This window comes from Pan paniscus, chromosome 20 (assembly GCF_029289425.2).
Source record: "Pan paniscus chromosome 20, NHGRI_mPanPan1-v2.0_pri, whole genome shotgun sequence".
Taxonomy (NCBI): Eukaryota; Metazoa; Chordata; class Mammalia; order Primates; family Hominidae; genus Pan; species Pan paniscus.
This window is the reverse complement of record NC_073269.2, coordinates 70,328,762-70,400,850: the sequence shown is the minus strand read 5'-3', so window position 1 is coordinate 70,400,850 and position 72,089 is coordinate 70,328,762.

Genomic DNA, 72,089 nt, shown 5'->3' with positions numbered 1-72,089 from the left:
AATAAACATGCAAATATGTACACCGGTATCTCCAATAACATGGAACTATCTACAACGCCATCTGTATAAACATGGAAATATCTACACCACTATCTGTATGAACATGGAAATATCTTCACTGCTTCTGTATAAAGATGGAAATATATACACCAGGAGCTGTATATACATGCAAATATCTACACCGCTATCTGTATGAACATGGATATACCAAAACCGCTATCTGTATAAACATGGAAATATCTACACCGCTATATGTATTAACATGGAATTATCTACAATGCTATCTGTGTAAACATGGAAATATCTACACAGCTATCTGTGTAAAGTTGGAAATAACTACACCGCTATCTGTGTAAAGATGGAAACACCTACACCGCAATCTTTGCAAAGATGGAAATATCTACACCGCTATCTCTGTAAACATGGAAATATCTACACCACCATCACTATAAACATTGAAATATCTACCCTGCCATGTGTATACACATGGAAATATCTACACATCCATCTGTATAAACATGGAAATATCTCCACCGCTATCTCTATAAACATGGAAATATCTACACCTCCATCTGCATAAACATGGAAATATCTACACTGCCATGTATACACATGGAAATAACTACACTGCCATCTGTATAAACATGGAAATATCTACACCGCTACTTCTATGAACATGGAAATAACAACAAAGTAATATGTATAAACATGGAAATATCTACATCGCTCCCTGTATAAACATGGAAATATCACCACTGCTCCCTGTTTATATATGGAAATATCTACACCGCTATCTGTATAAAAATGGAAATATCTACTCAGTCATCTGTATATACATGGAAATATCTACACCACCATCTCTATAAACATGGAAATATCTACACTGCCGTCTGTATACACATGGAAATGTCTACAGAGCCATCAGTATAAACATGGAAACATCTGCACCGCTATCTCTATACACATGGAAATACCTACACTGCAATCTCTATAAACATGGAAATATCTACACCACAAACTCTATAAACATGGAAATATCTACACCGCCATCTCTATAAACATGAAAATATCTACACCGCCATCTCCATAAACATGGAACTATCTACACCACCATCTGTGTAAACATGGAAGTATCTACACTGCCGTCTGTATAAAGATGGAAATAACTGCACCCCGAGCTGTATAAACATGGAAATATCTACACTGTTATCTGTATAAACAGGGAAATACCAACACCACTATCTGTATTAACGTGGAAATATCAACACCACGATCTGTTTAAACATGGAAATATCTACAAGTCTCTCTGTATAAACATGGAAATAAATACACCGCTGTCTGTATAAACATGTAAATATCTATACCGCCCTCTGAATAAACATGGAAATATCTACACTGCTATCTCTGTAAATATGGAAATATATACACCGCTATCTATATAAACATGGAAATATCTATGCCGCCATCTGTATAAACATGGAAATATCTACACAGCTATCTGCATAAACATGGAAATAACTACACTGCTGTCTCTATACAGATGGAAATAGTTACACAGCTATCTCTATAAACATGGAAATATCTACACCGCCATCTCTATTAACCTAGAAATATCTACACTGCCATATTTATAAACATGGAAATATATACACCGCCATCTCCATAAACATGGAACTATCTACACCACCATCTGTGTAAAATGGAAATATCTAAACCGCTATCTGTATAAACATGGACATATCTACACTGCTATCTGTATAAAGATGGAAATATCTACACCGCGAGCAGTATAAACATGGAAATATCTACACCACTATTTGTATAAACATGGAAATACCAACACTGCTATCTGTATCAACATGGAAATATCTATACCGCTATCTGTATAAACCTGGAAATATCTACACCACTGTCTCTATAAACATGGAAATACCTGCACTGCCATCTCTATAAACATGGAATTATCTACACCAATATCTCTATAAACAAAGAAACACCTACACCGCCATCTCTATAAACATGGAAATATCCACACCACTATCTCAACCAACATATAAATATCTACACCGCCATTTTTATAAACATGGAAATATCTACACCGCCATCTGTATAAACATGGAAATAACTCTGCCGCCGTCTGTATAAACATAGAAATATCTACACTGCCATCTGTGGAAAGATGGAAATGTCTACACCGCGATCTGTATAAACTTTGAAATATCTACAACGCTATAGGTATAAACATGGAAATATCTACACCGCAATCTGTATAAACATGGAAACATATACACAGCTATCTGTGTAAACATGGAAATATGTACACCGCTATCTGTGTAAAGATGGAAATATGTACACCGCAATCTGTGCAAATATGGAATTATCTACACCACCATCTCTGTCAACATGGAGATATCTACAGCGCTATCTGTATAAACATGGAAATCTCTACACCATTATCTGTATAAACATAGAAATATCTACACCACTGTCAGTATAAACATGGAAATATCTACACCACCATCTGTATAAACATGGAAATAACTACACCGCCTTCTGAATAAACATGGAAATATCTTCATGGCTATCTGTATAAATATGAAAATATCTACATTGCTATCTCCATAAACATGGAAATATCTAAACCACGATCTTTATAAACATGGAAATATCTCCACCGCTATCTGTATAAACATGGAAACATCTTCACCGCTATCTGTATAAACATGGAAATATCTACAAAGCTAACTCTGTAAATATGGAAATACCTAAACCGCCTTCTGTAAAAACATGGAAATATCAACACAGTCATCTGTATAAACATGGAAATATCTACAGCGCAATCTGTGAAAAGATGGAAATACCTACGCCGCCATCAGTATAAACATGGTAATATCTCCACCGCTATCTGTATAAACATGGAATTATCTCCACTGCTATCTGTATAAACATGGAAATATCTACACCATGATCTGTATAAACATGGAAATATCTCCACCGCTTTCTGTATAAACATGGAAACATCTACACCGCTATCTGTATAAACATGGAAATATCTACACCGCTATCTGTATAAACATGCAAATATCTACAACGCTATCTGTGTAAACATGGAAATATCTACACCACGATCTGTATAAACATGGAAATATCTCCACCGCTTTCTGTATAAACATGGAAACATCTACACCGCTATCTGTATAAACATGGAAATATCTACACCGCTATCTGTATAAACATGCAAATATCTACAACGCTATCTGTGTAAACATGGAAATATATACTCCGCTATCTGTGTAAACATGGAAATATCTACACAGCTATCTGTATAAACATGGAAACATATACACCACGATCTGTATAAAATTGGAAATATCTACACCGCCATCTGTAGAGACATGAAAATATCTGCACCGCCCTCTGTATAAACATAGAAATATCTACACTGCCATCTGTATAAACATGGAAATACCTACACAGTTTTCTGTATAAACATGGAAACATCTACACCACTATCTATGTACACATGGAAATATCTACACCGCAATCTGTGTAAACATGGAAATTTCTACACCGCTATCTTTGAAAAGATGGAAATATCTACACCGCAATCTGTGCAAAGATGGAAATATCAAAACCGCTATCTGTGTAAACATGGTAATATCTACACCACTGTCTGTATAAACATGGAAATATCCACACCGCTATCTTTATATACATGGAAATATCTACGCCGCCATCTGTAAAAACATGGAAATATCTACACCGCAATCTGTATAAACATGGAAATATCTACACAATCATCTGTATAAACATGGTGACATCTATACCGCTATCACTATAATCATGGAAATATCTACAACGCTATCTGTGTAAACATGGAAATGTCTACACAGCTATCTGTGTAAACAGGGAAATATCTACACCGCTATTTTTGTAAAGACGGAAATATGTGCAGCGCAATCTGTGCAAACATGGAAATATTTACACCGCTATCTCTATAAACATGGAAATATCTGCACCGGTAGCTGTATAAACATGGAAATATCTACACCACTATCTCTATAAAGATGGAATTATCTATACCACCATCGGTATAAACATGGAAATATCTACACAGTCGTCTGTACATACATGGAAATATCTACACCGTCATCTCTATAAACATGGAAATATCTACACTGCCATATGTATACACGTGGAAATATCTACAAGCCATCAGTATAAACTTGGAAATATCTGCACCGCTATCTGAATACACATGGAAATACCTACACCGCTATCTCTATAAACATGGAAAGATCTACACTGCTATCTGTAAACATGGAAATATCTACGCCGCTATCTGCATAAACATGGAAATACCTACACTGACATGTGTATAAACATGGAAATACCTGCACCGCGAGCTGCATAAACATGGAAATGTCTACACCGCAATGTGTATAAACATGGAAATATCAACACCACTATTTGTATAAGTATGGAAATATGTACACCGCTATCTGAATAAACATGGAAATATCTACACCACTATCTTTATAAACATGGAAATACCTACACCACCATCTGTATAAACATGGAATTATATACACCGCTATCTCTATAAACATAGAAATACCTACACCGCCCTCTCTATAAACATGGAAATATCTACACCGCCATCTGCATAAACATGGAAATATCTACACCGCGATCTGTATAAACATGGAAACATCTACACCGCTATCTGTATAAACATGGAAATATCTTCACCGCTGTCTGTATAAACATGGAAATATCTACAAAACTATCTGTGTAAACATGGAAATATCTACACAGCTATCTGTGTAAACATGGAAATATCTACACCGCTGACTGTAAAAACATGGAAATATCCACACCGCTATCGGTATATACATGGAAATATCTACACCGTCATCTGTAAAAACATGGAAATATCTACACCGCAGTCTGTATAAACATGGAAATACCTACTCAGTCATCTGTATAAACATGGTAACATCTACACAGCTATCTGTATAGTCAAGGAAATATCTACACCGCTAGCAGTATAAACATGGAAATATCTACAACGCTATCTGTGTAAACATGGAAATGTCTACACAGCTATCTGTGTAAACATGGAAATATCTACACCGCTATTTGTGTAAAGACAGAAATATCTGCACCGCAATCTGTGCAAAGATGGAAATATTTACACCGCTATCTCTATAAACATGTAAATATCTACACCACTATCTGTATAAACGTGGAAATATCTACACCACTATCAGTATAAACAGAAATATCTACACCACCATCTGTATAAACATGGAAATATCTACAACACCATCTGAATAAACATGGAAATATCTACACCGCTATCTGTATAAATATAGAAATATCTACACTGCTATCTCCATAAACATGGAAATATCTACACCACGATCTGTATAAACATGGAAATATCTCCACCGCTATCTGTATAAACATGGAAACATCTACATCGCAATCTCTATAAACATGGAAACATCTACACGGCAATCTGTATAAACATGGAAATATCTACACCGCCACCTCTATAAACATGAAAATGTCTACACAGCCATCTCCATAAACATGGAACAATCTACACTGCCATATGTGGAAACATGGAAATTTCTACATCGCTTTCTGTATAAACATGGAAATACCAACACCACTATCTGTATAAACATGGAAATATGTAGAGCTCTATCTCTATAAACATGGAAATATCTACACCACTATCTCTATAAACATGGAAATACCTACACCGCCATCTCTATAAACATGGAATTATCTACAACGCTATCTCTACAAACCTTGTAATATCTACACGGCCATCTCTATGATCATTTAAATCTCTACACCGCCATCAGCATAAACATGGAAATAACTTCACCGCGTTCTGTATGAACATGGAATTATCAACACTGCCATCTCTATAAACATTGAAATATCTACACTGCCATCTGTAGAAAGATGGAAATATCTACACCGACATCTGCATAAACATGGAAATATCTACACCTCTATCTGTATAAACATGGAAATATCTACACAGCGATCTGTATAAATATGGAAATATCTACACCGCTATCTCTATGAACATGGAAATGTATACACCGCTATCTTTGTAAACATTTAAATATCTAAACCGCCATCTGTATAAACATGGATATAACTACACAGTCATCTGTATAAACTTGGAAATATCTACACGACTATATGTCTAAACATGGAAACATTTACACTGCCATTTGTATAAACATGGAAACATCTACAAAGCCATCTCTATAAACATGGAAATATCTACACCGCTATCAGTATAAACATGGTTATATCTACACCGTCATCTGTATAAACATGGAAATATCTACACCGTCATCTGAATAAACATGGAAATCTCTACACCGCTATCTGTATAAATATGGAATTATCTACACCTCTATCTCTATAAACATGGAAATATATACACCGCTATCGGTATAAACATAGAAAGAACTCCACTGGTATCTGTATAAACATGGAAACATCTAAGCCATTATCTGTATAAACATGGAAACATCTACACCGCAATCTTTGCAAAGATGGAAATATCTACAACGCTATCTCTATAAACATGGAATTATATGCACCGCTCTCTGTATAAACATGGAAATATCTACACCGCTATCTGTATAATCATGGAAATATCTACAAGGCTATCTCTATAAATATGGAAATATCTACACCGCCATCTGTATAAAGATGGAAATATCTACACCGAGAGCTGTATAAACATGGAAATATCTACACCGCTATCTGTACAAACATGGAAATGGCAACATCACTATCGGTATAAAAATGGAAATATCTACACCGCTATCTGTATAAACATGGAAATATCTACACCACTATCTCTATAAACATGGAAATACCTACACCGCCATCTCTATAAACATGGAATTATCTACACCGATATCTCTATAAACTTAGAAATATGTACACTGCCATCTCTATAAACATGAAAGTATCTACACCGCCATCAGCATAAACATGGAAATAACTACACCGCCGTCTGTATAAATATGGAATTATCTACACCGCCATCTCTATAAACATAGAAATATCTACACTGCCATCTCTAGAAAGATGGAAATATCTTCACCGAGATCTGCATAAACATGGAAATATTTATATCTCTACCTGTATAAACATGGAAATATCTACACCGCTATCTGCATAAACATGGAAATACCTACACTGCCATCTGTATAAACATGGAAATACCTGCACTGCCAGCAGAATATACATGGAAATGTCTACACCGCTATGTGTATAAACATGGAAATATCAACACCACTATCTGTATAAGCATGAAAATATCTTCACCGCTATCTGAATAAACTTGGAAATATCTACACCACTATCTTTATGAACATGGAAATACCTACACCACCATCTCTATAAACATGGAATTATCTACACCGCTATCTCTATAAACATAGAAATATCTACACCGCCATCTCTATAAACATGGAAATATCTACACCGCAGTCTGCATAAACATGGAAATATCTACACCGCGATCTGTATAAACATGGAAATATCTAAACCTCTACCTATATAAACATGCAAATATCTACACCACTATCTCTATAAACATGGAAATATCTGCACCGCAATCTGTATAACTTTGGAAATATCTACACCGCCATCTGTATAAAGAGGGAAATATCTCCATTGCCATCTGTATAAACATGGAAAGATCTCCACCGCCATCTGTAGAAAGATGGAAATATCTACAACGCTATCTGTATAAACATGGAAATATCTACAACACTATCTGTGTAAACATGGAAATATCTACACAGCTATCTGTGTAAACATGGAAATATGTACACCGCTATCTGTGTAAAGATGGAAATATCTACACCGCAATCTGTGCAAATATGGAATTATCTACACCACCATCTCTGTAAACATGGAGATATCTATAGCGCTATCTGTATAAACATGGAATTATCTACACCACCATCTGTATAAACATGGAAATAACTACACCGCCTTCTGAATAAACATGGAAATATCTACACCGCTATCTCTATAAATATGGAAATATCTACACGGCTATCTCCATAAACAAGGAAATATCTACACCACGATCTGTATAAACATGGAAATATCTCCACCGCTATCTGTATAAACATGGAAACATCTACACCGCTATCTGTATAAACATGGAAATATCTACACCGCTCTCTGTATAAACATGGAAAAATCTACAACACTATCTCTGTAAACATGGAAATATCTACACAGCTGTCTGTGTATACACGGAAATATCTACACCGCTATCTGTAAAAACATGGAAACATATACACCACGATCTGTATAAAAATGGAAACATCTACATCGCCATCTGTATAAACATGAAAATATCTGCACCGCCCTCTGTATAAACTTAGAAGAATCTACAGTGCCATCTGTATAAACATGGAAATACCTACACAGTTATCTGTATAAACATGGAAACATCTACACCACTATCTGTGTAAACATGGAAATATCTACACCGCAATGTTTGTAAACATGTAAATATCTACACCGCTATCTTTGTAAAGATGGAAATATCTACACCGCAATCTGTGTAAACATGGTAATATCTACACTACTGTCTGTATAATCATGGAAATATCCACAACGCTATCTGTATATACATGGAAAAATCTACGCCGCCAAGTGTAAAAACATGGAAATATCTACACCGCAATCTGTATAAACATGGAAATACCTACACAATCATCTGTATAAACATGGTGACATCTACACAGCTGTCTGTATAGTCATGGAAATATCTACACCGCTAACAGTATAAACATGGAAATATCTAAAATGCTATCTGTGTAAACATGGAAATGTCTACACAGCTATCTGTGAAAACATGGAAATATCTACACCGCTATTTTTGAAAAGATGGAAATATCTGCACTGCAATCTGTGGAAACATGGAAATATTTACACCGCTATCTCTGTAAACATGGAAATATCTTAACCGGTATCTGTATAAACATGGAAATATCTACACCGCTATCTGTATAAACATGGAAATAACTACACCGCTACCTGTATAAACATGGAAATATATACACCGCTATCTGTATAAATATGGAAATATATACACTGCTATCTCTATAAACATGGAAATGTCTACACCGCTCTCTGTATAAACATAGAAATATCTACATGGCTATCTCTAGAAACATGGAAATATCTACACCACCATCTGTATAAACATGGAAATACCTCCACTGCCATCTGTAAAAACATGGAAATAACTACAACACTATCTGTATAAACATGGAAATATCTACACTGACATCTGTATAAACATGCAAATATCTACACAGCAATATCTACAAACATGGAAATATCTACACCACCATCTGTAAAAACATGGAAATATCTTCACAGTCATCTGCAGAAACATGGAAATATCTACACCTCCATCTGTATACACATGGAAATATCTACACTGCCATCTGTATAAACATGGAATTATCTACACCGCTATCTCTATAAACATGGAAATACCTATACCGCTATCGGTATAAACATGGAAATATCTACACCGCTATCTGAATAAACATGGAAATATATACACCACGATTTGTATAAACTTGGAAATATCCACACCGCCATCTGTATAAACATGGTAATATCTCCACAGCTATCTGTAGAAACATGGAAATATCTCCACCGCTATCTGCATACTCATGGAAATATGTACACCGCTATCTGTATAAACATGGAAATATCTTTCCCACTATCAGTATAAACATGGAAATATCTACACCGCTATCTTTATAAACCTGGAAATATCTGCATCACTATCTGTATAAACATGGAAATGTCTACACCGCTGTCTCTATAAACATGGAAATATCAACACCGCTGTTTTGATAAACATGGAAATATCTGCAACACTATCTGTGTAAACATGGAAATATCTACAACGCTATCTGTGTAAACATGGAAATATCTACTCCGCTATCTGTATAAAGATGGAAATATCTACACCACTATCTGTATAAACGTGGAAATATCTACACCGCTATCTGTATAAACGTGGAAATATCTACACCGCTATCTGTATAAACGTGGAAATATCTACACCGCTATCTGTATAAATTTGGAAATATCTACGCTGTCTGTATAAACGTGGAAATATCTACACCACTATCTGTATAAACCTGAGAATATCTACACTGCTATCTGTATAAACTTGGAAATATCTTCAACGCTATCTGTGTAAACATGGAAATATCTACACAGCTATCTGTGTAAACTTGGAAATCTCTACACCGCTATCTGTGTAAAGATGGAAATAGCTACACCGCAATCTGCTCAAAGATGGAAATATCTACACTGCCATCTCTGTAAACATGGAAATATCTACACCGCTATCTGTATAAACATGGAAATATCTACACCGCTATCTGTATAAACATGGAAATACACCGTTATCTGTATAAACATGGAAATATCTACAAAGCTGTCCCAATAAACATGGAAATAACAACACCGCTATCCGTATAAACATGGAAATATTTTAACCGCCATCTGTATAAACATGGAAATAACTACACAGTCTTCTGTATGAACATGGAAATATCTGCACCACTATCTGTATAAACATGAAATATCTACACTGCCATCTGTATATAGATGGAAATATCTACAATGCGAGCTGTATAAACATGGAAATATCTACACCGCTATGTGTATAAACATGGAAATAACAACACCGCTATCTGTATAAACTTGCAAATATCTACACCGCTATCTGTATAAACATGGAAATATCTACACCACTATCTCTATAAACATGGAAATACCTACACCGCCATCTCTATAAACATGGCAATATCCAAACCACTATCCGTATAAACATGGAAATATCTACACCGCTATCTCTATAAATATGGAAATATCTGCACCGCTATCTCTATAAACATGGAAATATCTACAACACTATCTGTGTAAACATGGAAATATCTACACAGCTATCTGTGTACACTTGCAAATATCTACACTGCTAGCTGTGTAAAGATGGAAATAGCAACACCGCAATCTGTGCAAAAATGGAAATATCTACACCACTATCTCTGTAAACATTTAAATATCTTCACTGCTATCTGTATAAACATGGAATTATCTACACCGCTATCTGTATAAACATGGAAATATCTACACCGGGATCTTTATAAACATGGAAATATCTACACCGCTATCTCTGTAAATATGGAAATATATACACCGCTATCTCCATAAACATGGAAATATCTACACCGCTATCTGTATAATCATGGACATTCCTCACCGTTATCTCTATAAACATGGAAATATCTACACCACCATCTGTATAAAGATTCAAATATCTACACAGTCTTGTGTATAAACATGGAGATATCTACACAACCATCTCTATAAACATGGAAATATCTACACTGCCATGTGTATACACATGGAAATAACTGCACTGCCATCTGTATAAACATGGAAATATCTACACCGCTATCTCTATAAATATGGAAATACCTACACCGCTATCTCTATAAACATGGAAATATCTACTTGGCAATCTCTATAAACATGGAAATATCTACACCGCCATCTCTATAAACATGAAAATATTTACACCGCCATCTCCATAAATATGGAACTATCTACACCGCCATCTGTATAAACACGGAAATATCTACACCGCTATCTGTATATACATGGAATTATCTACACTGCCATCTGTATAAAGATGGAAATATCTATACCGCGAGCTGCATAAAGATAGAAATATCTACACCGCTATCTGTATAAACATGGAAATACCAACACCGCTATCTGTATAAACATGGAAATACCTACACCACTATCTGTATAAACATGGAAATATCTACAACACGATCTCTGTAAACATGGAAATACCTACACCGCCATCTCTGTAGACATGAAAATATCTACACCGCTATCTGCATAAACATGGAAATGTCTACACCGCTATCTGTATAAACATGGAAATATCTATACAGCTATCTGTATAAATATGGAAATATCTACACCACTATCTGTATGAACATGGAAATGTCTACACCGCTATCTGTTTAAACATGGAAATATCTACACCTCTATCTCTATAAACGTGAAAATATCTACACCGACATCTGTATAAACATAGAAATACCGACACCGTCATCTGTATAAACATGGAAATATCTACACCACCATCTGTATAAACTTGGAAATATCTATACTGCCATCTGTATAAACATGGAAATACCTAAACCGCTATCTGTATAAATATGGAAACATCTACAAAGCTATCCCTATAAACATGGAAATATCAACAACGCTATCCACATAAACTTGGAAATATCTACACCGCTATCTGTTTCAACATGGAAATACCTACACCACTGTCTCTATAAACATGGAAATACATACACCGCCATCTCTATAAACATGGAAACATCTATACCACCATGTCTATAAACTTGGAAATATCTACACCGCCATCTGCATAACCATGGAAATATCTACTCCGCCGTCTGCATAAACATGGAAAAATCTACACCACCATCTGTATAAACATGGAAATATCTGCAACGCTATCTGTGTAAACATGGAAATATCTGCAACGCTATATGTGTAAACATGGAAATATCTGCAACGCTATCTGTGTAAACATGGAAATATCTGCAACGCTATATGTGTAAACATGGAAATATCTACATTGCTATCTGTATAAACATGGAAATATCTACACAGTTATCTCTATAAACATGGAAATATCTACACCGCTATCTCTATAAACATGGAAATATCTACAACGCTATCTGTATAAACATGGAAATCTCTACACCGCTATCTCTATAAAGATGGAAATATCTACACCGCCATCTGTATAAACATGCAAATATCTACACAGTCATCTGTATAAACATGGAAATATCTACACCACCATCTCTATAAAGATGGAAATATCACGACTGCCATCTCAATATACATGGAAATATCTACACAGCCATCTGTATAAACATGGAAATATCTACACCGCTATCTCTATAAACATGGAAATATCTAAACCGCTATCTGTATAAACATGGAAATATCTACACCGCTATATGTATAAACATGGAAATATCTCCACCGCTATCTCTATAAATATGGAAATATCTACACCACTATCTGTATAAACATGGAAATATCTACACCGCTATCTGTATAAACATGGAAATACCTACACCGCTATCTGTATAAACATGGAAATATCTTCAACGCTATCTGTGTAAACATGGAAATGTCCACAACGCCATCTGTGTAAACATGGAAATATCTACACAGCTATCTTTGTAAACTCGGAAATATCAACACCACTATCTGTGTAAAGATGGAAATACCTGCACCGCAATCTGTGCAAAGATGGAAATATCTACACCGCTATCTCTGTAAACACGGAAATATCAACACCACCATCTGCATAAACATGGAAATATCTACACTGCCATCTGTATAAACATGGAAATATCTACACAGCCATCTGTATAAACATGGAAATATCCACACCGCTATCTGTATTAGCATGGAAATACCTACACCGCTATCTGTATAAACATGAAAATATCAACAACGCTATCCGTATAAACATGGAAATATCTACACCGCTATCCGTATAAACATGGAAATATCTACACCGCTATCACTGTAAACATGGAAATTCCTACACCTCTATCACTATAAACATGGAAATATCTACACCGCTATATGTATAAACATGGAAATGTCTACACCGCTATCTCAATAAACATGGAAATATCTACACCGCCATCTGTGTAAACATGGAAATATCTACACCGCTACCTGTATAAAAATGGAAATATCTACACCGCTATCTTTAAAAACGTGGAAATATCTACACCGCTATCTGTATCAACATGGAAATATCTACACCGCCATCTCTATAAACCTGGAAATATCTACACCGCCATCTTTAAAAACATGGATATATCTACACACTCATCTGTATAAACATGGAAATATCTACACCACCATCTGTATAAACATGGAAATATCTACACTGCCAGGAACTCAAGAGCAGCCTGGGCAATACAGCAACGCCTCATCTCTACAAAAAAATTAGAAATATTAGCTGGCCATGGTCGTGTGCACCTGTAGTCCCAGCTTCTTGGGAGGCTGCGGTGGGAGGATCTACGGAGCCCAGGATTTTAAGGCTGCAGTGAGCTTGGATAACGACTGCACTCCAACCTGGATGACAGAACAAGAACCTGTTTCAAAAAAGTAAAAGGAAAAAAAAAAACCTAAAAACTAAAAACTGGATGTAGTTTGCTAGTAACTAAACAGCAAATTAATAGTAACATGCTTACATATCAACGATGTCTTTCTTCTTTGATCATAAACCTGCTCACTAAGAAGCTGCTGAAGTCCATGGTAGTGACAGGTACATGTCTGCATCCTTGTCCTGACCTGCATCTTCTTTGATTGTCCCCATCTGTGTCTCCGACTGGCACTGCCGAACCATCTTGCTACCTGATCAATGTTGTACTGAACCGGACTGCTAACTGATCAATGTTGTCGAGCTCACTGCACAAAGCTGTTCTTACAAGGTAGATTTCTGCCTGGAATAGCCATACTTACACTGTTTATATTCCTTACTCCTGACCCATCCAACGCAGCACAAGTTCTATTTATTGCCATAGAAACATAGGTCATTTGGAAACACCTGCTTCATTTCTATGGAATGTTCCAACATTTCTGACATTTTGGACTCTGTTCTAGCCTCTTGTTAAATATATCCAGAAAAGAGACAAAGCTTTATGGGGGGGCTATATGCACACATATGCTATAGAATAAGCTATCTAAATGCTTAAAAATACTTTCCATCTGTCACCGCACCTTAATAGGTACACAGAAATTAAGTATGTGTATATCTGTCTGTATAGATACGTATAAATATATATCCCCAAAACAAAAACTCATTCTCTTACTTATACATAGGTAGAATATAGGTGAATATACATATACATTTATAAGTAGAACAAAAAAACCCTCAGCCTCTTTAGGGCCATGTGTTTTCTCTGAGTAATTGTCACAATTAATTAAAATACATGTGTATGCCTTTTTAGATAAATTTCATCAGACCAGTTTCTGTCTGGTTGGAAAATAATAACTGCCTATTTGCTAAGTGCCCCTGCCCCCATACTATGTTCCAGTGAACTAAAGACCTCTGGCAATCATAGATTTACAACTCAGCAAGATTAAACAATTTATTGTTATTTATGACATCCAAGCTGTATCTTCTGTATTATATTCCACATTAGCATCTATCACCTTACATTTGGGAGATCCTGTCCAAAAAATGATTATGCCTCCTAACCAAACATTCAGCAGGGCTGCAGGAACAGGCCCCCTGAACAAACATCCTGCCAAAGTACTTTAAAGCACCGTGAGCTGCCACAGCTGTGCATTTTCAGATGACTCAGCAGATTAGCGTGGAGTCTCTTAGCCTCTGCTTGGTCTGTTCCTTTCAGTGATCTCTCACATGGCCCAGTCCATTCGGTTTGAAAATCCTCATGAAATGAGCAGATTATGATCTGGCTTCAGTAGAGGGCCATGGGGTGGGCATGGAGGGGAGAGGGTTTGCTCTTAACACAGCCTGAGCCTCAGAAAGGTTTCAGATGGAAAAGCATGGCACTGACTCAGCTCATGCTTAACAGGAAATAATGCACAGACCACACCAAAAAAGCCCTTTATGTTGTGTGAAAGTCTATGCCGGAGCAGCTGCTGCCACCTCATGTACTGTGATACAGTGTGCATGTGTGTGTTTGTGTGTGCATGAGTGTGAGTATGCACACAAATGTGTGCTGGGAGGGGTAGGAGATCACACCTTCCGCAGTCGCCACCTCAGCCTTAGCTAGCAGCGTGGAGAATTGCCAAAAGTCAACAGGAAGCTGCACCAAAACAACTGTGATCACCACATCAGCAGGCGCTTTCTGGTTAGTAAAGCTACTGGGACTGAAAAACACACACGATCTCGTCCTTCTTTTATTTTAATCAGAGCAAAATATTTTTATAATAATTGTGTTATATGAATAAATAATTCATAACGCTGTAACCCATTATCACATTCAATCCTCCCAACAACCCTAGAAGATATGTAGACAAGTATTATTACTTTCCCTATTTTTATAAATGAGGAAATAAACCCCAGGAGGCTAGGCGACTTCCCCACGGTCATAGAAGTTGCAAACAGTAGTATCATGATTCAAATCCCAAGCTTCTCCTTTTGTCTTTATCATTTTAATTTTGAAGGTAATGCATATGCATGTATGATCTTTTAAATCCAGAGATGTACATGGAATAGATAGGAAAAGGGACTCTCCTTCCCCATTATACACCCCCTCCACCCAAGCTATATACACTGTTGACTAGAGTATGTCCTTTCAATCCTATTTTCTATGCCTACATTATATACAGAAAAGCAGGATTACGTTACACACAATATTCCAGTCATTGCTGTTTTTCACCAACAAGCTATCATTCACATCTTTTTCATACTACATATAAATTTATATCCTTTATTTTAGTGGTGTATATTGTGCAGTTGTGTCATAAATTATGTACCTGTTCTCTGTTGAACATATAGATTTTTTCTGAGTTTTTCCTTAGCAAAATGCTGCAGTGAGTATCCTTGTACACAGATGTTTGTACATTTGTTCTAGAAAAATCTACAGTAAAGATTCTTAGATTAAGAGATTCCCAGGTTATTAGAAAACTACTCTATTAATTTAGATATATACTTCCAAATTGCCTGACCAAAAAGTTATGTCAATTTAACTTCTATGAACAGTATACAAACATGACAATTTTCCATCACCTACACCAACTCTGGGTAATTTCATCTTTTTTACAAGTTGATGGATTGTTTTAATTTATATTTCTCTGGTTATTAATAAGGTTGGCCACCTGTTCATGTGTTATTATTGATGATATTTGTATTGAATTGTTTGAATTTTCTTGATTTCAAAAAACGTTTTACATGTCATAGATATTAAATATTTGTTGTAAAACTCTCCTTCCAGTATTGTGTATGTGTTTGGTCAAGTAGAATAAACTCTCGTCCTCTGATTTCAGATTCCTTTCTCTTTCCATTAGAAATCCCTAAATGTAAAACTACATATTGATAGCTAAAAACCAGGATGTTTACTAGAGAAAAAGAATACAAAGGCAATAATTAAATATTATATTTATACAAAATACCTACTAGTACAAACTTAAAAAGAGAAAGTAAAAGTCAAATGCTTCTACGACTTCAGACTAAGAAAAAGAACTTTTGAGGTTGAATGTTCCTGAAATTTTTCTTTTCATACAACTACGGACATGACTTCAAAAGTTGATGTGACTAAAAAATGTAAGATATGAAAGATATTTGAAGACTCAGAGAAGGTGGATTTTCATTTTAACAAGTCACATATATATTCTAGATATCCTCTTATTCGTAACTAAGAGAGTCAAATCAGATGAAAGAATCTAAAAATTTCCCTTTGACTGTGTTAAGTAGAAGTAGTAGAGGCATATTGGCCAAATCTTGAGTGTTTGCAAATTGACTCTTAAGGCTATAGGCTGGCACAGGTCATTGAAGCCCTAGCTTTTTATCTTTAATTTTAAAATCCCCAAACAATTTATACTAATTTTTCTTGTCCATTATTTCCAAATAATCTTGTTTAAAGGTTATTACAGTGCTTGCTCATGTTACTGTTGTCTAACAGAAGGGTATCCGGGGCCTTAAAACTGAGAGGGTTAGGATTAATGATTCCAATACCTATGCTTGGACATCTCCAAAAGTGGGTTCCAACTTCTTGTCCTCAAGTCTGTATAGAAACTAGCAAACTTCCAGAGTTCACAAAAGGCTCAAAGAGAACAGATGTTTTATAGAAAATTCTTAGAGCAAGTTTCACGCATAATGTTGCTGATGCGTGTCTGCCTTTTCAATAAACATCACTATGCTTTATCACAAGATTTAATAAAGCAGCTTAGTTAAAAATGCCATCTGGGTCTCTGGACACATTAAACAAAGCTTAAAATAACCACCCCAGCAACTGGGAGGACCCAGCTGTTCTCATAATCTGTCCCACTCCTTTTACTTCCCCATAAAAAGAGTGAATGAAGACCACAGACTAAAAGCATCCAGAAGGAACTGACACAAACAGGGAGATCGATGGAGCCAAGGGCTCCTGTAAGTTTGCTATTGCTCACATAATAGATTTGCTAATTCCACAACCTGCGGATGGTGATTAAGAACGGGAAGCAGAAGGAGGGAAGAGAGAATCATAGAAGGGCTCATTCAAGTTTTCTAATGTATCACAAACCTGTCCTCCCTAATGTCTGGATCATAGCAGCCCATTCCATTCACCTATTCTCTAGTGAACTCCAATAGAAAATACAAAGCCATCACCACCCAGTTCTTTCTCCCTTCTAGAGATGAGATATTAGCCACCCAATCCCAGATTCTCAGATCCATTCCAGGAAAGAAGCCCTAGGTATTGAAGCACAGCTTTCCCTCCTTCCCTTCTTTCTTCCACCCCAAGATTTGTTCCCCAGATAGTTCTAGTAAATGCAAAACCAAGTATATTCTCATTCTTTAGAGCAACCAGCTTTTCATGGCCAACTGGAATCAAACACAACCTGCACAAACATCTATCTGGAGGACACTCCCAAGGCTCCTACTCAGCCAGCCTTCTGCATACCACTGCATTTCAGCTTCCTAGTTCACAAGACACTGAGACATTCTTGAATTCTGCAAGGTGCACTGTGTGTTAATATCTTGGCTGCTCATCATGTGGCCAATAAAGGGCATGACTAGTCAACAAATAAATTTTCTCTTGGCTGAAACTTGCAACAAAACTGTAAGCTGTTTACCAAGGGGCCCACTACAGGTTATATTCAATATATACAGTCAAATCCTAACTATCTGAGATATATTCAGTTGACCATACACCTTTATATTTCAGTAAAAGGTCTTTACATTTCCCAGTGCTATCGACGTTACAAAGTGCTTTCATATGCAGTGCTTCATCTGATTTCCAGGATAATTAAATGATCCTGTCATACCTGATTTTTAGATGAGGAAACAAGTGGTTTCTGGGTATTTCAAGAGGCTAACGCATCTGCCCTCCAACTTGTATGTGAAAACCAAAAGCAAAATTCCAAGGCCCTTCAACCATCTGAATGGACTTTGACTCTTTTGGTCAATATATGGCAGAGCTAGGAAAAGAAGGTGAGTCTTCCAGCTGCTGATACAGGGTTTTTTCTGCCATACTCCATTACCTCCAAGGCTAAAGTCAAAAGAGGGTGTGGTTATCACATGAAAAAATCTGGTTTGGATTTCCCAAATGTGTATGTACTATTTGGGGATTTACCTTAATTTAACCTACAGTTCTTTTGGGTTGTAACAGTCTGACTCCATTTTTGAAAACAAAACAAAATCGATTTTAAATGCTGAATTATAGATCTTTGCTGTCCAGTATGGTAGCTACTAACCACTTATGGTTATTTGCATTTCTATTTTAATTAATTAAAATTCAGTAAAATGCAAAATTCAGTTCTTCAGTTGCTCTAGCCACATTTCAAGTGTTACAGTAGTCACATATGGCTAGTGGCTGGGACAATGCAGATTATAGAACAGTTCCATCATCAAAGAAACTTCTATTGAACAGTGCTATTATATAATGTCATCTCCAGAGAAAGAAGACTTTAGAAAAAGTCAGAAACGGCCGGGTGCAGTGGCTCACACGTGTAATCCCAGCACTTTGGGAGGCCAAGGCAGGCAGATCCCTTGAGGTCAGGAGTTCAAGACCAGCCTGGCCAACATGGTGAAACCCCGTCTCTAGTAAAAATACAAAAAATTAGCTAGGCGTGGTGGTGCATGCCTGTAACCACAGCTACTCAGGAGGCTGAGTTGGGAGAATCACTGGAACCCAGGAGACAGAAGTTGTAGTGACCCAAGATTGTGCCACTGCACTCTAGCCTGGGTGACAGAGCAAGACTCCATCTCAAAAAAAAAAAAAAAAAAGAAAAAGAAAAAGTCAGAAACATCTTGAGGCAGGCATAGTGCTGTCATCTGTCCAATATTGAAGATGATTTAAGAATAAGAAAGAAGAAGAGAACAAAGAAGAGAAAAAGAAGTTGCCTTAGGTGTACCTACCCAGAAAAGGACAAGGGCATTCCTGTAGTCATTGTGTTGTATTTTAGCTCTTAAACTTTTTAAGAGATTAGAATAATTTGACACATAGAAGATCTAAACCACTGAAGAGGCTCTGAAGCAGATAAAAGTAGAAAGAAAATAAAAAACTAATTAGTTACAAACTAAGCTTAACCACAATTCGTTTAAAGGATACTATTTACTCTTCACATGATTGGTTTTTCTTTTGCTTTATAGTATGACATAGTTTATATCTTTAAAGGGGAATTAAAATATTTCTGGGAATTTTTAAAAGTAAGTTCACACAGCCACATAAAAGCTACAGAAACAGATAAAACCTATCTTCTCATTTATTCCCTAATCCATTCAAATTAAATATAAAAATCCAAGCAGCCACAGTGATATTCAAAAAAGCAAAAGTGAGACAAAACAAAATTCATTTGTCACCTGTGGAGGTAGTTAGCTCACCTAATCTTCACTCCAAACACCAGTAATTTTTAAAAGACAGAAATAAACATATGTTCTGCCTTCCCGGAAGGAACTATGTTTCAGGGTAGCCAAATAACCCAGTTGTGAAGAAAATGGTCTGCTTATAGAAAAATGCCAGCTAAAACATGTAGATAGAATTAGAGAATTAGAAATTCACCATTTGGAAACCCCTAATGAAATAATCAACTCAAGCAAGGATCATTAATAAATGCTAAAACAATCAAGTAACTATTGATACAGAATATAACTGAATATACACATGGTACAAAGTTCACGTCACAGACTACTGGCTTGACCCAAGGGGGAATATAGCAGAGGAGATAGGCAGTGATCACCCTAACCTTGCGATCATCTCACCATCACTAATGATGGGATGTGAATACACATTATTGCCTATGAAATAGTCTTTAAAAAAAGAAGTTGAACGTGAATCTAACTAAACCTTGCAATGGGCTGAACGTGTATGTCTTCCCCAAATTAATATGTTGACATCCTAACCCCAAAGGTGCTGGTATTAAAAGGTGGGGACTTTAGGGGGTCATTAGATCATAAGGACAGAGGCTTCATGATTGGAATTAGTGCCCTTATAAAAGAGGCCCCAGAGAGCTAGCTAGTCTCTCCCACTATGTGAGGGCCCAGCAAGAAGGCCAATCTATGAACCAGAAAGTTGGTCCTAACCAGATATCAAAACCACATGCTCCTTGATTTTAAACTTGCTAGCCTCTAGGACTGTGAGAAATAAATTTCTGTTCTTTATAAGTCATCCAGTTTTTGGTATTTTGTTATAGCAGGCCTAAAAGCCTTTAGAACTAACTTCCAGTTAACCAGGAAAAAACAGAGTGAAAAGTTAAATGACACCATAAAAAGCAACCAGAAAATTCCAGAAGGGGAAATATTCCACAGGACAACTGACTAGTTTTTCAACAAGTCAATTTCACTAAATAAATACATAAACAAAGAGTATGGGTATTTTCCAGGTTAAAAAAGTCTTGAGCTAAATAATCAAATGCAATGTGTATCCCTTGATTAGAAGAAACTAATTTGAACAAACCAGCCACAAAAGATATTTCAGGGAGACCAAGCTGGAAGGATCACTTGAGGCCAGGAGTTTGAGACCAGCCTGGGCAACGTAGTAAGACCTCCATCTCTACAAAAACAATAAATTAGCTGGGCATGGTGGTGTGCACCTCTAGTCCTAGCTACTCAGGAAGCTGAGGCAGGAAGATCACTTGAGCCCAGGAGTTTGAGGCTGCAATCAGCTATGATTGTTTCACTGCACTTCAGGCTGTGTGAAAGAGCAAGACTTTGTCTCAAAAAATAAAAGGACATTTCATAATAATTGAGGAAATCTGAATGTGGACTGGGTAATAAATGATCTAAAAAAGCCATTTTTTATTTTGTTTGAAAAGATGATTTTGTAACTATACAGGAAAATGTTCTTATTTTTTTAGAAATCTGTACTAAAGAATTTAGGGGTAAAATATCATTTTCTTTAATATACTTTCAAACACAAGCAAAAAATAGTCATGACACAAATATAGCAAAATGTTTACAATCTATGTTCTATGCTTGCCTGTGAGTGCCATTAATCTCATCTCTCTGCTTTTCTGAAAGTTTGAAAATTTCAAAGTTTTATAATACATTTTTTTACATCCCATAATTTTATAATAATTTTTTTAAAGTTTGAAGCAAATCAACAACTATAGCTTCAAAAATATCCTGACCCACAATAAACATTGAACAGGGTATATTTCTCCCATTTCCTAAAAAAGTTGGCCCAGGAAGGAGTACGAGAGCTGCCATAGCTCTCCCAAGGCTCATTATTCTCCATCACTCCATGGGAAATCCCAAAATAAATTTTTTAAAAAGTTGTTTAAATTTATAATGTTTTTGATTCTATAATAATTTTATAATAAAATAATTGTAAAATGTTTTTGATTTTATAATTTATAAAAATTTTTATACATGTTTATGTTTGAAATGTCTATTTCAAACTTTTTGAGATATTAAAATATAAGTAATATAGTTCATCATTTTAGAAATGCCATGCTTTTCTTCTCCAGCAATTACATAATCAAAGAGTAACTGTAGTTTTTCCTAGAACATTGCTTTGTAGGCTGGGCATGGTGGTTCATGACACTTTAGGAGGCCAAGGCAGGCAGATCTCTTGAGATCAGGAGTTTGAGACTAGACTGGGCAACAGAGAAACCCTATGAGTAGTAAAAACACAAAAATCAGCTGTGCATAGTGGCGTGCACCTATAGCCCCAGCTACTCAGGAGGCTGAGGTGGGAAGATCACCTGAATCTGGGGAGGTCAAGGCTACAGTGAGCCAAGACTGTACCATTGCACTCCAGCCTGGGCAACAAAGTGAGACCCTGTGTCAAAAAAAAAATGAAACTTAATTGAAAAAAAGAAAATTGCTTTGTAAAATTAATTTTTCAATCAAAACCAAGATTTTTCAGATATAGAGAATGCAGCCCACTGGTCAGATTTGTCAGTTCAAAGAGAATAAATTCTAGTTTCCTATTTTTCTAGCCTGCTTATGATTATCCAATAGGATATCAAAAAAGACCAAAGCCTTTGGGATCCATGTTCAGTATTCCTGAGTCTAACTCAGGATGCCAAATCAGGAGACAAGCACATTCTCATCAATTTTCAATCATTCGAGACCAATTTTGCTTATAATTATCCAGTTCTTTTAGACCACCTTTCTCCTGAAGCCAGCCTTATGGCTATTCACTTCACTTTAGCATAAGCCCCCAAGAAGGTGAACAAAATGAGGAAACGATTGGTTAAAGTTGGCATTTGAAATTCTGAAACATGTCCACCATTCCCTTCACCCATGCCCGCCCCTCTTAGAAGTAATAGTTTCAGATTATTTAAGAGTCGATGCTTCTATGTGGATTTTGTCATCTGTCCTTTATAACAGCTAGTGCGTTTAATTTGACTCTATTTTAAGCATATATTGACCTATGCTAATTATCTGTTAAAATAAATTCCACTCTTAGAGTTAATAAAGTGTGTGTGTCATGGAAGACCCATTGAAGTAAGAAGCTGAGGAGCCCTTATGGTAAAGTGGGACAAGAAATAATAAGACATAATAATTTTCCCATGCAAATCAACAACCGTAGCTTCAAAAATATCTTGACCCACAACAAGTATTGGACAGGCCATGTTTCTCTCACTCCCTAAAAAATTGGCTCGGGAAGGAGTATGAGAGCTCCCATAGCTCTCCCAAGGCTCATTATTCTCCATCACTCCACAGGAACAGCCTGTCAGAGAAGAGTGAAAGACCATTTGTCAACCTCTCTTCAACTCCCTGATTCTAGCCAAACTTCATCAATCTCAAGTGAGGAGCCAGAGAGAAATCAAACCCCATATATCCAGCATCATTGTCTACTGGAGTCAAAAATCACAATTCCACTACCCACCCCAACACCATTGGCCCTGTTTCTCCCAATTGCTTTTTATTGTGTTTTTAAAAAAATCCTCTTTCCCCATCCCTGCAACACCGAGAAGGAGGAATTATAGTAGATAAATATGAAGCATGGAGATCCTTTAAAAATGTTTTTAATAATAAATGAGAAAATGAAAAGGAGAGGGTTGGGAAGGAAGGAGGGAATTCAAATGCCAGGGAATTGTGCAGTTCCGCTTTTAAAGATGTTAACACTCATTTATACATCTGTAAGACACTCCCCTTAAAGAAAAGTTCTATGAGTGTGGGTCTGGTTGCATGAATAAGGATAAAATTACTTTGTTAGATGATGTTTCCCACATATCATTCAGAGACACCTGAAGTTAGGTATCCCTCTTGTAGATGTCCTTGAGATGCTGCTGGACCTGGGAAAGAGGAAACTGGGATACGGGTCTATGCCAAAAGGTGCTTCTAGTTATAGGACAGAGGGGAAAGGGGCAGAGGGAGAAAAACCTGAGGTCTGAGAATCTGGATTGCAGAAGACTACCGAGGTCGTGGGAGAAGGGAGAGAAAACAAGGATGAAAAGAGAAAGGGGAAGAGGCATGAAATGTTGTCAAATGTCAAAAGGCATTTGGAGAGAAGTTGGGAATTGCATTAAGAAAACCACTGCAAATCTCGTTTCAGACCATTTAGAGATATGCCCCCTGGGAACTGCGAGCTCAGGCTGTTTAGCATCAAACAAATGGATCCACTCCATCCCTACCCTAATTAAATAAATCATTCAGTAATTCCACTGGGTTAAAAAACCAAAATATTAAAAACCTTCAGGGCCTACTCTTGCCAAATATGTCAGGGATCGTGTGTGTGTGTGTGTGTGTGTGTGTGTGTGTGTGTTCTGAGACACCACTACTGTTAAATAGGCAGAGCTAAGACTTAGGGGACTGGCAGATTATTGCAAAAAGGGCACGGGGCAGAGGGACTATGTTGTGAGCCTGGGAAAGAAGTTTGTGTGGGGACTGTGGGCAGTGAACGCGTTGGGAACAATATGGAAAACTGGGAGCTGCCTTGGAATCTACAGGGCCGGGTAAGAGAATGTCCGAAAGAAAAATGAGCAGGTGCGGGATATGTGCAGAGTCGGAGAAGAGTCCAGGGCGCCCGGAGTGGCTCCAGGAACGACGGACACCCCTCAAGGCTTTTGGGGGCGGTGGGTACTAATAGAACCCAGTGTCCGGGGTGCGCCGGGGAGGCTGCAAGCACGGTGGGAGTGGGGCGCTGGAGGGTGAGGACGCGGGAGTGAGGAAGCAAAGCCTGGGCCGGGCAGGGGCCTCCCAGCTGGGCCTGGAGGCAGCAGGGGGACAAGGGCTAGGAGAGGGCATGGCGGCAGCGCGGCGGGAAGCGAGGGGCATCTGGACACTCACCCCGTTGGCCGCAGCCATCTGCCCCACGATCTCGATGGCCGTCCTGCTAAAGTACCTGCCGTCGCTGCCCACCACCGTGGTGCAGCCCCGACGGTCGCGCAGGTCAATGGACGATAGCACGCTCTGGATGAATTTGGGCAGGTAGTTGCGCTGGCCCTCGAAGAGGCCGGTAGGTCGCCGCAGAACCCCGCCGCCGGCCCGCCGCGAGTCCTCGTAGGGCACGGTGGGCACTGTCAGCACCGGGATGGGGCTCCCCTCCGTGGTGCCTCCTGGCCGGTCCTGCTGTGGCTCCCGGGGCCGGAGGGAATCTGCAGCCTGCCGGGGGCCTCCACCAGCCTGGCAGCATGCCGGGACTCCGCCTCGCGCCCGGGCCCCCTCTCCGGCAGGTCGGCACCCTGCGCCCTGCGCCCGCCCGCCTGGGGACCGCCCGCCCCTCCTCTCCACGCAGCCGCTCGCTGACTCCCTCAGCGGAGATTGCTTCTGCCTTCCTGTAAAGTTTTCTCCCGCCCACCTTCTCCACTGCCAGACCGCCTGAGGTGTCCTCAGTTTCTCCCCAAGTTGGACTCACTTTCGGGGTGTCCCAAAAGCCTGATTCCAGGGCCTGCTAGCCCGACCCCGGTGACGCCTGCACCCGCGCCTGGCCCCAGACTTCACGCGCGATCGCCGCCCTCTGGGCCACACCCTCCGCCAGAAAACAGCCGGCGGGCGGCGAGACTTTGGGCAGAGTCCGGGTTCCTCTCCGGCGCCAGGCCCGTCAAAAATAATAATTTTGGCCTCAGCCAAAAATAACCCTGGAAAGGCGAGCTAAGAATGGTTATCTCCTGCCAGCGCTGAAATCGGAGGCTTGGTGCTGCGTGTGGGGTGTGTGTGTGTGTGTATGTGTGTGTGTACCCTCCCACCCCGACCATTTGTTGAAGGGAATCACCACTGTCAGACTTCAATCCAACAGGACCCACTCGAGCCATCCACACTTTCCCCAGCCTCCTCCAAAACAGCACACTTTCCGGTATGGACAATTCTTTTTTTTTTTTTTCACTTGTTTGTTTGTTTTGGTGGTTGCAACAGCAGCAACACAGACGACACGTATTTCCCTATTCTTCTCGCCCTTCTCAGCCTCCCTACCCAGCTCCTGCCTTAGAAACAGGCTTGGCCTACACTGTATCTGTCCACACTGCCTGAACTCTTCCCTGAATTAATCGTTTTCAATAGGAGGGGGCTAAATCCCTTATTAATGCCCTACCAGGAGTGAATGAATGAAGCCAAGTTAAAGGGGAACTGGGTACCACATACTGTGCTAGGTTCCTTTGCATGTATCCTTTCATTCTGCTGGAGCTAAAGATGTTCTGCCTCCTCTCCATAAAACGCACCCAAACTCCAAAACCAGGAAATTCTCCATAGAAAATAGGAGTGAAGAGAGAAAAGACTAACAGGATAAACCCCAAAGCAGGAAGAAAGTTTTGTCTCCCATTTCGCTCAAGGAATTTTTGGACCCACCAAGGCTACTGTCCTGAAAGATCCTGCTGCTTCTCCTTCCCCAAATATTGTCCACTTCCTCAGAGTAAGGCTGACTTGCCACAGGCTTATAAAGTGTTTGGTCACAGTAAGACAACTGTGAGTAATAACACACATTGTATACTGTTTTGCAATTGATAAAAGGCTTTGCATCTGTTTTTTCTTTGGAGGCTGAAGAAAAGAAGAATGGTATTCACGCAGTTCCCATTTTACAGATGAAAACAAGAGGACTTTTTCTGTGAAGTCAGGAAAGTGGTTACAGTGGTACTTTCCGCCTGTCCAAATTATGTATTGCCCCTCCCCTTTCTATTAATAACATTGAAGTGTGATGGGACAACCACTGAAGCCGTCAGTTGAAACCTGCTGGGACTTTTTAGCCATTCTCTTCAACATAAAGAATGGGTGTTTTTGGAGGGGGTGATAGGAATGGGGAAATGTTGTCAAAGAGTACAATGTTTTAGTTGAGACAGGAAGAATACATTTTGTTGAGATCTACAGCACAGCATGGTGACTGTAGTTAACAATGAAGTATTGTGTATTTCAAAATTGCTAAGACAATAAATTTCAAATGTTCTCACCACAAAAAAGATAGGTTTTGAGGTGATGAATCTATTAATTCTCTGGATTTAATTATTCCACAATGTATACATATATCATAACATCACATTATACCTCCGTAAATACATACAATTTTAATTTGTCAATTAAAATTTTTTAAAAGAATAGTGTGGCCAGTTGGGGAGGTAGTTTTTTTTTTTTTTCCTCTAGTCTCTACTCAGTCTCCAAGATCCCATTCCCCATAAAGTTCCTGTCACCCAGGTGGAGTGCAGTGGCACAATCATGGCTCACTGCACCCTCTCCCTCTTGGGCTCAAGCGATCCTCCCGCCTACAGGTACGTGCCACCACGCCCAGCTAATTTTTGTAGTTTTTGTAGACATGGGGTTTCACCATGTTGCCTAGGCTGGTCTCGAAGTCCTCAGCTCAATCAATCTGCCCACTTTAGCCTCCCACAGTGCTGGGATTACAGGTGGGAGCCACCAAGCCCAACCCATAAAGTTCCTAACTTTTTATCTCCCTGGGAGTGCACAGCCTACACACACCAGTTTCTCTTTAGAACATACTTAAGAGTCTTGGCTTAGCATCCAACAGACAGAACTTTAACACTTCTACGGATCTGTGCACCTGTCTATGGTGTGGGGTTTTTAAGATCTCTTTCTAATGACACTTTATTTTGCAAAGCAGGACAGTTTCATTCCCAGAAGAGCAGGTATGGTAAATCCTTTGTTCCAGTAACGAAGACAATGATCCAAACCCTAAGCTTCAGAGAAGCCCAGAAACCCTCCAGGCCTCCATTTCTCTGCTCCTAGCACCTGCCTCTCTCTTGACATCAACATCATTCTCCCATTTCACAGCCCAGCTCCTTCCACAGACCCAGGGATTAGGCACCAGCACCTCAGACTAGATTTTAGAGAATTACCATTCAAGAGGCAATCCTCTTCCCTTGGTTCCAATTTCAAGGTTCTCAAAGACTGGAACAGGGCTAGTTTGAGGCAATGTGCCCCATCGCATAGCCAGAAAGAACCTTACAGTGAAAAGAAAAACAATTCTTCCAAAGTAAGGGGGTGCTGATCCCAGAGGGAGGACAGATGGGCAACCAAACAGTAACCGGGCCACCACATGCTTCACACTCACTGATCAAGGATTTCTAAAACCACTTTTCTTTTCTCTGAATTTACATAGGACTTTGTATCACTCATAAAGGAATGTCTTATAGGCTAATAACACCTTTCTATTCATGCTTATACTTAACATTTAGGCTAGGATAATTTCCTAACCTCAGTGTCCTCACTATAAGATGGGAATTATTATAATCCCTACCTCATAAATTGTTGGGAGGATTAAAATACTTAGTAAAGTGCCTGACTAATAGAAAGGCATTCAATAAATGTTAGCTATTCATGGTGTCATCATCATTATATTTACCATTATTACTAATCTCCTGTATTGCAAGAATTACACTTTATATTTTTGTAGACCATCACTGTAGCTAAAGGGTCTTTGGGCCATAGGTGATATTCCATAAAGGTTGGTTAAATTGATCTGTGGTTTTTGACTATGGAAACTCAGAACTCCCTCAAAATGTACAAAACAGATTTACCTGCTAAATAAATCTCTTCAAAGCTGACCCCAGGTTTAATTGAATTAATTCCAATGAATTTGTCACAATGATGGAGAAAGGAAACTTAGAGGGCCCCACAGTTGTTTGCTGGTAAAATGAGAAGTTTGGATTAGATCAATGTTTCCCAAAATATTTTCCTCAGAATGTTAGTGCCCCTCGAATCCTGCACAAAGCAAGAGTTTCATGACCAAGTAGCTTTTAAAACTCCTGTACACTCTACTCCCATTCTTCACAATGCACACTTTCATATTAAAAGTTCTGAGAGGTCCTCAACAGAAGACATCACTTAACTTTTTTTTTTTTAAGACAGATTCTCACTCTGTCACCCAGGCTGGAGTACAGTGGCCACCACTCCTGGCCTAAAATTTTTTTAACCTGGTGCTTCCCAATCTAAACTCACAGGGACCAGTTTTCTTAATGAAAGAGAATCAGACTAGCTTGTAACCATAGCTGGTGACACTCCCCTGCCCCATTCCTTGTATGTCCTCAGTGGACTAGGTCAGGAATAAATAAATTTTCCTGATTGTCAAGGGCTGGTCACTCCTTTGCACTGAGCTCAAAGCTTCTCTGTAGCATGGGTCACAATGAATGGTAGCCCTGATAGCCTAGAGTAGCCTTTCAGCCTTCTCTGAGCCTCTAAAGACTGAGGATCCTTGGCATGAAATGGAGCAACTGATATACCCTTGCTTCCCCTGGGGACTCTCTTGCTCTCAAAAAGGAATCAGCCATCATCTCCATCTAGAGAATATACTATCTGACTCAGCTTGACCAGCCTGTCCCAAAATGAGAATCTGGGTAAAATAAGCATTGAAACACTTCATTCCTTGTAGATTCACAAAACATATTAGCATATTACAGACTATGAAATTCTGCAGGAAAAAAAAAAACCTATTTAACTTTAATCCAACATTGCCAAGTTTTATTTGACCATGGAAGATTTTTCCAAAACACTTACAAACAGATCAAGGACATTAATCTTTCATGAAACACTAGATCCCCAGGGTCCTCTCCAGCTACATCATTCTGTGATTTTCTTTTTTATTTATGATGTATTAAAAGATTAATCTCTATCAGACTTCCATTTAGAAATTCACCAGAATGTGCAAAGGCAGCAGGTAAAATTGCTGAAGGGTATTATAAAAATACCCTCCAGTGATTTTTGAAACTTAAACTGAAATATTTATATAACTATATATTTCAGTTTGTATATTATATATATATGTATATACACACATATATATGTATGTATATACACACATATATATGTGTGTATATATATGTATACACACATATATATGTGTGTATATATATTGGTGTATGTATATCTATATCTATGTATATATGGCATTATATCCATTTTACAGATGCAGAAACTGAGCTTTAGAGGGGGTGAGCAATTGGTCCAAAGCCACACAGCACACAGGTAGTCATTGATAAAGGTAAAAACAAGAGTTGAAGCCTGAGGTGTAAGGACACAGAGACAAGTACACAAATGTTTACAAGTTACACATATGACACGTGCCTTTAACATGAATTTCTTGAACATTCATTTAGAGGCCTTACAATGAAGACATCAGAGTGGCAGCAAGTTCTGTTGGAATCAGGGGAGCATGTTCTTCTATAATCCCCTGGCTAACAGGAAAGCACACTGATTTGGCCCATGGTAGTTATACACTCCCATTGAGTCAGGGGCCACTTCTATGCACACAGGAGGTGCTAAAAATATGCTGTTGACTCATTGCCTCTAAGAGCAGAAGAAATGCCAAAAATATAAGACAAGAGGCAGAAAAGCACACGGAAAAATGTCGTAGGGCAGTCCTCTGAGGAAGTGTTAGATCCCTTTGAAATCTGTCCAAACACTTTCTTGTGCTGGGGAAAGTCAATTCCATATTTCAAGCAACCCCACATGTCATACGAGTATCTTGTACGTGTTTGTGTACTCGTGTCTGTGAACTTACATCTCAGACTTCAACTTCTCGCTCCCCACCCTTATCAATGACTGCCTGCATGGCCTTGGGCAAGTTGCTTTCCCTCTTCAAAGCTCAGTTTCTGCATCTATAAAATGGACATAATGCTACCTACCTCATGGGGTTAGTGATCACATTTAAGGAGCTAATATGTGGAAATTGCTTACACAGTACCTATCACATAATAAGGGTTTAATAAGTGTTTGATGTAATTGTTTTGATTATTACTACTATTACTAAAATAATAATTACTACAATAATAATGATTCTTATTCTCTATATTAGTATTATCTTTGAAAATGGGCATGGATTATGTCTATGTAACACTTTTGGCACAATATCTAGCATTATATCACACACAAATTAGAGAATTCATGTTATTAAGGATGAAAAAATATTTTTACTGACCCTTCAATTCTTCGTAAGTAACTGCAAAAGAAGCCATTATCCCAACACATGAAATAAAAAAGAAAATTCAGTTCCTCTGGAGTTTGTTTTTGGAGGTAGCCACAGGATACCTAATTTTTTTTTCTTTTCAGAGAGACCGAGGGGCTCACTAGGTTGACCAGGCTGGTCTTGAACTCCTGGTCTCAAGCCATCCTCCCACCTCAGCCTCCCAAAGTGCTGGGATTACATGCATGAGCCACCACATCCAGCCTACCTAAAATATTGAATGCTGTTAATAAATCTCCTGAGGCCAGCATAAGAAGGTGATGGGCAAAACTAATGCAGGTATGTTTTTCTGGCTTTTTCATGTATTGGGCCAAACTTTGAAAAGCACTTACTATTAATGGCTAACTTGCAAAATTTGTGATTTATTAAAAGCAGATTTTAATTGTTTTACCTAAAAATAATAGGCCTCTGATCTGCCAAAGATGAAGATTTAATTTCTAGGTGTTCCCCACAATACCTAGAAACATCAGTGGAATCGAGTATTAAACACTTTAGAACTATTCTCATCAAAGTTCTTTAATATATAATACAGCAAAAGAAAAGTTTCTTTTCTAAAGGCTTCTCTATACTTTTTTTAATAGTTGAATTTCATTTCTGAAGGCTCCTAAAAAGAATAGAATTTAGATCTTTATTAAAGAGGAAATATATTTTCCATGTTTAATTTAAATTACATTCCATCAGTCATTTGCAATCTTAGCCTACACGGAATTTCTTTTTTTGGTAGTTTTTATGTTTGGGCTTTAGGAGGGGATTCTCAATAATCTCTATATAAATATTTCTAATCTCTATATAAATATTTTAACATTTCAATGTAAATTAGTTTTTTAAAGCTATTTTATCCATAAAAATAATAAATTTGCATGGCTGAGGGTGAAATAATGTGTTACCAGGACCCCTCAGTTTTGGGGGTTGTGAGTAGATCCCATCTTCATGTTCCTCCAGCCCAGCCCAAGCCTGGCTCAGGTCCTCCTCCCCCATTTGCCAGGAACCACCATCCCCAGGGATTCTATGTGCCCTGCCTGACCAGTGTTCTCCATCAGAGTTTACCAATCTTTTGTTCATTCCCTCAGAGCACAGCTAAGCAAGAGTACACTAATTTGAAAATTAACTCAAGCAAATAGAGGAACAATATCCCCAACACATTGCATTTTAACATAGGGTTTCCTGGACACACTGTTTCAACCCAAGAGTTGGGCTAATAGTAGGAGTTCCATCTGCTAAAATACGGCTGTCAGCTTCAGAGGGAAATTCATGAACGTCTTCGTAGTTTGTTTTTACGTTTCACTTGGCACTGTTTCTAAAATTTCCTCTGAAGCCATAAAATAAGTTATTTCCCAGCACACTGGGCACTTTTCATTTATCATTGGATTGATTTTTGTAACTTGCAGTAGGAGCTGAAATCGACCAGGGGGTTCTTATCCAACAGACAGCAGCAAAACTCTTTGTGTATCTGCGTTCCTTTCAACAAGCGTGACTTCCTCAATGGCATCATTCGTGAGCGTAACACAGAGCTCAGCAATAACGTTTCTTCACTAACCCTACCAGGTATCCAACATAGGATGTTACTTCCTTTCACTGTTTTCCGACTCCTGGCAGATATTAATCATTGGGATTTGGGAACAAGGAAATAGAATTTCTGAGAATGCTTGGGAATTCCCAAATTCATATGATTTTCATAACACTTCACTTACAAGTTTTTGAAAAATAATAAGTGACTATAATAACAAGCAAATAGTCGTTTTTTTCTGTAACAGGATTATATGAAAAGTTTTAGTAGTCTTCTGTTTTTAAAAGATATGATAACAAATGATGATTTCTTATTATTAGGAGCCAACATATTGTAACAAGATTATAAAATCCAATAGCATTAATAGAGAAAACATTAAAAAGAAATGAATATTATCACAAAATAAATGCTAAAGAAAAGTCCTTTAAAGATTGAAAGGTAACACCACAAATACTTAATGCTTTAATCGTTGTTTACATGACATTGTTAAACAAGGCATCAATCATCCCCTCCAATACCATTTAAATAACATAACATTCTGATCTCCTGGCAAGATGAATAGCACTAGAAAGAAGCAACTGTCAAAATTGCCGATTTAAGGGCATATTTTGTTTCTAAAACTTGGCATTTCTTAGAAAACCTCTCATAGGATTTGTAAAACATATACTATGCCTATGAACACATTAATATTTATTTGCAGAAATGGTTCACTGTTAGCAGTGGACAAGGCCATGAACACACACTTGTAACACAGCAACAGATACAAGAAAGTCTGACTGAGGCTCCTTTACTGCTCCTGTCCTGTTCACCTTAACTTTCATCTCCACATGTCAGTGCTTCCTCATCTTGCTTGACTTGAAGTCAGTGCATTTCTTCAAGCCAGTAAGTTCTCTATACTGACTATTAAGCTGTAATTTTCACAGGAAAATTAGAATGTTCCTTCCCATTTTCTTAATTTCTCAACTGATTTTTCTCAGAATTCAGAATCCATAAATATTGAAATGCCAGGAGAGAATTTCCAAATGGAAATGCTGTTCCCTTAGTCCATTTTCAGAAGAAACCGTAGGATAGTGTTATCCTTCTCTTCTCCAATTTTTTTTTTCCTGCAAACTTATGGTTATCACCTCTTTAAGTGAGTAGCTCATAATTTTGCCTCCCCTGCAAATGGTCCCAAAACAGTGAAGTGAGTCCTCTTTAGCTGTGTCTTTAGTACATAATCCTGCATTTCTGACCATATGCAGGGAGTGTGACCCAGGGAAGGATCCCTGACTCAGTGGGATTTCTCTTGCTGTCTCTAGAATTTGAACACTGGAACCCAGACGTACAGAGGCTGGGAGCCATCGTGGTGTGCTATATTGATGACGGCAGCAGTGGGTGGTGTGGGGGCAGTTAATTGACAGCTACCTGTTGCTGACATCCCAGGAACTGCCTGAACCTCCTCTTTCCCAGTCATAAGATATCTAAGATTCTGCAGTATTCTTCATTAAATCCTAGCATGGCTTATGCTAGCCAGAATTAGGTTCTGTTGCTTTCAATCAACAGAACCTTAGCTACTACGTTGTTATTTCCTGGTCTTTGTTCCTTTAATTTTCCAGGAAAAGAAGGGAAAATGGCTTATTGGTTTTAAAAAGAGACAAGGGACAACATACCATTTATGCAAAATTTAGCAGCACTCAAAGGAAACTCTGGAAAGTTCCTGAGACATACCTAGGTAGGATCAGCATAAAACTTGAACAGTGTATCTAGATCATGGTTGCCATGGTTGCCTTGACACAATGAACATCTGTATCAAGATCATATTTTCTTGGTGGGACAGAGAGAAGCACAAGGCGGGACTCACATTTACAGTAATCCTTGTTTTCCAGGGACCATACAACCCAGTTTGTCCAGAGCTGTTCATCTTAAGTTTGTTATCCCACCATAATTATAAATAGAACCTCCTTTTTCTCTCAAGAATATCCCACTTTGGATGATAATTTCTGTGACTACCCATTAAGAATATTTAATAACTATAGAAAACTGCTTCTCTATATTTTTTGTATGTTTGAAACATTTTATAACAAAAATATCTTTAAAGTTATCACCTACACAGAATATAGCTGCCAAATGCTCCTACTCTGCTATTCTAACCATGAATCCCTCTGGGGCCCCTTCCTCCTATGGCGCTTGTGAGGATGAAATGAAATAAGCTCTATGAAGTGCCCAACAGTGACCAACACTGAATAAAATACAGCCACCATAGGTGGCCTTCCCTTATGTTCACCAAACTCCTGATAAGTTATTCGGTGATGTTTTAATCTTAATATTTTATGTAGATTATACATTCATCTGATTCAAAATGCAAAAGGTACAAAAGCGTATACAGTTAAAAGTTTCCCAACCCACTACCATTAATCTCCCTGGAGGCAACTGTTTCCAGATTTTTGAATATCCTTAAAGAATATCATATGTATGGAAAAGAAAGATTATATATTTATATGCATCTGTGTATGCATTTTCCTATGAGAGGCTCACAAAGTCTCCTTGAAGAGATATCATTATTACAAATACCCCTCAATTTACAATGGGGTTATATTCCAATAAACTTATGAAAATATTGTAAGCTGAAAATGCATTTAATACACTTAACCTACTAAACATCATAGCTTAGCTCGGCCTACCTTAAACACTCACATTAACCTACAGTTAGGCAAAATCATCTAACAGAAAGCCCATTTTATAATAAAGTGGGCTTTGAATATCTCATGTAATATAATGAATACTGTACTGAAAGTGGAAAACAGAATGGTTGTATGAGTACTCAAAGTACAGCTTCTGCTGAATGTGTATTGCTTTCAAACTATCTTAAAGTTGAAAAATCGTAAGTCAAAATATTCTAAGTCAGGGATTGTTTGTACTTCTACTTTACATGATGAAATTGAGCCTTGAAAAGATTAAGTGACTCGCCCAAGGTCACACTGGCAGTTAAATAGTGAAACTTGGATCCAAATTGTTCAGTCACTACATGTATTGTCTTGAAATTTGAAAAAGTGGAAGAGGAATTAAACTACTAAATTGAAGGACTATTTTAGGCATAGAAGAAGCAGATGCCTTCATGTCCAAGTGATTGTGAAAAGCCCACTTGCCCCAAAATATGTCTCCTGGTCATATGAAATTCCACCATTTGAGATTTTTACCTGGGGATTTAGAGTAATCTGCTGTTTTCCTAGAGCTCCCCTAAAATAGAAATAGAAAATTTTGGAAGGCTAAATATATGCTAACATTGGAAAACTCATTTTCTCCCCTTCGTAAGGCAAGGTACTGAAGGAGGGGGCCCTACGGGCTGTGCAGGGACATCCTGGAGGCATGGGGAGAAGAAACTGAAAGGCAAGTTTGTATGGAACAAAGAATATCGATCTCAGGATTCTCCCTTGAACCTGCCCTAACTTTGTTCAAATAGACTTAGCCACTGACCTGCTGTCAAAAGACCACAGCCAATCTGACTTGTTTTCAATATAATGATGAATATTGATTTGGTCCCTTCATCCAACATTCTCAGCTGGATCTTTTTTGACCAAGGATATACATTACTAGGTGAGTACAGGCAGTTAATTCTTCCACACGGGACTTCGGAGTTTCTGAGTTAACCAGAATCACCCACCTTAACATCTGCCAGTTTATACCCCAAGTCCTGACCAGTGCCCCCTACCTGCTATGCCTCATGTTTTCAATAGAGCATAAAATCAGAAATGAAAGATGAAACATCATAGCCAATATCACAGAAATACAAAGGATCCTAAGAAACTGCTAGGTATAATTACACACTAACTAATTGGATCATCTAGAAGAAATGGATAAATTCCCAGACACATAAAACCTACCAAGATTGACTCATGAAGAAATTTAAAAATCTGAACAGACTAATAGCAAGCAAGGAGGTTGAATCAGTAAGAAAATGTCTCCTATCAATGAAAAACCCAAAACCAGATGGCTTCCCAGATTAATTCTACCAAATATTTTAAGAAGAACTAATACCAGTCCTTCTCAAACTCTTCCAAAAAGCTGAAGTGGAGGGAATACTTCCAAACTCATCTTACAGGGCCAGCATTACCCTGATTCCAAAGCCAGACAAGAACACTACAAGAAAGGAAAATGACAGGCCAATATCCTTGATCTACATAGATGCAAAAATCCTCAACAAAATCCTAGCAAACCAAATTCAATAGCACATTGAAAGAATCATTCACCATGATCATGTCATGGTTCAACATAAGCAAATCAATACATATAATATGCCATATTAGAAAAATAAAGGATAGAAACTATATGGCCATCACAATAGATATAGAAAAAGCTTTTGACAAAATTCGAAACCCTTTCGTGGTGAAAAAAAAAACCACCCAACAGATCACGTATTGAGGGACTGTATCCCAACAAAATAAAGGCCATATATGACAAACCCATGGCTAACACCATGATCAATGGTGAAAAGTTGAAACTTTTCCTCTACCATCAGGAACAAGACAAGGATGCCCACAGACACCACTTCTCAGGGTAATTAGGCAAAAGAAAGAAATAAAAGGCATCTTAATAGGAAAGGAAGAAGTGAAACTGTCTCTAGTGACGGCATGATCTTGTTATATATAGAAAACCCTACAAACTTCACTAAAAAAAGGTTAGAACTCAACACAAAGAAGGGAACAATAGACACTGGGGGACTCCAAAGGTGGGAGGGAAGGATGGTGGGAGCAAGGGTTGAAAAACTACCTATCGATTACTATGCTCACTGCTTGGGTGGTGGGATCATTAGAAGCCCAAACCTCAGCACCATGCAATATACCTGTTTAAGAAACCTGTACATCTACGCTCCTGACTCTAAAATGAAACATGCAATATTTAAAAAACAAAAACAAATAAATAAAATTTGAAAACTGTTAGAACTGAACTGATAGGTGATATCAGTAAAGTTGTAGGATACAAAATCAACATACAGAGCCTTGAACACAGCAACATCCAGCTGTCTGACACGAAAGTCTCAGGGGCAAGAAAACCTCTATATGAACTCAGAAACAATGAGCTAAGTTGTGTTTATGTCTGAAAGGATGTTAAGAACTTCATTCATGTTACATCAGAGCCAACAGAAAGAACCAACAGGAAACCTGTACCCAACAAACAGAAATGACAAGATGAAGGGAAAGCAGAGGTAAGGGCTTACCTTAGAAAGGGCAAGTGATTAGCTCAATATACAATACAATGTTTGCTCCTGAGCCAAAAATTTGTACAATAATTTGGATATTACTTGCACAACCAGAAAAATCAGCCACTCATTAGGAAAATGTGTTTCTGTAGAAGTCTTAGGACTCAGCTATCTATAATAACATGAAAAGACAATATTTTCATCCAAAATGAGTATTTTTGTTTGTCTTGGCTTGTTATTCTAACGTCAACAGCCTCTAAATAAACTGTTGAAGTACATGATATAACCACCTCTTTCTCCATCTTTCCCATTGCTCCCATAGGGTTTCAGTTGTGCAATTCCACCATTAGCAAAGCTTTTTGCTGAAATCTGGCTTTTCAAAGGGAGAGTATCCAGAAACAGAAGATGCTGATCTGGGAGGCTCTTCCTAATAGAACTGCTGCTTCAGTTTAACTTGAAAAAGCCCATGCCCAGTTCCTAATGACAAACATCTGAACACCGGGTCTTCCCCTGTGCAAGACCATGCTATGCCTCCTGCTCACTCTGTTCTATAAGCAACCCACAGATTGCTCCCTGTGAAGAGGAGCCTGCCAGGGGAGCAGCATTCCACCAGACCCTGATTTAGCAAGATATTTCTGTATCATTCCCCCAACCAGCTGGAAGTCCTCCACTGCTCTTGTGTAAAAATCTAACTCATCTCGCTGAATTTCCTGATTTAAAAGTCTAATTCATTTCACCAAAAGTGTGACAGAAGGAAACCAAGTACACCATCTCTCTCTTACCAAACCAAAGCTATTGCATGTGCATTCTGGGGGGAAAACATGGTCCAAATATGTTATGGAGGGGGTGCCAGCCCAGTGTCATCCTCTTACTATTGCCATAGGATCTTGGCTGATGGCATCAGAGGAAAAACAAGTTTATCGATTACTTTCAACCATTAAGCTCACTCCTCCATGAAAAATAAGTCACAAGTCCAATGTCTCTTATTAAAATAAGCACTGCAAAATATAAAGGAGTCACAGTTTTAAAATGGGACACACGTTCTGTAAGCAGTGAACCATGTTAGAGGTGCACTGTTTACATTGTATAAAGTCCCCTGGAGCCAGGGTTAGGAAGCGCATCTGTTCTTTGGTGTTCTGGGATGAAGGAGAAAGGAAAATGTGCTGCCAGAAGTGAGTGGGAAGGAGCCCATGAGATAAAGGAAGTAAATCCATTTGCTGATTGCAATAATAATGGTAATACACGAAGCTATACATACATACATACATACATACATACATACATACATACATACATACATGCAAATTTTCACATTTTTTTAAAAAAAGAACTTAAGGCTTCCACTCATGTAATCAGCCCTTATGAACTCTCCTGATTAGCTGCAAGGAAAATCTTCCTTTCTCCTCTTTGTTGCACCATCCTGGGCTCCCTATTGACTTGTTTTTTTGTTTTTTTTTAACTTATAAACGATCAGCTCATATTCTGAAGTTTGTAGTCCCCTCCCGCCCCCTCTCTCTCTATACGGCTCATTTACATTGGCAGCTGTCGTGCTGCTGGGCATCCTCAAACCCACAAGTTTCCCTTTAATGTTTGAGCAGACAAACATGATCATGCACTAGGCATCACTGTGCCACTCAAAATGCTTTTTTGTTTTTTTATTGCATCTGAGAGAAATCTCAAGGTTGCAAACCTGGAGTCAGAATTGTCTCCATGTGTCTCAGTGGGAAGAGTATCGTGTGAAGAAACAAGTTGATTCCACTAATCAAAAGGAATTTTTTTTGATATCAGGTCATCCTCCGAATGAATTTATATTACCGAGTGGAGGGTCACATGAAGAAAATGGTCAAACAGCACCACCTAGAGCAAGAGCTGAGAAGTGCAGTGGAGCCGGGCTGTGTCAGGAAAGAAAAGCAAGCTGGGGCCTGGCTCAGCGCTCTCCCCTCTGCTCCTGTCTGCACGGAAAGATTAGGATGACAGTGGCAGGAAGCCTGTGCACCTAGTATGCATCACTTGAAGGGAACACACAGATTCCAGTAAACAGTTGGAAGGAAATGTTAATACCAGGCTCTGCTAAACAATATGAAATGACTCCTAGATGAGACAAGCAACTTTCATCAAAGTTCCCTGATACCTGAAAAGACAGCCCAGGGGATCCTGCACTACATGTGGTGTATGTAAATTAAGCGGGTTTTTTTCCCCTTTGTAATCAAGGCTCATACACAAACAAAATCACACTTTAGAAACGGCCTATTTCAACTTGTAACTAGCTTGCTTTCAGGGGCTCCAGGTCAAAAAGAAATAGAGCACAAAGACGCTTTCTCCTTATGGATCATACACAAATTCACTCTGTCCGTTTCTTTCCCACATGGAGCAACAAAGCCGTCAGACCTCTCCATCCACACATCGGGTCCTTCCTGATTAAAGTGAGATAAATCACAGCCCTCTCTCTCTAGATGCAGGCGACAAGAGGGGGATGCTTGCCTCAAGAAGTCCTCCCCATCCCTCTGCATTCATGCAAGCCCGAGCGGAGAGATGCAAGAAATTACGGATGCATTTTAATTCCCCAGACCCTGCAATTAAAAATGGAAATTTTTTGGCCACGCGTGTTGGCTCAAGCCTGTAATCCCAGCACTTTCAGAGGCCGAGGTCGGCGGATCACCTGGGGTCAGGAGTTCAAGACCAGCCTGGCCAACATGGTGAAACCCTGTCTCTACTAAAAATACAAAAATTAGCTAGGAATGGTGGTGGGCGCCTGTAGTCCCAGCTACTCGGGAGGATGAGGCAGGAGAATCACTTGAACCCGGGAGGCAAAGTTTGCAGTGAGCCAAGATCGCACCACTGCACTCCACTCTGGGTGACAAAGGAAGACTTCATCTCAAAAAATGTTTTTAAAAAATGGAAGTGTTGTTCTTTCATTTGTAAATGTGTTTTGGTAAAAGAGGGACAGTTTAAGCAACCCTTTCTATTGTCTACATTGTTAAAATTCATCCGACATGGACTCTTGACTCCGTTTTGCCTGGGCAGACCCAATTCAAGCATTTACAACAGCTATAACCTCCTCAAATCAAAAAGAGGAATCAGCATTATTGCTAAGTTCAAATAAGGTCTTGTTTTATTTCATTTTTATTTTTGAATGAAGCCATTCCTCCATGTGCTGTCATCAGGTAAGATTGTCAGTCCTGATTAGGTAAAGGTATTATTACAAAATGCAATTCTTAAAAATTCAGTGTCTAACTACACTTTTAATAAGCCTTTCCCCCTCCCCTATGTATTCTCCCTTAGACACCCCTTCTCAAATTTAAAATCACAGAAACTAAAATATGATGCCTAAAGAGAGCCTAGCGACTGCCAGTCCTCTAATTTGATGAGTGGGAGTACTGAAGCCCAGAGGAGGTCAAGTAATTTGTTCCCAATGTCTTAGATAAGAAGAAAATGACCAGCTGGGAAATCCCACTCATGTCAAGGCAGAGGCACAGGGCCACAGACTGTGGTTGAATTGTGCCACACTCCTACATCCTTCTTTAGGAATCACAGAACATTCCTGTGTTGAGTCGGAGTCACTGACTTCCTTTCCAGGCTGATTGAGTTCTGTCCTTACAGGCTGCGACAAGAAGTTTTGGTATTATGCTACACCAAGACCATTTATCTAGTTCAAGAAATGAGCACAGTCCTTAGAGCCGGGCAACTTTCCCCATGTCCAGTAAATGTAGCTTCTCCATTAGAAGCTGTCAGAATGGAGCCTTCTGGCTCATCTTGATTTTGATTTGTGCAAGAATGAATGGTTGTGCTAAGACAGCTTTCCTAGCTGAAAGTGAGCAAAACTTTTTTCTCATAATCTATAAAAAAATTAAATTAGAACTTTTTTCTCATAATCTGTGAAAAAATATTAAATTAAATCTGGCTCGTCTTGATTTTGATTTGTGCAAGAATGAATGGTTGTGCTAAGACAGCTTTCCTAGCTGATAGTGAGCAAAACTTTTTTCTCATAATCTATAAAAAATATTAAATTAGAAGCATAGAGTTTATTTCATGATTTTTATCTTCCTGCAATTTTCTTGTGGGCATAAATGATTTGTTTTTATCCTGCCTGCCCCCCAATCCCTTTTCCAAGAGACTAAAAGAGTATCTAGTGCAAAGTGGAGACTCAAATATTTTTTAATAAACAGTGATCCCAGCCACCCAGTGCATGTTGCCAAATGCGAACCCCATAAATAATCAAACACATCATCTCATTCAGCCAATCAAAATCAAGTGCTACCTATTTTTTTAAGTTTTCATAGCCCTTGGGCATCTGCTTTCTCAGCATTTCCCAAACTTGAGTCATTCTCATCCTGCCTTCCTAATTTTGATCTGTCAATTACCTCTACTATTATTTATTTCATATATTTTTAAATAGACCCACTTTTGAAACTTAAATACACGCCTTTTAAAAGGAAGCTTTCTTACTACTATACATCAAAAGCCATTATTACTTGTTCTAAGTACTCATAACAAGATGGTCACAACTATTAAAATTTACTAATGTGCATCCACATACTCTCTAAATTCATGAAGCATCTGCGCACACTTTAAGAAACAATTCTGCATTACTCACTCAATTTTCTTGACATCCTTCTGAGGCAGGACAAACCTTGGGCCCAAAGAATTGAGGTAGGAGTCCAAGCAAGTTGCCAGCCACATAAAGGCAAACCTTGGCTCGGAAGTCAGGACTACCAGCCCCTAGGTTATGGTTCATGCTCTTTCCTCTGCTCTCCAGAACCTCCTATCTCCAAGTGTAGTTAGCAGCCCAGATGCAGCAGCATCCTCTAGAGACTTGTTAAAAATGCAGAAGCTCAGGCTCCACCCCAGGCCTATGCAGACTGAATCTGCATTTTAACAAGGTCCAGGTAATTCACGTGCACATTAAGTTTGAAAAGGCCTGGTCTAGATCAGCGGTTCTCTAACTTAGCAGCACATTAGAACCATCTGTAGAGACTTTAAAAATACCAGTGCCTGGGCTTCACCTCCCAGAGAATCTGACTTAAGTGTCTGGGGTTTGCCCTGAGTCTAGGTATTTTTAAAAACTCCTCAGCTTATACAAAGCTGGCAGGGCCGGGCACAGTGGCTCATGCCTATAATCCCAGCAGTTCGTGAGGCCAAAGTGGGCAGATTGCTTGAGTCCAGGAGTTTGAGACTAGCCTGGGCTAAAACCCCATCCCTACAAAAAAAAAAAATACAAAAAGTAGTTGGGCATCGTGGTGGCACATACCTGTAGTCCCGGCTACTCAGGAGGCTGAGTCCTCGCTTGAACCCAGGAGGTCACGGTCTGGTCAACAGAGCAAGACCCTGTATCAAAACAAAGAAACAAACAAACAAAAAATGCTAGCAGCTTACCAGCTAGGGAGGCCTGTAGAGCCAAGTTTTCCAAATGGGGCTACATTAGTTGTTCCAAAACTTTAGCTGCATCAAAACCACCTGGATGGCTTGTTCAGCTACAGAGGGTCTGGCCATGCCCCTAGAGTTTCCAGCTGAGGGTCTGGAATGAGGCCCGATGATTTGCATTTCTAACAATCTCCAGGTGATGCTGATGCTGTGGGTCCAGGGACCACATTTTGAGAATCTATGCTAAATGAATCGGAGAAGACCAAAGCTCAAACTTATTCCAAGAACTTTTCAAGGCCCACCTGCAAGTTGTAGTGGAAGTAAGCATCTAAGGGTGCAAAAAAGTTTCACTGTAGACTAAGGCCTTTTACCTGAGCTCTCAAATGTTCACATTTCTCTTATCAACCTAAATAACAAAGAGAGAGGCTCTCCACAAGAAAAAGATATTCGTTTGGAAACAGAGCCTTGCAATAGAAATAGGCAAGCCAGAGTAAACTATATGCATATTCACGGAGGTAAAGGAAGACAAAAGAAAAAATGAGGAAGATTATATGATCATTTGGAAATGACTATCCTTGGCTACAAAGATCAATAACAAAGGTGATGCCAGGCAAAGGTTGGACAGGCAGTTGTTGGGCAAATATCCTTCAAAAGCATTGTTGTGTGCAAAGTTGCAATGGGCTTTGTGCAAGATTGTGTTTTTTGCAGTCTTCTGTGATAAGTTTTTGTTATCAGGCATACAAGCCCAAGAATCCTTTATTGCATGGCCTTTCCTGGCTCTATATGTCAGGGTTTTGGTTAGGGTAGGGGTATTTTTAACACTCTCAATGTAAAAAATGACATAAGGTAGGTACCCCAATGACTTGTTTGGTCTTCATAAAATAACTTTTCATAAAATCTCTGTAAACGTGGAAATATCTAAACCGCTATCTCTGTAAATGTGTAAACATTTACAACGCTATCTGTATAAACATGGAACTATTTACACCGCCGTCTCTATCAACATGGAAATATCTACACCGCTATCTCTATAAACATGGAAATATCTACACCGCTATCTCTATAAACATGGAAATAGCTACACCGCTATCTGTATAAACATGGAAATATCTACACTGCTGTCTCTATAAACATGGAAATATCTACACCTCTATCTGTATAAACAGGGAAATATCTACACCACTGTCTCTATAAACATGGAAATATCTACAATGCTATCTCTATAAACACGCAAATATCTACATCACTGTCTCTATAAACATGGAAATATCTACACCGCTATCTCTATGAACATGGAAATATCTACACCTCTGTCTCTAGAAACATGGAAATATCTACACCGCTATCTCAATAAATGTGGAAATATATACACCGCTATCTCTAAAAACATGGAAATATCTACACCGCTATCTCTATAAACGTGAAAATATTTACATCGCTGTCGGTATAATCATGGAAATATTTACACCGCTATCTGTAAAAACTTGGAAATATTTACACCGCTATGTCTATAAAAATGGAAATATCTACACCGCTATCTCCATAAACATGAAAATATCTACACTGTTGTTTGTATGAACATGAAAACATCTACACTGCTATCTCTATAAACATAGAAATATCAACATTGCTGTCTGTATAAACATGGAAATATCTACACAGCTATCTGTATAAACATGGAAATATCTACACCGCTATCTGTATAAACATGGAAATATCTACACGGAAAGCTGTATAAACATGGAAATATCTAGACAGTCATCTCTATAAACATGGAAATATCTATACCGCTATCTGTATAAACATGGAAATATCCACACCGCTATCTGTATAAACATGGATATACCCACACCGCTATCTGTATAAAGATGGAAATATCTGCACCGCTATCTTTATAAACATGGAAATATCTGCAACTCTATCTGTGTAAACATAGAAATATCTACACGGCAATTTGTGTAAACATGGAAATATCTGCACCACTATCTGTATAAAGATGGAAATATCTACACCACTATCTGTAAAACGTGGAAATATCTACACCGCTCTCTGTATAAACCTGGAAATATCTACACCGATATCTGTATAAACATGGAAATATCTACACCGCTATCTGTATAAAAAAGGAAATATCTACACCGCCATCTGTATAAACATGGAAATACCTACACCGCTATCTGTATAAATATGGGAATATCCACACCGCTATCTCTATAAACATGGAAATACCTACACCGCTTTCTCTATAAACATGGAAATATCTACACTGCAATCTCTATATACATGGAAATATCTACACCGCCATCTTTATAAACATGAAAATATCTAAACCGCCATCTTCAGAAACATGGATGTATCTACACCGCCATCTGTATAAACATGGAAATATCTACACCACTATCTGTATAAACTTGGAAATATCTTCACTGCCATGTGTATAAACATGGAAATATCTACACCGCTATCTCTATAAACATGAAAATACTTACACCACCATCTCTATAAGCATGGAAATATCTCCACCGCTATCTGTATAAACATGGAAATATCTACACCGCTTTCTGTATAAACATGGAAATATCTACACCGCTATCCGTATAAACATGGAAATATATAGAATGCTATCTGCGTAAACATGGAAATATCTACACCGCTATCTCTATAAACATGGAAATAACAACACCGTGATCTGTATAAACATGGAAATATCTACACCGCTATCTCTATAAACATGAAAATACTTACACCACCATCTCTATAAGCATGGAAATATTTACACCGCTATCTCTATAAACATAGAAATAACTACACCGCCATCCCTATAAACATGAAAATATCTACACCGCCATCTGCATATACATGGAAATATCTACACACACATCTGTATAAACATGGAAATAACTACACTGCCATCTGTATAAACTTGGAAATATCTACACTGACATCTGTAGAAAGATGGAAATGTCTACAAAGCGATCTGTATAAACATGGGAATTTCTACACCGCTACCTGTATAAACATGGAAATATCTACACCACTATCTGTATCAACATGGAAATAACTACACCGCAATCTGTATAAACATGGAAATATCTACAATGCTATCTCTGTAAACATGGAAATATCTACAGAGCTATCTGTGTAAACTTGGAAATATCTACACCGCAATCTGTGTAAATTTGGCAATACCTACACAGCAATCTGTGCAAAGATGGAAATATCTACACCGCTATCTCTGTAAACATGGAAATATCTACACAGCTATCTGTATAAACATGGAAATATCTACAGTGACATGTGTATAAACATGGAAATATCTACACTGCCATCTGTACAAACATGGAAATATCTACACAGCCATCTGTATAAACATGGAAATATCTACACCGCTATCTCTATAAACATGGAAATATCTACACCGTTATCTGTATAAACATGGAAATATCTACATCGCTATCTGTATAAACAGGGAAATATCTCCACCGCTATCTGTATAAACATGGAAATATCTACACCGCATTCTGTATAAACATGGAAATATCTACACCGCTATCTGTATAAACATGGAAATATATTCAATGCTATCTGCGTAAACATGGAAATATCTACACAGCTATCTGTGTAAACTTGGAAATATCTACACAGCTATCGGTGTAAAAATGGAAATATCTACACAGAAATCTGTGCAAAGATGGAAATATCTACACTGCTATCTCTGTAAACATGGAAATATCTACACCGCTATCTGTATAAACATGGAAATATCTATACCACAGTCTCTATAAACATGGAAATATCTCCACCGCTATCTGTATAAATATGAAAATATATACAACGCTATCTGTATAATCATGGACATATCTAAACCGCAATCTGTATAAACATCAAAATATCTACCACGGTATGTGTGTAAACATGGAAATATCTACGCAGTTATCTGTGTAAAGTTGGAAATATCTACACAGCTATCTGCATAAACATGGAAATATCTACACGGAAATCTGTGCAAAGATGGAAATAACTACACCGCTATCTCTGTAAACATGGAAATATCTACACCGCTACATGTATAAACATGGAAATATCTACACCGCTGTCTGTATAAACAAGGAAATATCTACACCGCCATCTGTAGAAACATGGAAATATCTACACTGCAATCTGCATAAACATGGAAATACCTACACCGCTAACTGTATAAATATGGAAATATCTACACTGCTATCTCTATAAACATGGAAATATCTACACTGCAATCTCTATATACATGGAAATTTCTACACCACCATCTCTATAAGCATGAAAATATCTACACCGCCATCTTCAGAAACATGGATGTATCTACACCGCCATCTGTATAAACTTGGAAATATCTACACCACTATCTGTATAAACAAGGAAATATCTTCACTTCTATCTGTATAAACATGGAAATATCTACACCGCCATCTGTATAAAGATGGAAATATCTACACCGCAATCTCTATAAATATGGAAATACCTACACCGCTACCTCTATAGACATGTAAATATCTACAGCGCTATCTGTATAAACATGGAAATATCTACACTGCCATCTGTTTAAAGATGGAAATATCTACACCGCTATCTGTATAAACAGGGAAATATCTCCACCGATATCTGTGTAAACATGGAAATATCTACACCGCTATCTTTATATACATGGAAATATCTACACCGCTATCTGTGTAAACAAGGAAATATCTACACTGCCATCTTTAGAAACATGGAAATATCTACACCGCCATCTGTATAAACATGGAAATACCTACACCGCTACCTGTATAAATATGGAAATGTCTACACCGCTATCTCTATAAACATGGAAATTCCTACACCACTTGCACTATAAACATGGAAATATCTACATCGCAATCTCTGTAAACGTGGAAATATCTACACTGCCATCTATGTAAACATGAAAATATCTACACTGCCATCTTCAGAAACATGGCTGTATCTACACCGCCATCTGTATAAACATGGAAATATCTACACAACTATCTGTATAAAGATGGAAATATTTAAACCGCTATCTCTATAAACATGGAAATATCTACACCGCTATCTCTATAAACATGGAAATATGTACACCGCCTTCTGTATTAACATGGAAATATCTACACAGTCAACTGTATAAACCGGGAAATATCTACACTGTCATCTATATAAACATGGATATATCTAGAGAGAACTCTGTATAAACATGGAAATATCGGCACAGCCATCTGTATAAACATGGAAATATCTACACCGCTATCTCTACAAACATGGAAATATCTACAACGCTATGTGTATTAACGTGGAAATATCTCCATTTCTATTTGTATAAACATGGACATACCTCCACCGCAATCTGTATAAACATGAAAATATCTACACGGCTATCTCTAAAAACATGGAAATATCTACACTGCCATCTGTACAAACATGGAAATATCTACACAGTCATCTGTAGAAACATGGAAATATCTACACCGCTATCTCTATAAACATGGAAATAATTTCACCGCTATCTCTATAAACATGGAAATATCTACACCGCTATCTCCATCAACATGGAAATATACACACCGCCATCTCTTTAAACATGGAGGTATCTACAACGCCATCTACATAAACAAGAAAATATATACACTACCATCTATATAAACATGGAAATAACTACACCGCCATGTCTATAAACATGGACATATCTACACTGCCATTTGTAGAAACATGGAAATATCTACACCGCCATCTGTATAAACGTGGAAATATCTACACCGCTATCTGTATAAACATGGAAATATCTACACCGCAATCTGTATAATCATGGAAATATCTACACCGATATCTGTATAAATATGAAATATCTAAACCGCTATCTCTATAAAAGTGGAAATATCTACACCGCTATCTGTAAAAACATGGAAATGTCCTCACTGCTATCTCTGTGAACATGGATATATCTACAGCGCTATCTCTATAAACATGGAAATATCTACACCGCCATCTCTATAAAGATGGAAATATCTACACCGCCATCTGTATAAACATGGAAATATCTACACGGCGACCTGTATAAACATGGAAATATCTACACTGCGATCTGTATAAACATGGAAATATCTAGATCGCTATCTGTATAAACATGGAAATAACTACACAGCCATCTGTATAAACATGGAAATATCTACACAGCCATCTGTATATACATGGAAATATCTACACCGCTATCTCTATAAAGATGGAAATATATACACAGACATCTGTTTATACATGGAAATATCTACACCACTATCTGTATAAACATGCTAATAACTACACCGCTATCTGTATAAATGTGGAAATATTTGCACCGCCATCCCTATAAACATGGAAATATCTACACCGCTATCTGTATAAACATGGAAATATCTCCACTGCTATCTCTATAAACATCGAAATATCTACGCCGCCATCTGTATAAACGTGGAAATACTTACAAAGTTATCTGTATAAACATGGAAATATCTACAACGCCATCTACATAAACATGGAAATATCTACACCGCTATGTCTATAGACTTGGAAATACCTACACCACTATCTCTATAAACATGGAAATATCTACACCGCTATCTGTATAAACATGGAAATATCTACACAGCTATCTGTATAAACATGGAAATATCTACACCGCGATCTGTATAAACATGGAAATATCTACACCACGACCTGTATAAACATGGAAATATCTTCACCACGATCTCTATAAACATGGAAATATCTACACCGCTATCTGTATAAACATGGTAATATCTACACCACCATCTATATAAACATGGAAATATCTACACCACCATCTGTATAAACATGGAAATATCTACAATGCCATCTGTAGAAAGATGGAAATATCTACACCGCTATCTCTATGAACATGGAAATATCTACACCGCCATCTCTGTAAACATGGAAATATCTACACCACGATCAGTATAAAGATGGAAATATCTACACAGCGATCTGTATAAACATTGAAATATCTCCACTGCTATCTCTATAAACATCGAAATATCTACACCGCCATCTGTATAAACATGGAAATACTTACAAAGTTATCTGTGTAAACATGGAAATATCTACACCGCCATCTCTATAAACATGGAAATATCTACACAGCCATGTGTATATACATGGAAATACCTACACCGCTATCTATATAAACACGGAAATAACTACACCGCTACCTGTATAAACATGGAATTATCTACACCGCCATCTACATATCCATGTTAATATCTGTGCCGCCATCTGTATAAACATGGAAATATCTAAACGGTCATCTGTGTACAGATGGAAATATCAACACCGCGATCTGTACAAACATGGAAATATCTGCACCGCTGTCTGTATAAACATGGAAATACCTACACCGCGGTCAGTATAAACATAGAAATATCTACACCGCTATCTGTATAAACATGGAAATACCTATACAGTCATCTGTGTAAACATGGAAATATCTACACCACCATCTGTATAAACATGGAAATATCTTCAATGCCATCTGAATACACATGGAAATACCTACACGGCAATCTGTGTATAGATGGAAACATCAACACGGCCATCTGTACAAACATGGAATTATCTGCACTGCTATCTCTATAAACATGGAAATATCTACACTGCGGTCTGTATAAACATGGAAATATATACAACGCTATCTGTATAAACATGGAAATATCTGCACCGCTATCCCTATAAACATGGAAATATCTACAAAGACATCTGTATAAACATGGAAATACCTACACAGTCATGTGTAGGAACATTTAAATATCCACACTGCCTTCTGTATAAACATAGAAATATCTACACAGCCCTCTGTATAAATATGGAAATATCTGCATAGGCATCTGTGTAAACATGGAAATATCTGCACAGCTATCTGTATAAACATGGAAATGCCTACACCGCTGTCTCTATAATCATGGAAATATGTACACCGCTATGTGTATAAACATGGAAATATCTCCACTGCTCTCTGTATAAACATGGAAATATCTCCACCGTTATCTGTATAAACATGGAAATAACTACAGCGCCATCTCTGTAAACATTGAAATATCTACACTGCCATCTGTAAAAACATGGAATTATCTACACAGTCATCTGAATAAACATGGAAATATCTTCACAACCATCTGTATAAACATGGAAATACCTACAATACCATCTGCATACACATGGAAATATCTACACAGACCTCTGTATAAATATGGAAATATCTACACCGCCATCTGTATAAACATGGAAATATCTACACTGCCATCTGTAGAAAGATGGAACTATCTACACCGCTATCTCTATAAATATGGAAATATCTACACCGCCATCTCTATAAACATGAAAATATCTACACTGCCATCTCCATAAAGATGGAGGTATCTACTCTGCCATGTGTATAAACACGGAAATATCTACACCACTATCTCTGTAATCATTGAAATATCTACACCGCCATCTGCATCTCCATGGAAATATTTATGCCGCCATCTGTATAAACATGGAAATATCTACACGGCCATCTGTGTATAGATGGAAATATCAACACCGCCATCTGTAGAAACATGGAAATATCTACACCGCTATCTCTATAAACATGGAGATATCTGCACTGCCATCTGTAAAAACATGGAAATACGTAGACAGTCATCTGTATAAACATGGAAATATCTACAATGCCATCTGTATACACATGGAAATATCTACACAGCCATCTGTGTAAACATGTAAATATCTACACTGCTATCTCTACAAACATGGAAATATCTACAACGCCACCTCTATAAACATGAAAATATCTACAGTGCCATCTCCATAAACATGGAACTAACTACTCTGCCATCTGTATAAACATGGAAACATCTACACCGCCATCTGTGTGAATAAGGAAATATCTACAATGCCATCTGTACAAAAATATAAATATCTGCACCGCGAGCTGTATAAACATGGAAATATCTACATCACTGTCTGTATAAACGTGGAAATACCGACACCGCTGTCGGTATAAACATGGAAATATCTACAACGCCATCTATATAAACATGGAAATATCTACACCGCTATGTCTATAGACATGGAAATACCTACACCGCAATCTCTATAAACATGGAAATATCTACACCGCTATCTGTATAAACATGGAAATATCTACACAGCTATCTGTATAAACATGGAAATATCTACACCGCGATCTGTATAAACATGGAAATATCTACACCACGATCTGTATAAACATGGAAATATCTTCACCACGATCTGTATAAACATGGAAATATCTACACCGCTATCTGTATAAACATGGTAATATCTACACCACCATCTATATAAACATGGAAATATCTACACCACCATCTGTATAAACATGGAAATATCTACAATGCCATCTGTAGAAAGATGGGAATATCTACACCGCTATCTCTATGAACATGGAAATATCTACCCCGCCATCTCTGTAAACATGGAAATATCTACACCACGATCATTATAAAGATGGAAATATCTACACTGCGATCTGTATAAACATTGAAATATCTCCACTGCTATCTCTATAAACATCGAAATATCTACACCGCCATCTGTATAAACATGGAAATACTTACAAAGTTATCTGTGTAATCATGGAAATATCTACACCGCCATCTCTATAAACATGGAAATATCTACACAGCCATGTGTATATACATGGAAATATCTACACCGCTATCTATATAAACACGGAAATAACTACACCGCTATCTGTATAAACATGGAATTATCTGCACCGCCATCTACATATCCATGTTAATATCTGTGCCGCCATCTGTATAAACATGGAAATATCTAAACGGTCATCTGTGTACAGATGGAAATATCAACACCGCGATCTGTACAAACATGGAAATATCTGCACCGCTGTCTGTATAAACATGGAAATATCTACACCGCGGTCAGTATAAACATAGAAATATCTACACCGCTATCTGTATAAACATGGAAATATCTACACCGTTATCTCTATAAACATGGAAATACCTACACCGCGATCTGTATAAACATGGAAATATCTACACCGCTATCTGAATAAACAAGGAAATATCTACAGCGTTATCTGTATAAACCTGGAAATATATACTCTGCTATCTCTATAAAGATGGAAATATCTACACCGCCATCTGTATAAACATGGAAATACCTATATAGTCATCTGTGTAAACATGGAAATATCTACACCACCATCTGTATAAACATGGAAATATCTTCAATGCCATCTGAATACACATGGAAATACCTACACGGCAATCTGTGTATACATGGAAACATCAACACCGCCATCTGTACAAACATGGAAATTTCTACACTGCTATCTCTATAAACATGGAAATATCTACACTGCGGTCTGTATAAACATGGAAATATCTACACCGGTATCTGTATAAACATGGAAATATCTACACCATGATCTGTATAAACGTGGAAATATCTACACCGCTATCTGTATAAACATGGTAATATCTACACCACCATCTATCTAAACATGGAAATATCTACACCACCATCTATATAAACATGGAAATATCTACAATGCCATCTGTAGAAAGATGGAAATATCTACACCGCAATCTGTGTAAACACGGAAATATCTACACCGATATCTGTAAAAACATGGAAATATCTACACCGCTATCTCTATAAACATGGAAATATCTACACCGCGATCTGTATAAACATGGAAATATCTACACCGCGATCTGTATAAACATGGAAATATCTACACCGCTATCTGTATAAACATGGAAATATCTACACAGCTATCGCTATAAACATGGAAAATCTACACCGCCATCTGTATAAAGATGGAAATATCTACACAGCCATGTGTATATACATGGAAATATCTACACCGCTATCTATATAAACATGGAAATAACTACACCGCTATCTGTATAAACATGGAAATATCTACACCACCATCTACATATCCATGGAAATATCTGCGCCACCATCTGTATAAACATGGAAATATCTACACGGTCATCTGTGTATAGATGGAAATATCAACACCGCCATTTGTACAAACATGGAAATATCTGCACCGCTATCTGTATAACCATGGAAATATCTACACCGCGGTCTGTATGAATATGGAAATATCTACACCGCTATCTGTATAAACATAGAAATATCTACACCGCTATCTCTATAAACATGGAAATATCTACACCGTGATCTGTATAAACATGGAAAAATTTACACTGCTATCTGCATAAACATGGAAATTTCTACACCGTAATCTGTATAAATATGGAAATATCTACACCGCTATCTGTATAAACATGGAAATATCTACAATGCCATCTGTAGAAAGATGGAAATATCTACATCGCAATCTGTGTAAACGTGAAAATATCTACACCGTGATCTGTATAAACATGGAAATATCTTCACCACAATCTGTATAAACATGGAAATAACTACACCGCTACCTGTATAAACATGGTAATATCTACACCACCATCTATATAAACATGGAAATATCTACACCGCCATCTGTATAAACATGGAAATATCTACAATGCCTTCTGTAGAAAGATGGAAATATCTACACCGCAATCTGAGTAAACATGGAACTATCTACACCGCTATCTGTAAACACATGGAAATATTTACACCGCTATCTGTATAAACATGGAAATAACTACACCGCGATCTGTATAAACATGGAAATATCTACACCGCGATCTGTATAAACATGGAAATATCTACACCGCTATCTGTATAAACATGGAAATATCTACACAGCTATCAATATAAACATGGAAAATCTACACCGCCATCTGTATAAACATGGAAATACCTACAAAGTCATCTGTATAAACATGGAAATATCTACACAGCCATCTGTATAAACATGGAAATATCTACACAGCCATCTGTGTATACAAGGAAATATCTACACCGCCGTCTGTATAGACATGGAAATAACTACACCGCTATTAGTATAAACAAGGAAATATCTACACCGTGATCTGTAAAAAAATGGAAATATCTACACCGCTATCTCTATAAACAGGGAAATATCTACAACCCTATCTGTAAAAGCATGGAAATATTCACACCGCTATCTCTAAAAACGTGGAAAAATCAACACCACTATCTCTATGAACATGGAAATATCTAAACCGCCATCTCTATAAACATGGAAATATCTACACCACGATCAGTATAAACATGGAAACATCTACACCGCTATCTTTATAAACATGGAAATATCTCCACTGCTATCTCTATAAACATCGAAATATCTACACCGCCATCTGTATAAACATGGAAATGCCTATACAGTCATCTGTGTAAACATGGAAATATCTACACCACCATCTGTATAAACATGGAAATATCTTCAATGCCATCTGAATACACATGGAAATACCTACACGGCAATCTGTGTATAGATGGAAACATCAACACGGCCATCTGTACAAACATGGAATTATCTGCACTGCTATCTCTATAAACATGGAAATATCTACACTGCGGTCTGTATAAACATGGAAATATATACAACGCTATCTGTATAAACATGGAAATATCTGCACCACTATCCCTATAAACATGGAAATATCTACAAAGACATCTGTATAAACATGGAAATACCTACACAGTCATGTGTAGGAACATTTAAATATCCACACTGCCTTCTGTATAAACATAGAAATATCTACACAGCCCTCTGTATAAATATGGAAATATCTGCATAGGCATCTGTGTAAACATGGAAATATCTGCACAGCTATCTGTATAAACATGGAAATGCCTACACCGCTGTCTCTATAATCATGGAAATATGTACACCGCTATGTGTATAAACATGGAAATATCTCCACTGCTCTCTGTATAAACATGGAAATATCTCCACCGTTATCTGTATAAACATGGAAATATCTACAGCGCCATCTCTGTAAACATTGAAATATCTACACTGCCATCTGTAAAAACATGGAATTATCTACACAGTCATCTGAATAAACATGGAAATATCTTCACAACCATCTGTATAAACATGGAAATACCTGCAATACCATCTGCATACACATGGAAATATCTACACAGACCTCTGTATAAATATGGAAATATCTACACTGCCATCTGTATAAACATGGAAATATCTACACTGCCATCTGTAGAAAGATGGAACTATCTACACCGCTATCTCTATAAATATGGAAATATCTACACCGCCATCTCTATAAACATGAAAATATCTACACTGCCATCTCCATAAAGATGGAGGTATCTACTCTGCCATGTGTATAAACACGGAAATATCTACACCACTATCTCTGTAATCATTGAAATATCTACACCGCCGTCTGCATCTCCATGGAAATATTTATGCCGCCATCTGTATAAACATGGAAATATCTACACGGCCATCTGTGTATAGATGGAAATATCAACACCGCCATCTGTAGAAACATGGAAATATCTACACCGCTATCTCTATAAACATGGAGATATCTGCACTGCCATCTGTAAAAACATGGAAATACGTAGACAGTCATCTGTATAAACATGGAAATATCTACAATGCCATCTGTATACACATGGAAATATCTACACAGCCATCTGTATAAACATGTAAATATCTACACTGCTATCTCTACAAACATGGAAATATCTACAATGCCACCTCTATAAACATGAAAATATCTACACTGCCATCTCCATAAACATGGAACTAACTACTCTGCCATCTGTATAAACATGGAAACATCTACACCGCCATCTGTGTGAATAAGGAAATATCTACAATGCCATCTGTACAAAAATATAAATATCTGCACCGCGAGCTGTATAAACATGGAAATATCTACATCGCTGTCTGTATAAACGTGGAAATACCGACACCGCTGTCGGTATAAACATGGAAATATCTACAACGCCATCTATATAAACATGGAAATATCTACACCGCTATGTCTATAGACATGAAAATACCTACACCGCTATCTCTATAAACATGGAAATATCTACACCGCTATCTGTATAAACATGGAAATATCTACACAGCTATCGCTATAAACATGGAAAATCTACACCGCCATCTGTATAAAGATGGAAATATCTACACAGCCATGTGTATATACATGGAAATATCTACACCGCTATCTATATAAACATGGAAATAACTACACCGCTATCTGTATAAACATGGAAATATCTACACCACCATCTACATATCCATGGAAATATCTGCGCCGCCATCTGTATAAACATGGAAATATCTACACGGTCATCTGTGTATAGATGGAAATATCAACACCGCCATTTGTACAAACATGGAAATATCTGCACCGCTATCTGTATAACCATGGAAATATCTACACCGCGGTCTGTATGAATATGGAAATATCTACACCGCTATCTGTATAAACATAGAAATATCTACACCGCTATCTCTATAAACATGGAAATATCTACACCGTGATCTGTATAAACATGGAAAAATTTACACTGCTATCTGCATAAACATGGAAATTTCTACACCGTAATCTGTATAAATATGGAAATATCTACACCGCTATCTGTATAAACATGGAAATATCTACAATGCCATCTGTAGAAAGATGGAAATATCTACATCGCAATCTGTGTAAACGTGAAAATATCTACACCGTGATCTGTATAAACATGGAAATATCTTCACCACAATCTGTATAAACATGGAAATAACTACACCGCTACCTGTATAAACATGGTAATATCTACACCACCATCTATATAAACATGGAAATATCTACACCGCCATCTGTATAAACATGGAAATATCTACAATGCCTTCTGTAGAAAGATGGAAATATCTACACCGCAATCTGAGTAAACATGGAACTATCTACACCGCTATCTGTAAACACATGGAAATATTTACACCGCTATCTGTATAAACATGGAAATAACTACACCGCGATCTGTATAAACATGGAAATATCTACACCGCGATCTGTATAAACATGGAAATATCTACACCGCTATTTGTATAAACATGGAAATATCTACACAGCTATCAATATAAACATGGAAAATCTACACCGCCATCTGTATAAACATGGAAATACCTACAAAGTCATCTGTATAAACATGGAAATATCTACACAGCCATCTGTATAAACATGGAAATATCTACACAGCCATCTGTGTATACAAGGAAATATCTACACCGCCGTCTGTATAGACATGGAAATAACTACACCGCTATTAGTATAAACAAGGAAATATCTACACCGTGATCTGTAAAAAAATGGAAATATCTACACCGCTATCTCTATAAACATGGAAATATCTACAACCCTATCTGTAAAAGCATGGAAATATTCACACCGCTATCTCTAAAAACGTGGAAAAATCAACACCACTATCTCTATGAACATGGAAATATCTACACCGCCATCTCTATAAACATGGAAATATCTACACCACGATCAGTATAAACATGGAAACATCTACACCGCTATCTTTATAAACATGGAAATATCTCCACTGCTATCTCTATAAACATCGAAATATCTACACCGCCATCTGTATAAACATGGAAATACCTATACAGTCATCTGTGTAAACATGGAAATATCTACACCACCATCTGTATAAACATGGAAATATCTTCAATGCCATCTGAATACACATGGAAATACCTACACGGCAATCTGTGTATAGATGGAAACATCAACACGGCCATCTGTACAAACATGGAATTATCTGCACTGCTATCTCTATAAACATGGAAATATCTACACTGCGGTCTGTATAAACATGGAAATATATACAACGCTATCTGTATAAACATGGAAATATCTGCACCGCTATCCCTATAAACATGGAAATATCTACAAAGACATCTGTATAAACATGGAAATACCTACACAGTCATGTGTAGGAACATTTAAATATCCACACTGCCTTCTGTATAAACATAGAAATATCTACACAGCCCTCTGTATAAATATGGAAATATCTGCATAGGCATCTGTGTAAACATGGAAATATCTGCACAGCTATCTGTATAAACATGGAAATGCCTACACCGCTGTCTCTATAATCATGGAAATATGTACACCGCTATGTGTATAAACATGGAAATATCTCCACTGCTCTCTGTATAAACATGGAAATATCTCCACCGTTATCTGTATAAACATGGAAATATCTACAGCGCCATCTCTGTAAACATTGAAATATCTACACTGCCATCTGTAAAAACATGGAATTATCTACACAGTCATCTGAATAAACATGGAAATATCTTCACAACCATCTGTATAAACATGGAAATACCTGCAATACCATCTGCATACACATGGAAATATCTACACAGACCTCTGTATAAATATGGAAATATCTACACTGCCATCTGTATAAACATGGAAATATCTACACTGCCATCTGTAGAAAGATGGAACTATCTACACCGCTATCTCTATAAATATGGAAATATCTACACCGCCATCTCTATAAACATGAAAATACCTATATAGTCATCTGTGTAAACATGGAAATATCTACACCACCATCTGTATAAACATGGAAATATCTTCAATGCCATCTTAATACACATGGAAATACCTACACGGCAATCTGTGTATACATGGAAACATCAACACCGCCATCTGTACAAACATGGAAATTTCTACACTGCTATCTCTATAAACATGGAAATATCTACACTGCGGTCTGTATAAACATGGAAATATCTACACCGGTATCTGTATAAACATGGAAATATCTACACCATGATCTGTATAAACGTGGAAATATCTACACCGCTATCTGTATAAACATGGTAATATCTACACCACCATCTGTATAAACATGGAAATATCTACAATGCCATCTGTAGAAAGATGGAAATATCTACACCGCAATCTGTGTAAACACGGAAATATCTACACCGATATCTGTAAAAACATGGAAATATCTACACCGCTATCTCTATAAACATGGAAATATCTACACCGCGATCTGTATAAACATGGAAATATCTACACCGCGATCTGTATAAACATGGAAATATCTACACCGCTATCTGTATAAACATGGAAATATCTACACAGCTATCGCTATAAACATGGAAAATCTACACCGCCATCTGTATAAAGATGGAAATATCTACACAGCCATGTGTATATACATGGAAATATCTACACCGCTATCTATATAAACATGGAAATAACTACACCGCTATCTGTATAAACATGGAAATATCTACACCACCATCTACATATCCATGGAAATATCTGCGCCGCCATCTGTATAAACATGGAAATATCTACACGGTCATCTGTGTATAGATGGAAATATCAACACCGCCATTTGTACAAACATGGAAATATCTGCACCGCTATCTGTATAACCATGGAAATATCTACACCGCGGTCTGTATGAATATGGAAATATCTACACCGCTATCTGTATAAACATAGAAATATCTACACCGCTATCTCTATAAACATGGAAATATCTACACCGTGATCTGTATAAACATGGAAAAATTTACACTGCTATCTGCATAAACATGGAAATTTCTACACCGTAATCTGTATAAATATGGAAATATCTACACCGCTATCTGTATAAACATGGAAATATCTACAATGCCATCTGTAGAAAGATGGAAATATCTACATCGCAATCTGTGTAAACGTGAAAATATCTACACCGTGATCTGTATAAACATGGAAATATCTTCACCACAATCTGTATAAACATGGAAATAACTACACCGCTACCTGTATAAACATGGTAATATCTACACCACCATCTATATAAACATGGAAATATCTACACCGCCATCTGTATAAACATGGAAATATCTACAATGCCTTCTGTAGAAAGATGGAAATATCTACACCGCAATCTGAGTAAACATGGAACTATCTACACCGCTATCTGTAAACACATGGAAATATTTACACCGCTATCTGTATAAACATGGAAATAACTACACCGCGATCTGTATAAACATGGAAATATCTACACCGCGATCTGTATAAACATGGAAATATCTACACCGCTATCTGTATAAACATGGAAATATCTACACAGCTATCAATATAAACATGGAAAATCTACACCGCCATCTGTATAAACATGGAAATACCTACAAAGTCATCTGTATAAACATGGAAATATCTACACAGCCATCTGTATAAACATGGAAATATCTACACAGCCATCTGTGTATACAAGGAAATATCTACACCGCCGTCTGTATAGACATGGAAATAACTACACCGCTATTAGTATAAACAAGGAAATATCTACACCGTGATCTGTAAAAAAATGGAAATATCTACACCGCTATCTCTATAAACAGGGAAATATCTACAACCCTATCTGTAAAAGCATGGAAATATTCACACCGCTATCTCTAAAAACGTGGAAAAATCAACACCACTATCTCTATGAACATGGAAATATCTAAACCGCCATCTCTATAAACATGGAAATATCTACACCATGATCAGTATAAACATGGAAACATCTACACCGCTATCTTTATAAACATGGAAATATCTCCACTGCTATCTCTATAAACATCGAAATATCTACACCGCCATCTGTATAAACATGGAAATGCCTATACAGTCATCTGTGTAAACATGGAAATATCTACACCACCATCTGTATAAACATGGAAATATCTTCAATGCCATCTGAATACACATGGAAATACCTACACGGCAATCTGTGTATAGATGGAAACATCAACACGGCCATCTGTACAAACATGGAATTATCTGCACTGCTATCTCTATAAACATGGAAATATCTACACTGCGGTCTGTATAAACATGGAAATATATACAACGCTATCTGTATAAACATGGAAATATCTGCACCACTATCCCTATAAACATGGAAATATCTACAAAGACATCTGTATAAACATGGAAATACCTACACAGTCATGTGTAGGAACATTTAAATATCCACACTGCCTTCTGTATAAACATAGAAATATCTACACAGCCCTCTGTATAAATATGGAAATATCTGCATAGGCATCTGTGTAAACATGGAAATATCTGCACAGCTATCTGTATAAACATGGAAATGCCTACACCGCTGTCTCTATAATCATGGAAATATGTACACCGCTATGTGTATAAACATGGAAATATCTCCACTGCTCTCTGTATAAACATGGAAATATCTCCACCGTTATCTGTATAAACATGGAAATATCTACAGCGCCATCTCTGTAAACATTGAAATATCTACACTGCCATCTGTAAAAACATGGAATTATCTACACAGTCATCTGAATAAACATGGAAATATCTTCACAACCATCTGTATAAACATGGAAATACCTGCAATACCATCTGCATACACATGGAAATATCTACACAGACCTCTGTATAAATATGGAAATATCTACACTGCCATCTGTATAAACATGGAAATATCTACACTGCCATCTGTAGAAAGATGGAACTATCTACACCGCTATCTCTATAAATATGGAAATATCTACACCGCCATCTCTATAAACATGAAAATATCTACACTGCCATCTCCATAAAGATGGAGGTATCTACTCTGCCATGTGTATAAACACGGAAATATCTACACCACTATCTCTGTAATCATTGAAATATCTACACCGCCGTCTGCATCTCCATGGAAATATTTATGCCGCCATCTGTATAAACATGGAAATATCTACACGGCCATCTGTGTATAGATGGAAATATCAACACCGCCATCTGTAGAAACATGGAAATATCTACACCGCTATCTCTATAAACATGGAGATATCTGCACTGCCATCTGTAAAAACATGGAAATACGTAGACAGTCATCTGTATAAACATGGAAATATCTACAATGCCATCTGTATACACATGGAAATATCTACACAGCCATCTGTATAAACATGTAAATATCTACACTGCTATCTCTACAAACATGGAAATATCTACAATGCCACCTCTATAAACATGAAAATATCTACACTGCCATCTCCATAAACATGGAACTAACTACTCTGCCATCTGTATAAACATGGAAACATCTACACCGCCATCTGTGTGAATAAGGAAATATCTACAATGCCATCTGTACAAAAATATAAATATCTGCACCGCGAGCTGTATAAACATGGAAATATCTACATCGCTGTCTGTATAAACGTGGAAATACCGACACCGCTGTCGGTATAAACATGGAAATATCTACAACGCCATCTATATAAACATGGAAATATCTACACCGCTATGTCTATAGACATGAAAATACCTACACCGCTATCTCTATAAACATGGAAATATCTACACCGCTATCTGTATAAACATGGAAATATCTACACAGCTATCGCTATAAACATGGAAAATCTACACCGCCATCTGTATAAAGATGGAAATATCTACACAGCCATGTGTATATACATGGAAATATCTACACCGCTATCTATATAAACATGGAAATAACTACACCGCTATCTGTATAAACATGGAAATATCTACACCACCATCTACATATCCATGGAAATATCTGCGCCGCCATCTGTATAAACATGGAAATATCTACACGGTCATCTGTGTATAGATGGAAATATCAACACCGCCATTTGTACAAACATGGAAATATCTGCACCGCTATCTGTATAACCATGGAAATATCTACACCGCGGTCTGTATGAATATGGAAATATCTACACCGCTATCTGTATAAACATAGAAATATCTACACCGCTATCTCTATAAACATGGAAATATCTACACCGTGATCTGTATAAACATGGAAAAATTTACACTGCTATCTGCATAAACATGGAAATTTCTACACCGTAATCTGTATAAATATGGAAATATCTACACCGCTATCTGTATAAACATGGAAATATCTACAATGCCATCTGTAGAAAGATGGAAATATCTACATCGCAATCTGTGTAAACGTGAAAATATCTACACCGTGATCTGTATAAACATGGAAATATCTTCACCACAATCTGTATAAACATGGAAATAACTACACCGCTACCTGTATAAACATGGTAATATCTACACCACCATCTATATAAACATGGAAATATCTACACCGCCATCTGTATAAACATGGAAATATCTACAATGCCTTCTGTAGAAAGATGGAAATATCTACACCGCAATCTGAGTAAACATGGAACTATCTACACCGCTATCTGTAAACACATGGAAATATTTACACCGCTATCTGTATAAACATGGAAATAACTACACCGCGATCTGTATAAACATGGAAATATCTACACCGCGATCTGTATAAACATGGAAATATCTACACCGCTATTTGTATAAACATGGAAATATCTACACAGCTATCAATATAAACATGGAAAATCTACACCGCCATCTGTATAAACATGGAAATACCTACAAAGTCATCTGTATAAACATGGAAATATCTACACAGCCATCTGTATAAACATGGAAATATCTACACAGCCATCTGTGTATACAAGGAAATATCTACACCGCCGTCTGTATAGACATGGAAATAACTACACCGCTATTAGTATAAACAAGGAAATATCTACACCGTGATCTGTAAAAAAATGGAAATATCTACACCGCTATCTCTATAAACATGGAAATATCTACAACCCTATCTGTAAAAGCATGGAAATATTCACACCGCTATCTCTAAAAACGTGGAAAAATCAACACCACTATCTCTATGAACATGGAAATATCTACACCGCCATCTCTATAAACATGGAAATATCTACACCACGATCAGTATAAACATGGAAACATCTACACCGCTATCTTTATAAACATGGAAATATCTCCACTGCTATCTCTATAAACATCGAAATATCTACACCGCCATCTGTATAAACATGGAAATACCTATACAGTCATCTGTGTAAACATGGAAATATCTACACCACCATCTGTATAAACATGGAAATATCTTCAATGCCATCTGAATACACATGGAAATACCTACACGGCAATCTGTGTATAGATGGAAACATCAACACGGCCATCTGTACAAACATGGAATTATCTGCACTGCTATCTCTATAAACATGGAAATATCTACACTGCGGTCTGTATAAACATGGAAATATATACAACGCTATCTGTATAAACATGGAAATATCTGCACCGCTATCCCTATAAACATGGAAATATCTACAAAGACATCTGTATAAACATGGAAATACCTACACAGTCATGTGTAGGAACATTTAAATATCCACACTGCCTTCTGTATAAACATAGAAATATCTACACAGCCCTCTGTATAAATATGGAAATATCTGCATAGGCATCTGTGTAAACATGGAAATATCTGCACAGCTATCTGTATAAACATGGAAATGCCTACACCGCTGTCTCTATAATCATGGAAATATGTACACCGCTATGTGTATAAACATGGAAATATCTCCACTGCTCTCTGTATAAACATGGAAATATCTCCACCGTTATCTGTATAAACATGGAAATATCTACAGCGCCATCTCTGTAAACATTGAAATATCTAGACTGCCATCTGTAAAAACATGGAATTATCTACACAGTCATCTGAATAAACATGGAAATATCTTCACAACCATCTGTATAAACATGGAAATACCTGCAATACCATCTGCATACACATGGAAATATCTACACAGACCTCTGTATAAATATGGAAATATCTACACTGCCATCTGTATAAACATGGAAATATCTACACTGCCATCTGTAGAAAGATGGAACTATCTACACCGCTATCTCTATAAATATGGAAATATCTACACCGCCATCTCTATAAACATGAAAATACCTATATAGTCATCTGTGTAAACATGGAAATATCTACACCACCATCTGTATAAACATGGAAATATCTTCAATGCCATCTTAATACACATGGAAATACCTACACGGCAATCTGTGTATACATGGAAACATCAACACCGCCATCTGTACAAACATGGAAATTTCTACACTGCTATCTCTATAAACATGGAAATATCTACACTGCGGTCTGTATAAACATGGAAATATCTACACCGGTATCTGTATAAACATGGAAATATCTACACCATGATCTGTATAAACGTGGAAATATCTACACCGCTATCTGTATAAACATGGTAATATCTACACCACCATCTGTATAAACATGGAAATATCTACAATGCCATCTGTAGAAAGATGGAAATATCTACACCGCAATCTGTGTAAACACGGAAATATCTACACCGATATCTGTAAAAACATGGAAATATCTACACCGCTATCTCTATAAACATGGAAATATCTACACCGCGATCTGTATAAACATGGAAATATCTACACCGCGATCTGTATAAACATGGAAATATCTACACCGCTATCTGTATAAACATGGAAATATCTACACAGCTATCGCTATAAACATGGAAAATCTACACCGCCATCTGTATAAAGATGGAAATATCTACACAGCCATGTGTATATACATGGAAATATCTACACCGCTATCTATATAAACATGGAAATAACTACACCGCTATCTGTATAAACATGGAAATATCTACACCACCATCTACATATCCATGGAAATATCTGCGCCGCCATCTGTATAAACATGGAAATATCTACACGGTCATCTGTGTATAGATGGAAATATCAACACCGCCATTTGTACAAACATGGAAATATCTGCACCGCTATCTGTATAACCATGGAAATATCTACACCGCGGTCTGTATGAATATGGAAATATCTACACCGCTATCTGTATAAACATAGAAATATCTACACCGCTATCTCTATAAACATGGAAATATCTACACCGTGATCTGTATAAACATGGAAAAATTTACACTGCTATCTGCATAAACATGGAAATTTCTACACCGTAATCTGTATAAATATGGAAATATCTACACCGCTATCTGTATAAACATGGAAATATCTACAATGCCATCTGTAGAAAGATGGAAATATCTACATCGCAATCTGTGTAAACGTGAAAATATCTACACCGTGATCTGTATAAACATGGAAATATCTTCACCACAATCTGTATAAACATGGAAATAACTACACCGCTACCTGTATAAACATGGTAATATCTACACCACCATCTATATAAACATGGAAATATCTACACCGCCATCTGTATAAACATGGAAATATCTACAATGCCTTCTGTAGAAAGATGGAAATATCTACACCGCAATCTGAGTAAACATGGAACTATCTACACCGCTATCTGTAAACACATGGAAATATTTACACCGCTATCTGTATAAACATGGAAATAACTACACCGCGATCTGTATAAACATGGAAATATCTACACCGCGATCTGTATAAACATGGAAATATCTACACCGCTATCTGTATAAACATGGAAATATCTACACAGCTATCAATATAAACATGGAAAATCTACACCGCCATCTGTATAAACATGGAAATACCTACAAAGTCATCTGTATAAACATGGAAATATCTACACAGCCATCTGTATAAACATGGAAATATCTACACAGCCATCTGTGTATACAAGGAAATATCTACACCGCCGTCTGTATAGACATGGAAATAACTACACCGCTATTAGTATAAACAAGGAAATATCTACACCGTGATCTGTAAAAAAATGGAAATATCTACACCGCTATCTCTATAAACAGGGAAATATCTACAACCCTATCTGTAAAAGCATGGAAATATTCACACCGCTATCTCTAAAAACGTGGAAAAATCAACACCACTATCTCTATGAACATGGAAATATCTAAACCGCCATCTCTATAAACATGGAAATATCTACACCATGATCAGTATAAACATGGAAACATCTACACCGCTATCTTTATAAACATGGAAATATCTCCACTGCTATCTCTATAAACATCGAAATATCTACACCGCCATCTGTATAAACATGGAAATGCCTATACAGTCATCTGTGTAAACATGGAAATATCTACACCACCATCTGTATAAACATGGAAATATCTTCAATGCCATCTGAATACACATGGAAATACCTACACGGCAATCTGTGTATAGATGGAAACATCAACACGGCCATCTGTACAAACATGGAATTATCTGCACTGCTATCTCTATAAACATGGAAATATCTACACTGCGGTCTGTATAAACATGGAAATATATACAACGCTATCTGTATAAACATGGAAATATCTGCACCACTATCCCTATAAACATGGAAATATCTACAAAGACATCTGTATAAACATGGAAATACCTACACAGTCATGTGTAGGAACATTTAAATATCCACACTGCCTTCTGTATAAACATAGAAATATCTACACAGCCCTCTGTATAAATATGGAAATATCTGCATAGGCATCTGTGTAAACATGGAAATATCTGCACAGCTATCTGTATAAACATGGAAATGCCTACACCGCTGTCTCTATAATCATGGAAATATGTACACCGCTATGTGTATAAACATGGAAATATCTCCACTGCTCTCTGTATAAACATGGAAATATCTCCACCGTTATCTGTATAAACATGGAAATATCTACAGCGCCATCTCTGTAAACATTGAAATATCTACACTGCCATCTGTAAAAACATGGAATTATCTACACAGTCATCTGAATAAACATGGAAATATCTTCACAACCATCTGTATAAACATGGAAATACCTGCAATACCATCTGCATACACATGGAAATATCTACACAGACCTCTGTATAAATATGGAAATATCTACACTGCCATCTGTATAAACATGGAAATATCTACACTGCCATCTGTAGAAAGATGGAACTATCTACACCGCTATCTCTATAAATATGGAAATATCTACACCGCCATCTCTATAAACATGAAAATATCTACACTGCCATCTCCATAAAGATGGAGGTATCTACTCTGCCATGTGTATAAACACGGAAATATCTACACCACTATCTCTGTAATCATTGAAATATCTACACCGCCGTCTGCATCTCCATGGAAATATTTATGCCGCCATCTGTATAAACATGGAAATATCTACACGGCCATCTGTGTATAGATGGAAATATCAACACCGCCATCTGTAGAAACATGGAAATATCTACACCGCTATCTCTATAAACATGGAGATATCTGCACTGCCATCTGTAAAAACATGGAAATACGTAGACAGTCATCTGTATAAACATGGAAATATCTACAATGCCATCTGTATACACATGGAAATATCTACACAGCCATCTGTATAAACATGTAAATATCTACACTGCTATCTCTACAAACATGGAAATATCTACAATGCCACCTCTATAAACATGAAAATATCTACACTGCCATCTCCATAAACATGGAACTAACTACTCTGCCATCTGTATAAACATGGAAACATCTACACCGCCATCTGTGTGAATAAGGAAATATCTACAATGCCATCTGTACAAAAATATAAATATCTGCACCGCGAGCTGTATAAACATGGAAATATCTACATCGCTGTCTGTATAAACGTGGAAATACCGACACCGCTGTCGGTATAAACATGGAAATATCTACAACGCCATCTATATAAACATGGAAATATCTACACCGCTATGTCTATAGACATGAAAATACCTACACCGCTATCTCTATAAACATGGAAATATCTACACCGCTATCTGTATAAACATGGAAATATCTACACAGCTATCGCTATAAACATGGAAAATCTACACCGCCATCTGTATAAAGATGGAAATATCTACACAGCCATGTGTATATACATGGAAATATCTACACCGCTATCTATATAAACATGGAAATAACTACACCGCTATCTGTATAAACATGGAAATATCTACACCACCATCTACATATCCATGGAAATATCTGCGCCGCCATCTGTATAAACATGGAAATATCTACACGGTCATCTGTGTATAGATGGAAATATCAACACCGCCATTTGTACAAACATGGAAATATCTGCACCGCTATCTGTATAACCATGGAAATATCTACACCGCGGTCTGTATGAATATGGAAATATCTACACCGCTATCTGTATAAACATAGAAATATCTACACCGCTATCTCTATAAACATGGAAATATCTACACCGTGATCTGTATAAACATGGAAAAATTTACACTGCTATCTGCATAAACATGGAAATTTCTACACCGTAATCTGTATAAATATGGAAATATCTACACCGCTATCTGTATAAACATGGAAATATCTACAATGCCATCTGTAGAAAGATGGAAATATCTACATCGCAATCTGTGTAAACGTGAAAATATCTACACCGTGATCTGTATAAACATGGAAATATCTTCACCACAATCTGTATAAACATGGAAATAACTACACCGCTACCTGTATAAACATGGTAATATCTACACCACCATCTATATAAACATGGAAATATCTACACCGCCATCTGTATAAACATGGAAATATCTACAATGCCTTCTGTAGAAAGATGGAAATATCTACACCGCAATCTGAGTAAACATGGAACTATCTACACCGCTATCTGTAAACACATGGAAATATTTACACCGCTATCTGTATAAACATGGAAATAACTACACCGCGATCTGTATAAACATGGAAATATCTACACCGCGATCTGTATAAACATGGAAATATCTACACCGCTATTTGTATAAACATGGAAATATCTACACAGCTATCAATATAAACATGGAAAATCTACACCGCCATCTGTATAAACATGGAAATACCTACAAAGTCATCTGTATAAACATGGAAATATCTACACAGCCATCTGTATAAACATGGAAATATCTACACAGCCATCTGTGTATACAAGGAAATATCTACACCGCCGTCTGTATAGACATGGAAATAACTACACCGCTATTAGTATAAACAAGGAAATATCTACACCGTGATCTGTAAAAAAATGGAAATATCTACACCGCTATCTCTATAAACATGGAAATATCTACAACCCTATCTGTAAAAGCATGGAAATATTCACACCGCTATCTCTAAAAACGTGGAAAAATCAACACCACTATCTCTATGAACATGGAAATATCTACACCGCCATCTCTATAAACATGGAAATATCTACACCACGATCAGTATAAACATGGAAACATCTACACCGCTATCTTTATAAACATGGAAATATCTCCACTGCTATCTCTATAAACATCGAAATATCTACACCGCCATCTGTATAAACATGGAAATACCTATACAGTCATCTGTGTAAACATGGAAATATCTACACCACCATCTGTATAAACATGGAAATATCTTCAATGCCATCTGAATACACATGGAAATACCTACACGGCAATCTGTGTATAGA